Source organism: Spinacia oleracea, chromosome 1, assembly GCF_020520425.1.
Source record: "Spinacia oleracea cultivar Varoflay chromosome 1, BTI_SOV_V1, whole genome shotgun sequence".
Classification (NCBI taxonomy): domain Eukaryota; kingdom Viridiplantae; phylum Streptophyta; class Magnoliopsida; order Caryophyllales; family Amaranthaceae; genus Spinacia; species Spinacia oleracea.
Window position 1 is genome coordinate 11857198 of NC_079487.1, and position 72089 is coordinate 11929286.

General features: G+C 38.4%; 1 protein-coding gene and 4 non-coding genes across 5 annotated transcripts; 4 read left to right on the top strand and 1 right to left on the bottom strand.

Annotated features, from left to right (window-relative positions):
* Positions 1-3082: 3082 nt before the first annotated feature.
* On the top strand, positions 3083-3237 carry LOC130466378 (U4 spliceosomal RNA). The gene has a single exon (XR_008926611.1). It is a non-coding gene; the product is annotated as a U4 spliceosomal RNA (small nuclear RNA).
* A 1206-nt stretch (positions 3238-4443) lies between these two features.
* Positions 4444-4558, top strand: LOC130466387 (U5 spliceosomal RNA). The gene has a single exon (XR_008926620.1). It is a non-coding gene; the product is annotated as a U5 spliceosomal RNA (small nuclear RNA).
* A 1378-nt stretch (positions 4559-5936) lies between these two features.
* LOC130466265 (NADP-dependent malic enzyme 3) lies at positions 5937-32374 on the top strand. Its single transcript, XM_056835028.1, has 3 exons — positions 5937-6926; positions 32055-32127; positions 32208-32374. Exons 1-3 carry the CDS (start codon positions 6819-6821, stop codon positions 32255-32257), a joined length of 231 nt encoding a protein of 76 aa, XP_056691006.1. The 5' UTR covers positions 5937-6818; the 3' UTR covers positions 32258-32374.
* Positions 32375-40930: 8556 nt separating this feature from the next.
* LOC130466374 (U1 spliceosomal RNA) lies at positions 40931-41090 on the bottom strand. Its single transcript, XR_008926607.1, has one exon. It is a non-coding gene; the product is annotated as a U1 spliceosomal RNA (small nuclear RNA).
* A 3288-nt stretch (positions 41091-44378) lies between these two features.
* LOC130466381 (U4 spliceosomal RNA) lies at positions 44379-44533 on the top strand. The gene has a single exon (XR_008926614.1). It is a non-coding gene; the product is annotated as a U4 spliceosomal RNA (small nuclear RNA).
* The last annotated feature ends 27556 nt before the right edge of the window (positions 44534-72089 follow it).

Here is a 72089-nt window from a genome sequence, read left to right on the forward strand (position 1 = left end):
CGGGTAGGAAGAAGAGAGAGAGAAAGAGAAGAAAAAAAAAACTATATAGGTGTAATGCCGGAAAATGCAGTTAACTACCGGATTTCGGACAAAGGTGGTCTTTTGATAAAAAAATTTATGATTTAGGTTTCTTCTTGTAAAATTCCTTTTAAAAGGTGGTTTCACATAAAATCAATCTTTGTATTTTAAAAAGTGGTTTCTTGCAAATTTTCCTATTAATTATTCATTTCAAAAATTTTATTTCTTAGGACATTCTTAGATTGATAGTAATATATTAAGGGATAATTCAACTGGTTGCCAACTTAATTATGTCGATGTTGCACGCATCAGTATGCGTTGGCTATGATTGTTACATAATTAATCAGGTACGACTTTGATTAGGAATTGAAGTTTATAAAAAGCCTGGAAATCCATAGATAAGAGCACCAGAAAATTAAGATAATAAGATACATGAAAACAATGAGTAACTTTAAGGTTGTTCTTGGGCTTATGGTTGCCGTTATTCTGATGGTGGCGACTAATAAAGTCGCCGCACAGGATGAATGCACTCCAGTAAACACCCTTTGCAACACTCCTAATGAGTGTTGCCCGGGTTATGAATGCAGACAATTCGAGCTCGAGGCTCATACTTGCCAAACGTGCCCAGGACTTGGTGCTTCTTGCAGTAAAATCTTCACTCAGTGTTGCTCTGAGCTCTCGTGTGACGGCTTCTTTTCCGGTACATGCCATCCGTGCCCCGGGGCTGGGGAATCATGCAGTCTATTTACCCCTTGTTGCTCGAACTATACATGCGACGGCTATTTTTCGGGTACATGCGGCTAGATCGATCGTGCTATATCTAGCTACTGCTGCAAATATCTAATTATATAACAATGATTTCCTTCTGTACGTTGTTTAATTGATTTTATTATTAAAGTGTATCATTTGAATTTGCTTTTTTATCTTGCTTCTTGCAATATATCTTGTATGTCCAAGCTAATCTCTATATTATAAGGGAATTTCTGGGGTCTAAACATTTACTCGAAATGGAGGGAGTATTTATATGAAAAATTATACTTCCTTCGTTCATTTTTACTCGCAACGTTTGTTTTTTTCACGCATCATCGTTTTCCGGCAGGTAGGCTCGCTCAGTCGCTCACTTCTCGCTGCTGTCAACTACTCGACTGGTGAGGTGGTGAAACATTGAGTGTACCTATGAGGCAGGGAGGGCGTGAGGGAGGAGGAAATGTGAGGGGGCAGCGATTCAGTTCTGGGCGAAGCGAAGGGGAGTTTTGACGGTGGTGGAGGAGGCGATGGATTTAGGAGGTGGTGGTGGTGGTTGGGCAGTTAGTTATAATGTGAAGAAAATTGATTTGGGGAGGAATCGATTTCAATGTTCTTTCAAAGAAAATCAGAGTTGGGGAAAGAAAAAAGAAATGGGTGGGTTGATTAGGGAATTAATTGGTGAGTTAATTAGACATTAATGAAATATGTCGTTTATTATTTGGTGTATTAAGTATTGAAATAGGGGTAGTTGGGGTATTAAGTATTGAAATAGGGGTATTTTATGTATTAGTGAAACTTGATAGGCATTTAATTGGTGAATTATGGCAAAACTCTGTGGTATTTCATGAAAAATTCGATTGGTTTATTATAGGGTCAATAACGTCATTAAAAGTACTTGGTGTATTAAGTATTGAAATAGGGGTAGTTGGGGTATAAGTATTGAAATAGGGGTATTTTATGAATTATTGAAACTTGATGGGCGTTTGGTGAATTATGGAAATACTCGGGGGTATTTCATGAAAAATCCGTTAATTTTATTTGTTACATGTACATAATTTTGGCGTGCACAATTTTTTTTTCCAGGAGAAAACGAAATTCATAAAACACTTTTATAAAAGAGCGATTATCACTTTCTTAAAAAAAATTGCGGACAGATTCAATGTTTTTATTCCCATGACATTGCTGGGCTACATACATCATACATGTATCTAAATGCATGTAATGGTTTAAATTATACATTATTCACATTCACATTCTATGATGGATTGTTTATATCATTGTATGTTATTCACATGCAACGGGTAAATAGCTGTTGTAAAAAAAAACGTTTTACAATATAGCTTTAAACTGTGAATGTTTGAAGTGACGGACTATTAGGAGTTGGAGTTTAGGGTGGTAGCCCATGTCTTTTTCTGGGATCGAAGTGGTTACCATGTTCTATTTTAATTAAAGGGTTCCTCGATATCGTAGGTCATGAGAATACGGAGTCTCGCCTGTATTTTGTCTTCCAAAAGGAACACTATTTCAGTTAGACAACTCAGTCCATTGACTAATCCATTTAAATTAATTGCTATTATAAGTTAGTCTAGTAAAAGTTATTTGTGAGTCTTTATGTTGTTACTTATTATTATCTATTATTTATTAGTATCATGTTAGGATTGTTTGATTATTAGTATCATGTTAGGATTGTTTTTATTTAGTATGTAGTACTCAGCTTTGCTGATTACGTGTTTTTGTTTGTGCATCTTGATCATGGCTATGCCTTATTGATCATGTGATGACCCATTTCGGTGATAGTCTATAAGGATCAATAAGCATTGTCCATTTATAGGTTTGAAGATGATGCATAATTGGGTTCGGGAATGGAGAGTTTGTGTAGTTATTTATAATTTTCTAAGTTGACCTTGGATTGTATTTATTTAAGTTGACCTTGGGTTGTTTTAAGTTGACTTTGGATTTTATTGGTTGGTTTTAGAGTTGAGTTATAATTGACTATTTATTCTATAAAGTTATTATTATGTTTTCCGCTGTAAAATTCCGAGTAAGTCGATACATTTTCTCACAGGCAATAATTCCTTGATAATTATCTATATTTTATATTAAAAGGGTACTTTAAAAAAGAGAGAATTATCAAGGTGTTACATGTAGCGAGAACTACAGAAATCAAGATAGTGAAAATTAAACCCACATTTAACCTCCTACTCGGACGCCCCTGATTCCACCACTTAGAAGGTGTAGCATCAACTCTGCATCAAATGGTAAGGTTAAAGTTCTTGTCCCACATCATAAAATGTAGACATTAACATCACACGAGAACATCTTTGCGCTTGGGGCAATGACGCAGCTAGTGAGGTAATAACCGAGGCGCGTCAATTGCTGGTTGAAAACTATTTCCAAACCCCCTCTTCGGCCTTGGCTTGACCTTGGCCGTCGAGAATTTCTGGAAGGGCTCCCTCTCTTGAGGGTAAAGCCTTACAATTCAAATACAAAAATTCTTCTCCATATTCAGTATGCCAAATCAAACCTGCTTGTTCCAGAATTTGCTTTCTATACTAAGGATAACCTCACCATGATAAACCTGCTGCTTGAATCTTGGCCTTCCTTAACTAACTCAAATCATCAGTATAATCAGTATAAGAATAAAAATGGTACTCCATAGCATTTTGTGTTTGTGTGTATTCATTTCTGTATAATTGAACTTCTAATTAGTATCTTTAAAGATGTTCATCCAATATATTTCCTACAACTTGGAGACTGTCTGCTGTTAATTTGTTATATTGGTTAAACCAAAAGCTCAAAATCAGAACGTCTGACTTTAATTTCCTTAACCTGTAGCATTAGTAATTCAATCTTAAGAGGACAGGTTACACATGCATGACGTACGTCTATGAATGCTTTATTGCATGATGTACATCTATGCATGTTTAAATCTTTACATTCAGTTTTCTTGACCTAGTCGACGAGCCTTAAATTCTTAAAGTTAATCGAATACCATTACTGAAAATTATATAGGCGATGTAGATCACACCGTTTAAAATTAGATCAATTAGAAATCAAAAGATTTGACATTTTTTCCATTAAGGTTATTCGAGTACACAACTGATCATTTGTTGTTATCTATTACTATATACTAAAAGAAACACCAGAAATAACACGTGTCAATTCCTGGTGTGAGTTTTTTCTGCCAAAAACCATTTCCCCAAAAAAGTGTATCTATTTTTTTTTATTCTTTACCTTTTTTTATAAATTATTTATGTATGGAAACAAAATTTAGTTTATAAATTATGATAATAATAGATACAACGTAATAATAATGATTCCAAATTGGTAATATTTTAGTCAAATCGCTATATTAAAAATGAAAAATAAATCACTCAATAGTTTGGTCAAATTACCATATTAACATTTTAAATATGCACATTAGATGAATAAATTTAAACGAGTATGTTAAAAATGTTATAACTATTCAGTAGTTTGGGAGATACCGTTAAATATTTTGTGAAAAAAATGATCAAAATCCGTGCGTGCACGTGATCTATTTTAGTTTCAGAGCTAAAATATTGTACAAAGTTTTAGGCTTCAGAAAAATAAGCAGATTGCTCCCACATAGGAAAAGAAGAAGATACAAGCTAGAATAGCGGTATAAATAAGTGGCCATCATTTTCGTTAAACTCACGCAGCCACGCAGTGAGCACAAAGCGAACTATTCTTTCGCCTTTTACTAAAGAATACCGTGTGCTCGCTGTATTTAGTGGCATACGTTTATTTTTGGAGGGAGTTCCATTAGGAGCTTCCATTAATACAGTATCACTTTTCAAGTACCGTGGAATGAATTAACACATACCATAGGAAATATTAGGTGGGAAAACATGTTTTATAAGTCATGTTGTAATAGCTACCATAGGAATTCTTATGAAATTTTAGGTGGGAATGAACTAACAGCTACCATATAAACTCTTATGTGAATTATGCGGAGTTCCGAATGCATTTCTAATTTGATCGAACTTTGATAAATTTTTTGTACAAGTATTCACTACAAGAATCAGAAGCAAGGAGGGCGATTTTATCATCAAAAGAAAGGCGATAATAAAATCGTCCTAGTAGAACGGATCAAATAGGGCGGTATTGTATTGTCCTTGTTGATATGAGCAAACAGGGCGAAATTATCTAACTGCCTTTTTTGATATTGGGTATTCATAAAGAGGGCGAAATTATTTAATTGCCCTTTAATATAACTAACAAAGAGGGCGAAATGTTTTAATTGCCTTTAATACCTCTAACAAAGAGGACGAAATGTTTTGGTTGCCCTTCAAAAATTAACCAGAGTAATTATAATATTAACAAAAGAGGGTGAAAGATTCTTCGTCTTCTCCTCCCCAGTTTCTTCTAATCCTTCATTTTCCTTTTTAACCGACTTGATCCAGATAAACTTGAATTTCCATTATCTTCTTCCAGATTCAAAAAGAAAAAAATAGTTTTTCTCTGCAAATTTTCTGGAACCCTAGAAATCGATTTGTTCAAAAAATCTCAAAAAAGGTACGAATCTCGTATTCTTTCCTTAAAATTAGTTATGTTGAAGGCAATTATTCTACAATTGGTTGATGTTTAGCGTTTTTTGGTTCGAATTTCGTGATTAGTACTATGATTCGTAAAATATGTTGCGATTTTTCCTTATGAATTTGCGAATTTGTTTCAATATGCAATATTAGGTTAACTGTTATCGTAATTCGATTTAGTTTGAATTGGTTGTTGATTTGATCGAATTGCTTGAAGATTAGTGTGAATTGCTTGAAGATTACTCCGAATTGCTTGCATATTTGATATTGTTGCTTGACGATTAGTTCAAATCGCTTACAGATTTGATCGGTTTCGGCAATAAGATTTCAGACGATTTGATAAGCTCTCCCTCCAATCTAAAAGATTTGCTAGAATCAGTAACTTTTTTCTCTCACTCTTATCCCCAGATTTTGCAATTACTTTTGTTTGAATCAATTAGATAGAAATTTTATTTTGTTCAAGTTCCATGTTAGAGCAATTTTGTTGTAATTGATTGGTTTTCCTCGGCTCTGATTGTTTTTATATGACTCAGGGTTGTTCAAACACCTGGATGTTGGCTTCTTAGACTTTGGGGATTTTCTTGGTAATAGATTTTCTTAGGATTTGATGCTTAACATGTCCTACTTTACCTTTTCTGTCGTTTTGGTGGAAGGGATGTCATTACTCAATGTTTTTAGATGTCATGAAAAGAAGTATAGTTCAATAAAAGGGAATTTCGCTTGCCTAAACTTTCCCATGTCTAGAGTGAGGGGGTTAAGAGTGATATAAGAGTGGGGGTTAAGTAAGAGCTCTAAAATGAATTACTTCATGAACGGAAATAACTAATTGCTTCTTTCATTGTCCATCATAAAGTTCTTGTGATGTATTGGCAACAATAGCAGCTATGTACTTGATACATTTTGGCACTGCATGGATGATTACAGACACTATAAGCTGCATCAGTAACTCGATTTCCCATATCGACTCTCTTTCATTCGTCCGATCCCGGTTTTGGACATTGCACATCGTATCCACTCTGTTGCAGTTTTAAAGAATGATTTCTAGGAAACACATTTCACTTATAAAAACAGATTCCAGCCTAGGAAAATAGCATGAAAGATAATACCTGCATACTTTGTTGCTGTTCTGGTTCCTCCTAGGAGCTGATGTTATACTAACATATGGTTCGCTCTGTCTTGAAAATTCTCACTCTATCATCCCTGTTTATTTACTTATGCAATTTATTATTGATATCATTTTCTTCTTCTTCTTCTTCTTTGTTTTCTTGTGCCTTTTGCTTTAGGTAAGGGCCTTGTGTACGATCACACAGCTTATTCTCAGGTAATTATTTAATATTTGAATTCATAACACTAATATAAACATAAGAAGAAAATAAAACCCTTCAAACAGTCCAGGGATCAGATGTATGTATTCTCATGAGATTGATCACAAAAATGTTAACAGAGTACAACTTTTTTCCCTGTAAATATGTGACTTATTGCAGATGGAGCAACTGAATGAACAATCCTTGTGGAAACTTGCAGTTCGGGGTACATTACACTGTCGTTGTTTCTGCATTGTCAACAATAGATATGCAGATTGGTTGTATGCCCCTTCTGCCTCAGGTTTGCTCTTAAATCATACTATCTGTGTACCTTATTGATTTGTCCCTTCTGTTTTAGGTTTTCTCTTGACTCGTACATGTTAAATATGAACCTTGTTGACTTGTTTATCTGTTTGAAATCGACAATATGCAACAAATTTTTTCATAAATTTAATTTGAGTGCCTTATAGTCCACTTTTTGTCGTATGTTTGATTCCTTCAGAATAGGATTCTTAATCCCTTCAGAATGTGATTCGTAATCCCTTCAATTTCTTCCACAGTCGTGGATTTGTATTTATCTAATGATTATTTGGCGGCAGAGGATTTTAGGTGCTTGAAACATATTGTTAGGTTATGATACATATGACAATTCATAAATCATGCGGAAACAACCATTTAGCCAGAAATACATATTATTTACACATAATCATATAGCATAATTTAGATGCATACTCTTTGTTGCGTGCCTTCCCTAGCTGCGCCCGAACCGAACAAGAACAAGTCTTTAGGACTCCAAGTGTCGTCCCTCCGTAGATAGTCCACAGCACGTCCGGATCCGCCTTAAGATTGACCAACTAGAATCGCCCTTAAGGTACTAGAATTTTCGGCACTCTTAGGTAAGAAATATGACTGAATTTTTCTCTCAAAACTCACTTTGAATACTTGAATTAATCTCTGAAAATATGTGACCCTAGGCACGTATTTATAGAGTTATGGAAAGGGAATTGGAATCCTAGTAGGATACGAATTAATTAAACTTAGAATCCTACAAGAACTCTAATTAATTAATTTATCCTTTTAGGAATAGGAATTTAATCATATACTAACTCTAATAGTTTTAGGAATCATGCATGAACACAAACTCACACACACACGGCAGCCACGAGGGCCGCCCATGCGTGTGCGTGCGAGCAGCAGCCCACGCAGCGAGGCCATGGCCTTGGCGCGCGCTGGGCCTGCCTTGCGGTGGGCCTGGGCGCTGCCTTGGCTGGGCGCGCGTTTGGCTTGCTGGGCGATGGCCCGACTTCGTGCTGGGCCTTCGTCCGGCAGGCCTCGTCCGATGCTAATTCGTACGATACGCTTCCGATTAAATTCCCGGTTCCGGAATTCATTTACGATACGAACAATATTTAATATTTCCGATTCCGGAATCAATTTCCGTTTTGAACAAATATTTAATATTTCCGTTTCCGGAATTATTTTCCGATTCCGATAATATTTCCGATTCTGACAATATTTCCGTTTCCGGCAATATTTCTGATTCTGGCAATATTTCCATTTTCGATAATATTTTCCGATACGTACCATGTTTCCGTTTCCGGCAACATCTACGACTTGGATAATATTTATATTTCCGATACGATCCATATTTCCGTTTCCGGCAATATCATCGTTTCCGGAGTATTCATTTCTTGCCTGTGACGATCTCAGCTCCCACTGAAACCAAGATCCGTCGATTCCGAATATCCATAGATGGAGTATCTAATGCCATTAAATACTTGATCCGTTTACGTACTATTTGTGTGACCCTACGGGTTCAGTCAAGAGTAAGCTGTGGATTAATATCATTAATTCCACTTGAACTGAAGCGGCCTCTAGCTAGGCATTCAGCTCACTTGATCTCACTGAATTATTAACTTGTTAATTAATACTGAACCGCATTTATTAGACTTAACATAGAATGCATACTTGGACCAAGGGCATTATTTCCTTCAGTCTCCCACTTGTCCTTAGGGACAAGTGTGCATTTCCTTATTCCTTTGTCGCTCGATGCTTGCTCTTGAACATAAGGTAAGAGTTGTCATCCTTATTATGTCCAGAGGTGTTCCTCGGTTTCAGAGTTCAACTGATCAAATAAACAGATAATCATAGCCTATGATTCATCCGAGCACGGCCATGCATTTCACAGTTTCTAGCTCTCCGAGTGGCCTTGTACAACTTTTAAGCATCTCATCCCGATTTATGGGAGGACAATCCCAATCTTGCGATCTTGAGATTAGACTTCGTTTGATAGGTGATTACCTGAGCGTTGCCTTTATAGCCTCCTTTTACGGTGCGACGGTTGGTCAACGTCAAAGCAACCAGTTCTCAAACAAGTAATCTCAAATCACTCAGGTATTGAGGATTTAGTGTCTAATAATTTAATGAAATTTACTTATGACAGACTTTCATCTCTTACAGTAAAGTTTCATAGGTCTTGTCCGATACTAGTCTTCCCAAAGTAAGTATCTATGCAAATGATTATGACATTGCCATGTCCACATATTTCAAGAAACAGAACTACTAGTCATCTTGCATTCTAATCGTCTAACATTTTCTATGCGTCCAATTTTATAGAAAACTCCGACTAGGGACCATTTTCAACCTTTGACATTCAAGTTCACTTGATAGACATTTCTTAGTCACAGAACTGGTCCTGACAGTCTATCTTGAATATATCGTCAAATTGAAGGGACTCATCATTTAATAAACCACAAATTAAATAGAAAAATGAATTCTTTTCATTTATTGTGAATGATTAACCAATAATGTTTTACAAAGATTTAAACTCTAAAACTTTAAAACATTAAACAGAGACATCAAAGCCATTCTCCAATATGCTTGATTCCCATAGCTGCAGTGTGCGAGTTGTGCTTCGCCTGCGGGAGAGGTTTAGTCAATGGATCTGATATGTTGTCATCAGTTCCAATTTTGCTTATCTCGACTTCTTTTCTTTCAACGAACTCTCGTAGAAGGTGAAATCTACGAAGTACATGCTTGACTCTCTGGTGGTGTCTAGGCTCTTTTGCCTGTGCAATAGCTCCGTTATTGTCACAATACAGGGCTATTGGTCCTTTAATGGAGGGGACTACACCAAGTTCACCTATGAACTTCCTTAGCCATATAGCTTCCTTTGCTGCTTCATGTGCAGCAATGTACTCCGCTTCAGTTGTAGAATCCGCAATGGTGCTTTGCTTAGCACTTTTCCAGCTTACTGCTCCTCTGTTGAGGCAGAAGACAAACCCAGACTGTGATCTGAAATCATCTTTGTCGGATTGAAAACTTGCGTCCGTATAGCCTTTAACAATTAATTCATCATCTCCACCATAGACCAGGAAGTCATCTTTGTGCCTTTTCAGGTACTTCAGAATGTTCTTGGCAGCAGTCCAATGCGCCTCTCCTGGGTCTGACTGGTATCTGCTCGTAGCACTGAGTGCGTACGCAACATCCGGGCGTGTACATATCATAGCATACATTATTGAACCAATCAATGATGCATATGGAATCCCATTCATTCGTCTACGCTCATCAAGTGTTTTTGGGCACTGAGTCTTGCTTAGAGTCATTCCATGAGACGTGGGTAGGTAGCCTCGCTTGGAGTCCGCCATCTTGAACCTATCAAGCACCTTATTGATATAAGTGCTTTGACTAAGTCCAATCATCCTTTTAGATCTATCTCTGTAAATCTTGATGCCCAATATGTACTGTGCTTCTCCTAGATCCTTCATCGAAAAACATTTCCCAAGCCAAATCTTGACAGAGTTCAACATAGGAATGTCATTTTCGATAAGCAATATGTCGTCGACATATAATACTAGGAAAGCAATTTTGCTCCCACTGACCTTCTTGTATACACAAGATTCGTCTGCGTTCTTGATGAAACCAAAGTCCTTGACTGCTTCATCAAAACGTATATTCCAGCTCCTGGATGCCTGCTTCAATCCGTAGATTGACTTCTTTAGCTTGCATACCTTTTTAGCATTCTTTGGATCCTCAAAACCTTCAGGCTGTGTCATAAACACAGTTTCTGTTAAAACGCCGTTTAAGAAAGCAGTTTTGACATCCATCTGCCATATTTCGTAATCGTAATATGCAGCGATTGCTAACATTATCCGAATAGACTTTAGCATTGCAACTGGTGAAAAGGTTTCATCGTAATCCACACCGTGGACTTGCCTGTAACCTTTTGCAACCAATCTAGCTTTGAAAACTTCAAGTTTCCCATCCTTGTCCTTTTTCAGTTTGAAAACCCATTTGCTTCCAATGGCTTGGTAGCCATCTGGCAAATCGACCAAATCCCATACTTGGTTTTCAGACATGGAGTCCAATTCAGATTGCATGGCTTCTTGCCATTGCTTGGAGCTAGGGCTCGTCATAGCTTGTTTGTAAGTCGCAGGTTCATCACTTTCAAGTAATAGAACGTCATAGCTCTCGTTCGTCAAAATACCTAAGTACCTTTCCGGTTGAGATCTATATCTTTGCGATCTACGCGGGGTAACATTTCTAGATTGACCATGATTCTCACCAGATTCTTCTAAAGATCTCTGAGTTTCATCCTGAATGTCATCTTGAGCATTCTCCAGAGTTTGTTGTTCGACTCGAATTTCTTCGAGGTCTACTTTTCTCCCACTTGTCATTTTGGAAATGTGATCTTTCTCCAAAAAGACACCATCTCGAGCAACAAACACTTTGTTCTCAGATGTATTGTAGAAGTAATACCCCTTTGTTTCCTTTGGATAGCCCACAAGGATACATTTGTCAGATTTTGGATGAAGTTTGTCTGAAATTAATCGTTTGACGTATACTTCACATCCCCAAATCTTAAGAAAAGACACATTTGGAGGCTTTCCAAACCATAATTCGTATGGAGTCTTTTCGACAGCTTTAGACGGAGCTCTATTTATAGTGAGTGCAGCTGTATTTAGTGCATGTCCCCAAAATTCTAATGGAAGTTCGGCCTGACCCATCATTGACCTGACCATGTCTAGCAAGGTTCTGTTCCTCCGTTCCGACACACCGTTCCATTGTGGTGTTCCAGGAGGAGTCAATTCTGATAGAATTCCACATTCTTTCAGATGGTCATCAAATTCATAGCTCAGATATTCACCGCCTCTATCAGACCGCAGTGCTTTAATCTTCTTGCCTAATTGATTCTCTACTTCACTCTGAAATTCCTTGAATTTGTCAAAGGATTCAGACTTATGCTTCATTAGGTAGACATAACCATACCTACTGAAGTCATCAGTGAAAGTGATAAAGTAGCTGAAACCACCTCTAGTATTTGTACTCATTGGTCCACATACATCTGTATGGATTAAACCCAATAGTTCATTTGCTCTTTCTCCAACTTTAGAGAAAGGTTGCTTTGTCATTTTGCCAAGTAAACATGATTCGCATTTACCATAATCCTCTAAGTCAAATGGTTCTAGAATTCCTTCCTTTTGAAGTCTTTCTAAGCGTTTCAAGTTTATATGGCCTAATCGACAATGCCACAGATAGGTGAGATCTGAATCATCCTTTTTGGCCTTTTTGGTATTTATGTTATAAACTTGTTTGTCGTGATCTAATAAATAAAGTCCATTGACTAATCTAGCAGATCCATAAAACATCTCTTTAAAATAAAACGAACAACTATTGTCTTTTATTAAAAAGGAAAATCCCTTAGCATCTAAGCAAGAAACTGAAATGATGTTTTTAGTAAGACTTGGAACATGGAAACATTCTTCCAGTTCCAAAACTAGCCCGGAGGGCAACGACAAATAGTAAGTTCCTACAGCTAATGCAGCAATCCGTGCTCCATTTCCCACTCGTAGGTCGACTTCACCCTTGCTTAACTTTCTACTTCTTCTTAGTCCCTGTGGATTGGAACATAAGTGTGAGCCACAACCTGTATCTAATACCCAAGAAGTTGAATTAGCAAGTATACAGTCCATAACGAAAATACCTGAAGATGGAACGACTGTTCCGTTCTTCTGATCTTCCTTTAGCTTCAAGCAATCTCTCTTCCAATGCCCCTTCTTCTTGCAGTAGAAGCATTCGGATTCAGAAGTGGGTTGACTGACCTTCCTCTTTACAGATTTGGCGCCAGTTTGCTTAGTTGGGCTGGCCTTGTTGCCACCTTTCTTAGCATTCCTCTTCTTTCCAGATTTCTTGAACTTGCTCCCACGCACCATAAGCACATCCTGCTTATCACTTTTGAGCGTCTTTTCAGCGGTCTTCAGCATACCGTGAAGCTCAGTGAGCGTTTTGTCCAGACTATTCATACTGTAGTTCAGTTTGAACTGATCATACCCGCTATGAAGAGAATGGAGGATGCTGTCTATAGCCATTTCCTGAGAAAATTGTTGATCCAGCCGACTCATATTCTCAATGAGTCCAATCATTTTGAGAACATGTGGACTTACGGGCTCGCCTTTCTTAAGCTTGGTCTCAAGAATTTGCCTATGAGTCTCGAATCTTTCGACTCGAGCCAGATCTTGGAACATGTTCTTCAACTCACTGATGATTGTGAAAGCATCTGAGTTGATGAACGTTTTCTGCAGATCCGCACTCATGGTGGCGAGCATTAGACATTTCACATCCTTGTTGGCATCAATCCAACGATTGAGGGCTGCCTGAGTGACCCCGTCGCCTGCGGCTTCGGGCATCGCCTCATCTAGGACATACTCCTTTTCTTCCTGCATAAGAACTATTTGCAAGTTCCTTTGCCAGTCAAGGAAGTTTTTCCCGTTCAACTTCTCCTTTTCGAGAATTGATCGAATGTTGAATGAATTGTTGTTTGCCATATTAAAAACTACAATTGAAAAGAATAAACAAATAAATAACCATTCACAGTTTCTCTTAATAAACTTAAATTCTAGCATACATGCATAATTCAATGTTTATTAAGCATTTTATTCAAGTTATGTGTTCCGGCAGGTGTGAATAAAATGATTCCAAGATCCTAAAATCATTGAAGAACTAAGCACAGTTTGTCGACTTAATCCTAGAACATTTTAGGTAAGCAAAACCTTTTGCTAATAGTCTAGAAACTATTCTTGGTTGATAGGTACGTCTAAGAACTTATTAGGTAAACCTATCGATTTTGCCACGACATAAAAGGACTCCTTACTTATATCGTTGAGTTTCACCAAAACTAACATGTACTCACAATTATTTGTGTACCTTGCCCCTTTAGGACCAATAAGTAACACCTCGCTGAGCGAAAACTATTACTAGATTGATGTAAAGGATATCCAAGCAAGTGTATATTTTGGCATGGCACCTTTTAACTCAATTTTTAAGTTTGGAACTTAAGGCTCTTACTATGTTGGTTAGATTTTAAGTGAACTAAAATCCTTAATCATGCAACATAATCAAGCCACAATCTTACGCATAATTAAGACATATTTAAAGCAATAAATAACTTAAAGCATGCATAAGATAAATGTGATCTAGTATGGCCCGACTTCATCTTGAAGCTTTGACTTCAAAGTCCGTCTTGAAAATCTCCGTGGGAGGCACCATTTTCTTCAAATAGGATAAGCTATAACTAATTACAACTATTTGATGGTACGCATACCATATTTGAATTGAAAAATAACTTTGGTACTTTAGACCAATTACATTCAAATTAATGGTACGCAGACCATATTTTCTATCATATTTGGGCCATACTAGTCACTTCATAACCTGCAAAACAGTACATATACAATACATACCATTCACCCATTCATTATCATGAATGGCCCACATAGCTGGTTAGTAAAACACATTATGCATCACGTAAACATTTGCAGCAATTAATCAAGGGCACCAATAATCTACCAATTATTCGGTCCTTATTAATTCTAATCAAGTTGTTTTAACCTTAAGGATTCGTAGACCTAATCAAGAGTTTATGACTAAAAGGGCTCCCACTTAAACCAATAAATTCATACGCTTTACTAATTTTAAACATAAAAATGTATTTCAAGTCTAACCGGAAACATACAAATTTAATTAAAATTTAAAGCTCATATAAATTTATAATTGAATCCAAAAAGTTTAATTTAATTTCAGTCGTATTTAAATTAATTCATGATTTTAATTTTAGTAAAATGATTAGAATAAATAAAATTTATTATAATTACAATATTCAAAATTAAAATCCAAGAAAATAATTTAAATTATTAATTTTAAAATTAATTAAAATTACGTAAACTGAAAACTTTCAAATTAAACATTCAAAACGATCTAATCGCAACGCAAACACCCTACGCATCGCACTCCCATGGGCCGCACGCACACAGCCATCGCTGGCCATGTGCGCGCAGCCCATGCGCTCGTCGCATAGCTGCTACATCTTCCATCGCAAGCCATCGTACGCTATGGTGCTCGCTGCACGCGAGCCATCGCTCGCTGTGCGCGCTCGCCAGCGCTCGCTGTGCGCGCGAGCCAGCGCTCGCTGTGCGCGCGAGCCATCGCTCGTTGTGCGCGCGAGCCATTACGCGCGATCAATCGCTGGGCGCAGCGCTCGTGGCACGCGAGCTTGCGCTCGCTGCGCGCGAGGCTGCGCGCGCTTGCGCGAGGCAGTGCGCGTCGTGGCGCAGCTCGCTTGCTGCCCACACACGACTGCCTTGGCTTGCCTTTCGCCCATGCCCATTTGTTCATAGCTCGTGGCCCACGACACAAGGCAGGGCTGCTGCCTTGTGCTCGTGCACCATGCCCTTGCTCATTGCATTCGTGCCGCACGGGCGACGAGCTCCCTTGTGTTAGGTTATGATACATATGACATTTACATAGATCATGCGGAAACAACCATTAACCCAGGAAACATATTATTTACACATAATCATATAGCATAATTAGATGCATACTCTTTGTTGCGTGCCCTCCCTAGCTGCGCCCGAACCGAACAAGAACAAGTCTTTTAGGACTCCAAATGTCGTCCCTCCGTAGATAGTCCACAGCACGTCCGGATCCGCCTTAAGATTGACCAACTAGAATCGCCCTTAAGGTACTAGAAAATTTCGGCACTTTTGAGCAAGATGTGTGTTTGATTTTCTCTTAAAAACTCACTTTTGAATACTTTGAAACTTGTGTATAAATTATGACCCCTAGGCCTTTATTTATAGAGTTATGGAAAAGGAATCGTAATCCTAGTAGGATGCGAATTAATTGGAATTAGAATCCTACATGAATTCTATTTAATTAATTTATCCAATTAGGAATAGACATTTAATCATACACTGACTCTTGCAGATTCAGGAATCACGCATGAGCACAAACTCTCACACACACGGCAGCCACAAGGGCTGCCCATGCGCGTGCGAGCAGCAGCCCGCGCGGCAAGGCCCACGCAGCCGTGGCCTCTTGGCGCGCGCTGGGCCTGCCTTGCGGTAGGCCTGGCCGCTGCCTTGGTTGGGCTTTGTGGCGCGCATGCTTGCTGGGCGATGGCCCCGGCTTCGTGCTGGGCCTTCGTCCGGCAAGCCTCGTCCGATGCTAATTCGTACGATATGCTTCCGATTAAATTTCCATTTCCGGAATCTATTTCCGATACGAACAATATTTAATATTTCCGATTCCGGAATTAATTTCCGTTTCGAACAAATATTTAATATTTCCGTTTCCGGAATTATTTTCCGATTCCGGCAATATTTCCGATTCTGACAATATTTCCGTTTCCGGTAATATTTCCGATTCTGGTAATATTTCCATTTCCAATAATATTTTCCGATACGTACCATGTTTCCGTTTCCGGCAACATCTACGATTTGGATAATATTCATATTTCCGATACGATCCATATTTCCGTTTCCGGCAATATCATCGTTTCCGGAGTATTCATTTCTTGCCTGTGACGATCTTAGCTCCCACTGAAACCAAGATCCGTCGGTTCCGAATATTCATAGATGGAGTATTTAATGCCATTAAATACTTGATCCGTTTACGTACTATTTGTGTGACCCTACGGGTTCAGTCAAGAGTAAGCTGTGGATTAATATCATTAATTCCACTTGAACTGAAGCGGCCTCTAGCTAGGCATTCAGCTCACTTGATCTCACTGAATTATTAACTTGTTAATTAATACTGAACCGCATTTATTAGACTTAACATAGAATGCATACTTGGACCAAGGGCATTATTTCCTTCAGTCTCCCACTTGTCCTTAGGGACAAGTGTGCATTTCCTAATTCCTTTGTCGCTCGATGCTTGCTCTTGAACATAAGGTAAGAGTTGTCATCCTTATTATGTCCAGAGGTGTTCCTCGGTTTCAGAGTTCAACTGATCAAATAAACAGATAATCATAGCCTATGATTCATCCGAGCACGGCCATGCATTTCACAGTTTCTAGCTCTCCGAGTGGCCTTGTACAACTTTTAAGCATCTCATCCCGATTTATGGGAGGACAATCCCAATCTTGCGATCTTGAGATTAGACTTCGTTTGATAGGTGATTACCTGAGCGTTGCCTTTATAGCCTCCTTTTACGGTGCGACGGTTGGTCAACGTCAAAGCAACCAGTTCTCAAACAAGTAATCTCAAATCACTCAGGTATTGAGGATTTAGTGTCTAATAATTTAATGAAATTTACTTATGACAGACTTTCATCTCTTACAGTAAAGTTTCATAGGTCTTGTCCGATACTAGTCTTCCCAAAGTAAGTATCTGTGCAAATGATTATGACATTGCCATGTCCACATAGTTCAAGAAACAGAACTACTAGTCATCTTGCACTCTAATCGTCTAACGTTTTCTATGCGTCCAATTTTATAGAAAACTCCGATTAGGGACCATTTTCAACCTTTGACATTCAAGTTCACTTGATAGACATTTCTTAGTCACAGGACTGGTCCTGACAGTCTATCTTGAATATATCGTCAAGTTGAAGGGACTCATCATTTAATAAACCACAAATTAAATGGAAAAATGAATTTCTTTCATTTATTGTGAATGATTAACCAATAATGTTTTACAAAGATTTAAACTCTAAAACTTTAAAACATTAAACAGAGACATCAAAGCCATTCTCCAATATGCTTGATTCCCATAGCTGCAGTGTGCGAGTTGTGCTTCGCTTGCGGCAGAGGTTTAGTTAATGGATCTGATATGTTGTCATCAGTTCCAATTTTGCTTATCTCGACTTCTTTTCTTTCAACGAACTCTCGTAGAAGGTGAAATCTACGAAGTACATGCTTGACTCTCTGGTGGTGTCTAGGCTCTTTTGCCTGTGCAATAGCTCCGTTATTATCACAATACAGGGCTATTGGTCCTTTAATGGAGGGGACTACACCAAGTTCTCCTATGAACTTCCTTAGCCATATAGCTTCCTTTGCTGCTTCATGTGCAGCAATGTACTCCGCTTCAGTTGTAGAATCCGCAATGGTGCTTTGCTTAGCACTTTTCCAGCTTACTGCTCCTCCGTTGAGGCAGAAGACAAACCCAGACTGTGATCTGAAATCATCTTTGTCGGTTTGGAAACTTGCGTCCGTATAGCCTTTAACAATTAATTCATCATCTCCACCATAGACCAGGAAGTCATCTTTGTGCCTTTTCAGGTACTTCAGAATGTTCTTGGCAGCAGTCCAATGCGCCTCTCCTGGGTCTGACTGGTATCTGCTCGTAGCACTGAGTGCGTACGCAACATCCGGGCGTGTACATATCATAGCATACATTATTGAACCAATCAATGATGCATATGGAATCCCACTCATTCGTCTACGCTCATCAAGTGTTTTTGGGCACTGAGTCTTGCTTAGAGTCATTCCATGAGACATGGGTAGGTAGCCTCGCTTGGAGTCCGCCATCTTGAACCTATCAAGCACCTTATTGATATAAGTGCTTTGACTAAGTCCAATCATCCTTTTAGATCTATCTCTGTAAATCTTGATGCCCAATATGTACTGTGCTTCTCCTAGATCCTTCATCGAAAAACATTTCCCAAGACAAATCTTGACAGAGTTCAACATAGGAATGTCATTTCCGATAAGCAATATGTCGTCGACATATAATACTAGGAAAGCAATTTTGCTCCCACTGACCTTCTTGTATACACAAGATTCGTCCGCGTTCTTGATGAAACCAAAGTCACTGACTGCTTCATCAAAACGTATATTCCAGCTCCTGGATGCCTGCTTAAATCCGTAGATTGACTTCTTTAGCTTGCATACCTTTTTAGCATTCTTTGGATCCTCAAAACCTTCAGGCTGTGTCATAAACACAGTTTCTGTTAAAACGCCGTTTAAGAAAGCAGTTTTGACATCCATCTGCCATATTTCGTAATCGTAATATGCAGCGATTGCTAACATTATTCGAATAGACTTTAGCATTGCAACTGGTGAAAAGGTTTCATCGTAATCCACACCGTGGACTTGCCTGTAACCTTTTGCAACCAATCTAGCTTTGAAAACTTCAAGTTTCCCATCCTTGTCCTTTTTCAGTTTGAAAACCCATTTGCTTCCAATGGCTTGGTAGCCATCTGGCAAATCGACCAAATCCCATACTTGGTTTTCAGACATGGAGTCTAATTCAGATTGCATGGCTTCTTGCCACTGCTTGGAGCTAGGGCTCGTCATAGCTTGCTTGTAAGTCGCAGGTTCATCACTTTCAAGTAATAGAACGTCATAGCTCTCGTTCGTCAAAATACCTAAGTACCTTTCCGGTTGAGATCTATATCTTTGCGATCTACGCGGGGTAACATTTCTAGATTGACCATGATTCTCACCAGATTCTTCTAAAGATCTCTGAGTTTCATCCTGAATGTCATCTTGAGCATTCTCTAGAGTTTGTTGTTCGACTCGAATTTCTTCGAGGTCTACTTTTCTCCCACTTGTCATTTTGGAAATGTGATCCTTCTCCAAAAAGACACCATCTCGAGCAACAAACACTTTGTTCTCAGATGTATTGTAGAAGTAATACCCCTTTGTTTCCTTTGGATAGCCCACAAGGATACATTTGTCAGATTTTGGATGAAGTTTGTCTGAAATTAATCGTTTGACGTATACTTCACATCCCCAAATCTTAAGAAAAGACACATTTGGAGGCTTTCCAAACCATAATTCGTATGGAGTCTTTTCGACAGCTTTAGACGGAGCTCTATTTATAGTGAGTGCAGCTGTATTTAGTGCATGTCCCCAAAATTCTAATGGAAGTTCGGCCTGACCCATCATTGACCTGACCATGTCTAGCAAGGTTCTGTTCCTCCGTTCTGACACACCGTTCCATTGTGGTGTTCCAGGAGGAGTCAATTCTGATAGAATTCCACATTCTTTCAGATGGTCATCAAATTCATAGCTCAGATATTCACCGCCTCTATCAGACCGCAGTGCCTTAATCTTCTTGCCTAATTGATTCTCTACTTCACTCTGAAATTCCTTGAATTTGTCAAAGGATTCAGACTTATGCTTCATTAGGTAGACATAACCATACCTACTGAAGTCATCAGTGAAAGTGATAAAGTAGCTGAAACCACCTCTAGCATTTGTACTCATTGGTCCACATACATCTGTATGGATTAAACCCAATAGTTCATTTGCTCTTTCTCCGACTTTAGAGAAAGGTTGCTTTGTCATTTTGCCAAGTAAACATGATTCGCATTTACCATAATCCTCTAAGTCAAATGGTTCTAGAATTCCTTCCCTTTGAAGTCTTTCTAAGCGTTTCAAGTTTATATGGCCTAATCGACAATGCCACAGATAGGTGAGATCTGAATCATCCTTTTTGGCCTTTTTGGTATTTATGTTATATACTTGTTTGTCGTGATCTAATAAATAAAGTCCATTGACTAATCTAGCAGATCCATAAAACATCTCTTTAAAATAAAACGAACAACTATTGTCTTTTATTATAAAGGAAAATCCCTTAGCATCTAAGCAAGAAACTGAAATGATGTTTTTAGTAAGACTTGGAACATGGAAACATTCTTCCAGTTCCAAAACTAGCCCGGAGGGCAACGACAAATAGTAAGTTCCTACGGCTAATGCAGCAATCCGTGCTCCATTTCCCACTCGTAGGTCGACTTCTCCCTTGCTTAACTTTCTACTTCTTCTTAGTCCCTGTGGATTGGAACATAAGTGTGAGCCACAACCTGTATCTAATACCCAAGAAGTTGAATTAGCAAGTATACAGTCTATAACGAAAATACCTGAAGATGGAACGACTGTTCCGTTCTTCTGATCTTCCTTTAGCTTTGGACATTCTCTTTTGTAATGGCCTATTCCATCACAATAAAGACAGCTTGATGTGGACTTGTCCTGCTTTGATTTAGCATTGCCCTTGGACTTTCCACCTTTCTTGAATGGTCTCTTTCTAGCCTTGAGTAAATCTTTGGCTTCACAGTCCAGTACTATTTCAGCCTTTCTGACAAGGTGAATAAATTCTGCAACTGTTTCTTCTCTTGGTTCACTTAGGTATTGTTGCTTGAAGCGACCAAACCCACTGTGTAGTGAATTGAGCAAGACAGAGACTGCCATCCTTTCGCTTATTGGTGTTCCTAGTAGACTTAGGCGATCAAAATATGAACACATAAGATCCACATGGAACCTCAGTGGGACGCCTACCCTCTGTTTAGTGCGAAGGAGCTGAACATGTGTTTCTTGGACCTCCATCCTATAACACCTGTTGGGAGAACTAACCTTTAGCCCAGACATTGATTCAATCAACTCATGGACGTTCAGGTCCCTGTCCTCCGTATTTCCACGACAGATATCCCTCAGATTCTTGATGAGCGTAAAAGGTTCATAGGCTACAAACCTTCTAGCCCAATCATCAGGGATATTGTTCAGCATGAGACTCATAACCTTTTTGAGATCCGCATCCCAGGCGTAAAATCTCTCAGGGGTCATGTCTCTGGCATAGTAGCTTGGCATGGGATGTGACAGTACATACTCAAGTCCATTGAGTTTGACTATTTCAACTAGCTTAGCTTCCCATTCAAGAAAATTTGTCAGGTTCAGCTTGACCATAAGCTCAGAACCCATGATGATGTTTTGATTGTTGTTTGCCATATTAAAACTACAATTGAAAAGAATAAACAAATAAATAACCATTCACAGTTTCTCTTAATAAACTTAAATTCTAGCATACATGCATAATTCAATGTTTATTAAGCATTTTATTCAAGTTATGTGTTCCGGCAGGTGTGAATAAAATGATTCCAAGATCCTAAAATCATTGAAGAACTAAGCACAGTTTGTCGACTTAATCCTAGAACATCTTAGGTAAGCAAAAGCCTTTTGCTAATAGTCTAGAAACTATTCTTGGTTGATAGGTACGTCTAAGAACTTATTAGGTAAACCTATCGAATTTGCCACGACATAAAAGGACTCCTTACTTATATCGTTGAGTTTCACCAAAACTAACATGTACTCACAATTATTTGTGTACCTTGCCCCTTTAGGACCAATAAGTAACACCTCGCTGAGCGAAAACTATTACTAGATTGATGTAAAGGATATCCAAGCAAGTGTATATTTTGGCATGGCACCTTTTAACTCAATTTTTAAGTTTGGAACTTAAGGCTCTTACTATGTTGGTTAGATTTTAAGTGAACTAAAATCCTTAATCATGCAACATAATCAAGCTTTTGATCTCATGCATTTTAAGACATATTTAAAGCAATAAATAACTTAAAACATGCATAAGATATTTGTGATCTAGTATGGCCCGACTTCATCTTGAAGCTTTGACTTCAAAGTCCGTCTTGAAAATCTCCGTGGGAGGCACCATTTTCTTCAAATAGGATAAGCTATAACTAATTACAACTATTTGATGGTACGCAGACCATTTTGAATTGAAAAATAACTTTGGTGCTTTAGACCAATTACATTCAAATTAATGGTACGCAGACCATATTTTCTATCCTATTTGGGCCATACTAGTCACTTCATAACCTGCAAAACAGTACATATACAATATATACCATTCACCCATTCATTATCATGAATGGCCCACATAGCTGGTTAGTAAAACACATTATGCATCACGTAAACATTTGCAGCAATTAATCAAGGGCACCAATAATCTACCAATTATTCAGTCCTTATTAATTCTAATCGAGTTGTTTTAACCTTAAGGATTTGTAGACCTAATCAAGAGTTTATGACTAAAAAGCGCTCCCACTCAAACCAATAAATTCATATGCTTTACTAATTTTAAACATAAAATTGTATTTCTAGTCTAACCGGAAACATACAAATTTAATTAAAATTTAAAGCTCATATAAATTTATAATTGAATCCAAAATTTAATTTAACATCTTAAATTTACGAAATTTTGCATTCGAAAAACTAAAACCTTCGAAAAGTCATAGTTAGGCTTCGAATTTGAGAATACTGTTTTTGTCAAAATTTTAGAATGCCTTTTACATGCGGAATTGACACAAAAATCACTCAATTCGGATGAGTAATGAAGAAACTGCCGAAAAACTGCGTACATATAATTAAATAAACGCAATTTGCAATTAATTAACAATTACGAAAATTAATCACCCCTTTTAATTCTTGCAAATTTGTAATATTTAACCATGTTCATGCAATTTAGATTATGAAAATAATAAGGGGCTCGTGATACCACTGTTAGGTTATGATACATATGACATTTACATAGATCATGCGGAAACAACCATTAACCCAGGAAACATATTATTTACACATAATCATATAGCATAATTAGATGCATACTCTTTGTTGCGTGCCCTCCCTAGCTGCGCCCGAACCGAACAAGAACAAGTCTTTTAGGACTCCAAATGTCGTCCCTCCGTAGATAGTCCACAGCACGTCCGGATCCGCCTTAAGATTGACCAACTAGAATCGCCCTTAAGGTACTAGAAAATTTCGGCACTTTTGAGCAAGATGTGTGTTTGATTTTCTCTTAAAAACTCACTTTTGAATACTTTGAAACTTGTGTATAAATTATGACCCCTAGGCCTTTATTTATAGAGTTATGGAAAAGGAATCGTAATCCTAGTAGGATGCGAATTAATTGGAATTAGAATCCTACATGAATTCTATTTAATTAATTTATCCAATTAGGAATAGACATTTAATCATACACTGACTCTTGCAGATTCAGGAATCACGCATGAGCACAAACTCACACACACACGGCAGCCACAAGGGCTGCCCATGCGCGTGCGAGCAGCAGCCCGCGCGGCAAGGCCCACGCAGCCGTGGCCTCTTGGCGCGCGCTGGGCCTGCCTTGCGGTAGGCCTGGCCGCTGCCTTGGCTGGGCTTTGTGGCGCGCATGCTTGCTGGGCGATGGCCCCGGCTTCGTGCTGGGCCTTCGTCCGGCAAGCCTCGTCCGATGCTAATTCGTACGATATGCTTCCGATTAAATTTCCATTTCCGGAATCTATTTCCGATACGAACAATATTTAATATTTCCGATTCCGGAATTAATTTCCGTTTCGAACAAATATTTAATATTTCCGTTTCCGGAATTATTTTCCGATTCCGGCAATATTTCCGATTCTGACAATATTTCCGTTTCCGGTAATATTTCCGATTCTGGTAATATTTCCATTTCCAATAATATTTTCCGATACGTACCATGTTTCCGTTTCCGGCAACATCTACGATTTGGATAATATTCATATTTCCGATACGATCCATATTTCCGTTTCCGGCAATATCATCGTTTCCGGAGTATTCATTTCTTGCCTGTGACGATCTTAGCTCCCACTGAAACCAAGATCCGTCGGTTCCGAATATTCATAGATGGAGTATTTAATGCCATTAAATACTTGATCCGTTTACGTACTATTTGTGTGACCCTACGGGTTCAGTCAAGAGTAAGCTGTGGATTAATATCATTAATTCCACTTGAACTGAAGCGGCCTCTAGCTAGGCATTCAGCTCACTTGATCTCACTGAATTATTAACTTGTTAATTAATACTGAACCGCATTTATTAGACTTAACATAGAATGCATACTTGGACCAAGGGCATTATTTCCTTCACCTTGCTCGTCGTCGCATGCCCGCACTATACAACACCCCTTAAGGGTAACACGAAGCGTCCATTGCTTTGTGCGTGCAAGTTATATGAACGAATCGCATAAAAATTAAAATTTATATTTAAAATTAATGACAAATTAAATAATACTTCGTACAAAGAGAGAGAAACTCTAGAGAGAAGCGAGAGAAAACCTTGCCTTCTCCCCCAAGTTTCCCTTCGGTGCATGATCTCCATTGTGCACTGCTGCCATGGCAAGGAAGTCTGGGGGCAAAATGCAAGGTAGTAAGCATGGCAATGCAAAGCAGAAACCAAGAGGACCTTCATCTGATTCTCGGGCTCTTAGGACTCGATCGATTGAGGAGGTTTTAGGAGTCGAAGCACTGGATTTGACGATTGAAAATGAAATTCTCACCCCCAAATCTGGATTGAAACACTTGCAAGCTCGTTCTGAACTCAGGCATTCCTTCAATGAGTGGATGCAATCTGTTCACAGATCAGCTAACAAGGTGAATAATACTCCATCTAATGTTGACATTGGTACGATTTCCATTCCAATATTGCAACAATTTGATGAAGTAATGACTGAACATGCTGATAGTGTTGATGATGAATTTAGGCCACCTGATCCAATTGAAATGCATCCTGTTTCTAGCCCTGTACAGATTGATTTTAATGATATACAGGATGAGGTGGATTTTTGGAATTCTTCCATAATCTGCTATATTATTGGTGCTAATCCCCCAATACATGTTATGGAAGGGTTTATTAGGAGAATCTGGAAGAACTTTAATGTTGATAAGGTGGTGTTGGTGAAAAAGGGGATCTACTTAGTGAGATTTCTGACTATGGACATGAGAGACAAAGTCACTTCTGGCCATTTTTTCTTTGACAGCAAACCTATGATAGTGAAACCCTGGAGTGTTGATATGGATATGGAGAAGGAAGAGATCAAATCTGTCCCCATCTGGATTCAGTTGATTCTGAATTTTAAATATTGGGGTGAAAAATCTCTTTTCAAGATTGTGAGTCAGTTAGGCAAACCAATTAAGAGGGATGCAGCCACTGTGAGTAGGGATAAACTTCAGTATGCTAGGGTGTTGGTTGATATGCCAATTACACAAAAGCTTCCTGATCAAGTTTCATTTATGAATGAGCATAGTGAGATGGTTCAGGTACCTATCACCTATGAGTGGAGACCAACTGTTTGTGATAATTGCAAACTAGTTGGACATTCAACCATTGAGTGTAGGAAGGGGAAAACTAAGAGAATATGGGTGCAAAAAAAACAACAAGTTCAGAATCACACAGAAGTGGTGGCACCAGAGGTGGATCAGGAGGGGTTTCAGAGAACTCTCAGGCCAATCAGGGTTAGACCTACCAATTTGGTTCCAACACCAGTTGTTAATTCTTTCCAAATGCTGAATGATGATGGTGGTCACAGTGCTTGCAGTACTGCTGAGTTGGATAGGGAAGATGACATTGAGGAGGGTAGCACAGGAAGAGGGAACTCTTCCAAATCTTATGGATAGGATATTATCTTGGAATGTTAGGGGTATCAACCTAGCTCAGAAACAGGATACTGTGAAGCATTTTCTTCATAAATATCATGTGGGGTTAGTTGGTCTCCTAGAGCATAAGGTTAAGCTTCCTAACTTAGGGAAGCTTTACCAAAGAGTTTTCCCAAATTGGTGTTTCTCTAGTAATGCAAGTTATCATAATGGTGGCAGAATTATTTTGGCTTGGAATCCAGGAAGCTTTTCTGTGAGTATCCAAGCAGCTTCTAGTCAGTTTATGCATTGCTTCATTCAACCAGTGAGTGGTATGCCTAGTTTTTTCTGTACTTTCATTTATGCTTTCAATGATAGCTCTAATAGAGAAGTGTTGTGGAAAGATTTGAAAGCTTTAAACACACAGGATGCCTGGATCTTGTGTGGAGATTTCAATTGTGTTATGAGTACTGATGAGAGAGTTGGCTCCCCTGTTAGGTATACTGAAATAGTGGATATGTGTGATTGTATGCATTTCTGTAGTATGGAAGATATTAAGAGTGTGGGTAATTTCTACACTTGGAACAATAAGCAGCATGGTGCAGCTAGAGTTTTTTCTAAAATTGATAGAATAATGGCTAATCCTAAGTGGTTAGGTGTTTATAGCTCAGCTGAAGTGTGTTTTATGAATGAGGGTTGTTTTGATCATTCCCCTGGTTTGTTGACTGTCTATCCTAGGGATACAGGGGGGAAAAAGCCTTTTAAGTATTTTACAATGTGGAAATCTGCTCCTCATTTTCTGACTCTTATCCAAGCACAATGGAGTGGTACAGTTCAAGGGAGCAAGATGTTTGGTGTTGTTCACAAACTGAAGAAGGTGAAGTTGGTTCTCAAAGAGTTGAATAGAAAGGGATTCTCTGATGTTCAAGCTGCTGATCTTCAAGCATACCATGACATGATTGCAGCTCAGACATCAATGCATCTTGATCCTGCTGATCAGAGTCTTGCTGATGCAGAACTCAATGCAGTGCAGAATTACAAAAATAAGCATCAAGCCTATTTAGAGTTTTTGAAACAGAAGGCAAAGGTTTCATGGATTAGGGATGGTGATGAAAATACCTCCCTCTTCCATCAGAGTATCAAAGCTAGGAATAATCATAACCAAGTTTACAGCATTCATGGCATGGATGGGATTTGGAGAGATAACCCTGCTGATATTTCTCAAGCTTTCTTGGATTATTACACAACTTTGTTGGGTACTACTCACACTGATAGAAGACCTGTTCTTAGTCATATTGTCCAAGCTGGTCCATTGATTACAGATGCTCATAGAAATATTCTAAATGCTCCTTATACAGCTGATGAGGTGAAGAAAGCTTTGTTCTCTATTCCTGGTAGGAAAGCACCAGGGCCTGATGGGTATGGATCCAACTTCTATAAAGATGCTTGGAGCATTGTTGGTGATGATGTTGTCAGTGCTGTGCTGGATGTCCTCCAACAAGGCAGGTTTCTTAAGGAGTTAAATCATACAGTCATTACTCTCATTCCTAAGACTAAATGTCCAAAGAATGTGAGTGAATTCAGACCTATATCCTGTTGCAATACTCTGTATAAATGCATTACTAAGGTGATCTGTAGCAGATTGAGGCAAGTATTACCAGATTTGATCATTGAGAATCAAGGGGGGTTTGTGCATGGCAGATACATAGTGCATAATATCATGGTGGTTCAGGATTTGGTAAAACAGTATGGTAGGAAGAGTGATAAACCAAGTTGTATGATGAAGATTGATCTTCAAAAAGCATATGACACAGTTGATTGGGATTTCCTGCAAGAAATGTTGGTACAGCTGGGTTTTCCTGTAGCTTTTGTGGCTCTTGTAATGGAGTGTGTGACCACCCCTAAGTTCTCTCTAATGCTTAATGGCACAATGCATGGCTTTTTCAAGTCAAAAAGGGGTTTAAGACAAGGTGATCCCATGTCTCCCCTTCTGTTTGTGATCTGCATGGAGTACCTGTCCAGAATTCTCTACAAAATGAGTGAGTTGTCTCAATTCCAGTTTCATCCTAGATGCAAAGAACTTAAGCTCACTCATCTATGTTTTGCTGATGATCTAATCCTGTGTAGTAAAGGTGAGTTCCCCTCTGTGTATCTTCTGCTTCAAGCCTTTAAGCTGTTCTCCAACTCTTCTGGTTTGTTAGCCAACAAGCAGAAGTCAGCTATCTACTGCTGTGGTATGGCTGAGAATGAAATCAACAGAATTGTCAATGTTTCTGGTTTTACTAGGAGTCAGCTTCCTTTTAAGTACTTAGGTGTTCCCATATGTGCTAAAAGAATTTCTGCTGCTCAATGTGATGTCTTAGTGGATAAGATGGTTACTAGGATTAAAGTCTGGAGTTCAAGGAATCTTTCCTACACAGCAAGAATGCAGCTCATTAATTCTGTGTTGATGAGTATTCATATGTACTGGGCTCAGGTATTTATTTTACCCAAGAAAGTACTGCAGGAAGTTACTAAAGTTTGTAGAGCATTTCTCTGGAGTGGGCAAGCTTATAGTCAGAAAAACAGTAACATTTCTTGGGAAAGTTCATGTTGTGATAAGAAGCAAGGTGGACTTGGATTTAGAGATGTTATCAGATGGAATATTGCAAGCATTGGAAAATATGTTTGGGCCATTGCTTCCAAGCAGGATAATGTTTGGATCAAATGGGTTCATGCTGTGTACATTAAGGATGGGGATTGGTGGGAGTATAAACCTGTAGCTTCTGCTAGCTGGTATTGGAAGAAGATTTGTGCCATAAAAGAGAGGTTGAAACTAGTCTATACTCAAACTGAGTTAGCTGCTATGCCTCATTATTCTGTGAAAACAGTTTATGAGAAAATTATTGGTCCAAAACCTGTGATTCAGTGGGATAATATGGTGTGGAATAGGCTGAATATCCCTAAGCATAGATTCATATGTTGGTTGGCAGTGCAGGACAGGCTTCAAACCACTGCAAAATTGGCAAGATTTGGTGTTAGTAATACTGCAAGTTGCCTGATTTGTGGACAAGCTGATGAAGATCATAAGCATCTGTTCTTTGCTTGTCCCTATAGCAGCAGATGCATTAGTGCTCTCAAAGCTTGGTTAGGGATTACTTATTCCACTGGTAATCTGAAGCAGCTCATGAGGTGTATTGCTCATGGCAGAATGTCAAAGTTTAGAAGGCAGGTTAGCTTTGCAATGCTAGCTGCTGCAGTGTATGCTGTTTGGTCAAGTAGGAATGGTTGTTTTTGGAATGCTTCCTTTCCAACTGTTCAGAATATGGTAGCTAGAGTTAAGCAAAATGTTAGAGATCGAATTTTGGTTGTTTTACCTAAACATGTATCTAGGAGAGATAGCTTGTGGTTTGCTACTCTGTAAGATAGCTTTCTGTTTCTAGCTCTTTGATGGAATGGTCCAACCTAGTTGGTTTGTTTCATCCTTGAGTTAGTTTAGGTTGTAAATCTGTTTTGAACTTAATATTATTCGATCTTGCTTGCCTAGCAAAAAAAAAAAAAAAAAAAAAAAAAAATGACAAATTAATAAATAATATTAATTTCATAATTTTAGGGCGAAAAATCGAAAATTTATTATCCAATTGATTTCCGATTATTATGGATTCAAGTCTAGGTCATAAAAATTTAAAATTTATCATAAATTTACAATTTTTATGGTGGTTTTTAATCATAGGTTTCTAATTAAATTATAATTAATTATGAAAATCAAATTATTTCTAAATTATTCTAATTTTCAACAAATTAATCATAATTACAAATTAGATTGCATAATTAACAAGGCTAGGCATTCAAACTTGTTAAACATATACATTAGGTCAATCAAAAATTCAAGATTTATCAACAAGAATCGCAAATATTTAATTTAACATCTTAAATTTACGAAATTTTGCATTCGAAAAACTATATAAAACCTTCGAAAAGTCATAGTTAGGCTTCGAATTTGAGAATTCTGGGTTCGGCAGAAAAATACTGTTTTTGTCAAAATTTTAGAATGCCTTTTACATGCGGAATTGACACAAAAATCACTCGATTTGGATGAGTAACGAAGAAACTGCCGAAAAACTGCGTACGTATAATTAAATAAACGCAATTTGCAATTAATTAACAATTACGAAAATTAATCACCCCTTTTAATTCTTGCAAATTTGTAATATTTAACCATGTTCATGCAATTTAGATTATGAAAATAATAAGGGGCTCGTGATACCACTGTTAGGTTATGATACATATGACAATTCATAAATCATGCGGAAACAACCATTTAGCCAGGAATACATATTATTTACACATAATCATATAGCATAATTTAGATGCATACTCTTTGTTGCGTGCCTTCCCTAGCTGCGCCCGAACCGAACAAGAACAAGTCTTTAGGACTCCAAGTGTCGTCCCTCCGTAGATAGTCCACAGCACGTCCGGATCCGCCTTAAGATTGACCAACTAGAATCGCCCTTAAGGTACTAGAATTTTCGGCACTCTTAGGTAAGAAATATGACTGAATTTTTCTCTCAAAACTCACTTTGAATACTTGAATTAATCTCTGAAAATATGTGACCCTAGGCACGTATTTATAGAGTTATGGAAAGGGAATTGGAATCCTAGTAGGATACGAATTAATTAAACTTAGAATCCTACAAGAACTCTAATTAATTAATTTATCCTTTTAGGAATAGGAATTTAATCATATACTAACTCTAATAGTTTTAGGAATCATGCATGAACACAAACTCACACACACACGGCAGCCACGAGGGTCGCCCATGCGTGTGCGTGCGAGCAGCAGCCCACGCAGCGAGGCCATGGCCTTGGCGCGCGCTGGGCCTGCCTTGCGGTGGGCCTGGGCGCTGCCTTGGCTGGGCGTGCGTTTGGCTTGCTGGGCGATGGCCCGACTTCGTGCTGGGCCTTCGTCCGGCAGGCCTCGTCCGATGCTAATTCGTACGATACGCTTCCGATTAAATTCCCGGTTCCGGAATTCATTTCCGATACGAACAATATTTAATATTTCCGATTCCGGAATCAATTTCCGTTTCGAACAAATATTTAATATTTCCGTTTCCGGAATTATTTTCCGATTCCGATAATATTTCCGATTCTGACAATATTTCCGTTTCCGGCAATATTTCTGATTCTGGCAATATTTCCATTTTCGATAATATTTTCCGATACGTACCATGTTTCCGTTTCCGGCAACATCTACGAATTGGATAATATTTATATTTCCGATACGATCCATATTTCCGTTTCCGGCAATATCATCGTTTCCGGAGTATTCATTTCTTGCCTGTGACGATCTCAGCTCCCACTGAAACCAAGATCCGTCGATTCCGAATATCCATAGATGGAGTATCTAATGCCATTAAATACTTGATCCGTTTACGTACTATTTGTGTGACCCTACGGGTTCAGTCAAGAGTAAGCTGTGGATTAATATCATTAATTCCACTTGAACTGAAGCGGCCTCTAGCTAGGCATTCAGCTCACTTGATCTCACTGAATTATTAACTTGTTAATTAGTACTGAACCGCATTTATTAGACTTAACATAGAATGCATACTTGGACCAAGGGCATTATTTCCTTCACATATAGCTTCATTATTTGATGTAATGGTTTTACTATACGGTACTTTCATGTTGACACTATATCTTGAAGTTAGATATGTCTTTCTTTATAATATATCTTTGCCTGGCTGATTTATTGCTATAATCTTGTTTGAGGCTGTGGTCTTTGCAATTCTTGTCTGTCATGAGTCTGTTAATGGCTCTGATTATGTGCATAACTACATATTTGTTGGTGACCTTTATAGACCATTGCTCGATTCCATATTGCAGAACACCAAACATGATAATTGACTACACCAAGTACTAATCTCTATAACCCCACTGAACATAGTTACTTCACTAATGTTATAAATATGTACGATTTCATAGCTGATACATGAACTTGTTTCAGGGGATGGGAATACCTGTGGGAAAATTGGCTCTCTATACTTTATACAGCTCTTGGAGGGGTCCGTCCATCAGCTGTAAGCACCATAGGCCCTCAGTTCTTTTTCATTTAATAACTAATATGAGAAGCATCATGCATTCGGCTTTCTTGTTTCAGTGTTTGCCAATAAGTCAATAACCATCGATCTCGGGACGAACAGTGAGTAATGCTGAAAGATGAGTTCAGCAGTGGTCTAAGACAAAAAAGAGCAACCGGGCAGGTAACGATCTGTTTAAGCTATTAGGATACAATAGAAAAAAGGTATATAATTCCTTTTCATTAGACTTTTATGTTGGAAATTCTCATTGGGAAACACAAAGGAAAAAAGGGTGAGTGAAAATTCAAGAGTCCCACATTGGAAAAACTCTTCATATTTCTCTTGTTTATTAATTGGGGAATGAGTGTAACTCTTGTTTAAGAAAGTGTGAGAATGGTATGGGTGGACACATCACACACACGCGCGCGCGCCGGGTCGGGCGCGGGCCGCGGGCCTTGGGCCTTGGGCCTTGGGCCTTGGGAATGCGGTTCGCGGGCGTGGGGTGGGTTTTGTGGGTCAACCCTGTTCTTTTTGGTAACTGGACCGGTTTGCGCAAGTCACTGTTACGGGAATCTGTATTGATTACGTAACCGTTGGATTAAATGCCATTAATTACGTCCGTTACTATGATCAATGTTTTTGACCGTTTTCTGGCTGTTGCAACATTCATTCCCTCAGCCGTTTTTGTCTGTTGCAATGCTTTCCTTCTAATTATTTAAATCAGAGTTTCAGTTCCCTTCACACAGAAAATCATACACACAAAATACGAAAACACATTCTTACTCTCACACAAAATTGCTCTCGGTTTTGGGCATACGTTCTGACTCCATCCGGCTTTGTGAGTGCACACAACGTCGGAGTTGCGCTAATCCTGGAGGGCGACCGCATTCTGTTCTACTGCACCGGGAGGTAGCGCGGAATCGTCTTTTAGGACAGTGGGTGTCCACGACGCAACAATTGTTCTTCGTTCAGTTCATCGAATCAGATAAGTTTGTTCTAATTTTCGCTTTAATTGCAACAATCTAAAAGACGATTATTATGGCTTTGACTTCCAAATTCATGATCCCTGATATGTCTAAGTTAGAACCTCTTGATGGCAAGAATTATAAACGTTGGGCTGTTAGGATGCGATTCTATTTAGAACAAATTGAGATTGCTTATGTGCTTGATGATGTTGTCGAACCTGATGATGAAACTGAATTGCATGCTTTTGAGTTGAAATTTGCTAAAGATGATAGGACATGTAAGGGCATGTTGCTGCATCATATGTCGAATACATTGCTTGATATCTATATGGGGTTTAATCATGCTAGGGATATTTGGGATGCATTAGAAAAGAAATATGGAACTGATGATGCTGGTACTAAGCGTTATTGTGTCAGTAAGTGGTTAGCTTTCCAAGTCCAAGATGATAAACCAATTATTGATCAGATTCATGCTTATGAAAATATTTGCATTGCTATGGCTGCCGAGGGTTAGAGTATTTGTGATATTACCCTTGCTATAGTTTTAATTGAGAAACTCCCACCCTCTTGGAAAGATTTTCGTAATCAGTTAATGCATAAGAAAAAGGACCTTACCTTAGAGGAGCTTGTAGGTCACCTGAAAATTGAGGAGGAAAATCGTATTAAGGATAAGGGTCAATCTGTGTTTTCCGGGTCTGCTAAGGCTAACCTTGTAGAACCTAAGCCTCATGCATATTCTGAAAAGTTTAAGGGAAAGGGGAGTCCTTTCAAGCCTCAAGGGAAACCAATGAAGTATAAGTTCAAGGGCAAGTGTTTTGAATGTGGGAAAACTGGTCACAAGTCTGTAGATTGCAGATCCAAGAAGAAGTCGGATCAGAACCAAGCCAACCTTGCTGAAGCTAATGAAGTTTCTAATCCTAACCATTTTGTTGCTGTTGTTTCAGAAGCTAACTTGACAGGTAATGTTGCTGAATGGATCGTTGATACTGGAGCAACGAGACATATCTGCACCAACAAAGACATGTTCACTACCTACGAAAAAAACTGATGGTGAAAATGTCTTCATGGGTAATTCAGCTTCTGCAACTGTTCAAGGCAAAGGGAAGATCGTTCTCACTCTTACCTCTGGAAAACTTATTACTCTTACCAATGTGTTGCATGTTCCAGAAATGCGTAGGAACCTGATTTCTGGTAGCTTGCTAATTAAGGCTGGATTGAAGCTTTCATTTGATTCTGATAGGCTTGTTATTACTCATAATGGGGAGTTTGTGGGAAAGGGTTTCTGTAATGGGGGTTTATTTACTCTTGATGTCAAACTTGAAATTATGAATAAGAATGCTAGTACTTCTTCTGTTTATATTGCTGAGTCTATTGATTTATGGCATGCAAGGTTGGGTCATCTTAACATTGCTTCAATTAAAAGGCTTAAACAACTTAACTTGATCCCCAGTTTTTCTAAAACTGATTTTGCAAAATGTGAAGTATGTGTTGAGGCCAAGTTTGCAAAGAAGCCATTTAAATCAATAGATAGACAAACTAAAGTACTAGAGCTTGTTCATAGTGACTTGGGGGATTTTAAAAATTATGAGAGCAGGGGTGGTAAAAGGTATTATATTACTTTTGTTGATGACTGCTCAAGATTCACCATGGTTTATCTTCTCAGGTCAAAAGATGAGGCTGAGGAAATGTTCCTCAAATACAAGGCCGAAGTGGAGAACCAACTTGATAGGAAGATCAAGAGACTTAGGAGTGATAGGGGTGGTGAATATGACCCTAACACTCTTAAGGCATTTTGTGAGCAGAATGGGATCATTCATGAGACAACGGCTCCCTACACACCCGAGCAGAACGGGATTGCTGAAAGGAAGAACAGAACATTGAAGAACATGATGAATTCTATGCTTATTAGTTCTGGGTTTTCTGATAACATGTGGGGGGAAGCTATATTATCTGCTTGTCATGTTTTGAACAGGGTACCTCACAAGAAGCTAGACAAGACTCCATACGAAATATGGAAGGGTCGTGCACCTAACCTAAGTTATTTGAAAGTGTGGGGGTGTCTAGCAAAGGTGGCTATACCCAGCTTCAAAAGGGACAAGATTGGTCCTAAAACGGTTGATTGTATTTTTATTGGTTATGCTTACCAAAGTGTTGCATATCGTTTTCTTGTTAAAGGTGCTAACAATTCTTATGCAGGTGGTAACATCATTGAGGCAAGAGATGCCGAGTTTTTTGAAACAGTATTTCCTTTGAAAATATCTTGTATCAATGATGTGCCTTCTTCTAGCACTTCCTCTAGTATGCCTGTTGTTGCTCCTCCCACCTCTGATGTGAATTCTGAATTGGAGCCAAGGAGGAGCAAGAGGGCAAGAAAGGAAACCAGTTATGGTGATGATTTTATTACTGCTTTCTTAACTGAACCTTACTTGATTGATGATGACTTTGTTTATGTCTTTATGTTGGAAGATGATCCTAGGACCTATGAAGAGGCTATGAAATCTGTTGATGCAGTGTTTTGGAAAGAGGCAATAGATAGTGAACTTCAGTCAATCCTAAGTAACAATACTTGGGAGTTGGTTGATCTGCCTAGGGGTTGCAAGCCCATTACTTGTAAATGGATCTTTAGGAAAAAATTGAAATCCACTGGATCCATTGACAAGTATAAGGCTAGAATTGTGGTAAGGGGATTCACCCAAAGGCATGGTATTGATTATTTTGATACTTATTCTCCTGTCACTAAAATTGCTACTATTAGAACTTTGATTGCTCTTGCTTGCATTCATGATCTTGTTGTGCATCAAATGGATGTTAAAACTGCATTTTTAAATGGTGATTTGGATGAGGAAATTTACATGGTTCAACCGGAAGGGTTTGTTGTTCCTGGTCAAGAGAATAAGGTTTGTAAATTAGTCAAGTCCTTGTATGGGCTTAAGCAAGCTCCAAAGCAATGGCATGACAAATTTGACAAGACTATGACAGGTAATGGGTTCCATGTAAATGAAGGTGATTCTTGTGTTTACTCTAAGCATGATTCTGATGGTTGTGTGATTATTTGTCTTTATGTGGATGATATGTTAATTTTTGGGACTAATTTGGATCGAGTAAATGAGACAAAAAGTTTTCTAAGTTCTAAGTTTGAAATGAAAGATATGGGTGAGGCAGATGTGATTTTAGGAGTGAAAATCAAGAGAACTCCAAATGGCATTTGTCTTAGCCAAGCTCACTATGTTGAAAAGTTACTTAAAAAATTTAACTCTTTTGACGTCGATCCAGTTAGGACTCCCTATGATCCAAGCATCCACTTAAGGAAAAATAATGGTGATCCTGTTAGCCAATCTGAATATGCTAAGATTATTGGTAGTGTTATGTTTCTGATGAACTACACTAGACCTGACATTGCTTATTCTGTGAGTAGATTAAGCAGGTATACTCATAACCCAAGTCATGAACATTGGGATGCTTTGAAGAGATTGCTCAGGTACCTTAAGGGTACCATGGATTGGAGTTTGCACTACTCCAAGTTTCCAGGAGTTTTGGAAGGCTATTGTGATGCTAACTGGGTTTCTGGCAATGATGAAATTAACTCTACCATTGGTTATGTTTTCACCCTAGGGGGTGGAGCTGTGTCTTGGAAATCTTGTAAACAATCTTGTACTGCTATGTCTACTATGGAATCTGAGTTTATTGCTCTTGAATTGGCAGGTCATGAGGCAGAATGGTTGAGAAATGTGCTTGCAGATATTCCGCTGTGGGGGAAGCCAGCTCCTTCAGTTGCACTTCATTGTGATTCGCAAGCGGCTATTGCTGTGGCAAACAACCATGCCTACAATGGGAAGAAAAGGCACATTCGTTTGAGGCACAAGGCCATCAAAGAATTGTTGTCAAGTGGGGTGATATCACTAGACTATGTAAAGTCTGAAATGAACATTGCGGATCCGTTAACGAAAGGCCTATGTAGAAAACTAGTTTTGGAAACATCGGAAGGGATGGGCCTGAAGCCCGTTGAATGAATTGTAAAATAATGAACTCCTACTCACAGAGTTCAAAGGACGACATTATTGTTATAATTCGGAAGCACAAAATTTTATTTTTTGTCCATCCCCTAGATGTTATAATGTGCTTGCTACAATAGGAAAGAGGTTGAGCATACGGCTCTTAATGAACCCATACCATATGTTTGGTGGTGTGAATGTAGCTCACACTTGATGGGATTCACCTACGTAGGTGTGGAAGTGTGGCCGCTTCCTATGAGAATTGCGATGTGGGCTATTCTCTAGAGCACCTATGAGCATATCCAGGTCGGACGTATGGCCAGTATAAGGCGTCACTTTATTCGCGGAGTCAGAATGTCATACATATTCAGTTGCGTGCTTTAAGTGACGGGTTTCTATCTCCCTATCAAGTTCAATACGAAAGTCACTTGGTAGGAAAGAGATGATAGCTTAAATGTCACTAATTGTTAATTCAAGTCGAAAGACATTGACACCTATTCAATTGTTTTGTTTTGCCCAAAACCAATATCCTTCTCCTTTCTTTTCTTTCTTTTCCGCATATTCGAACCTGTGGGGGATTGTTGGAAATTCTCATTGGGAAACACAAAGGAAAAAAGGGTGAGTGAAAATTCAAGAGTCCCACATTGAAAAAACTCTTCATATTCCTCTTGTTTATTAATTGGGGAATGAGTGTAACTCTTGTTTAAGAAAGTGTGAGAATGGTATGGGTGGACACATCACACACACGCGCGCGCGCGCCGGGTCGGGCGCGGGCCGTGGGCCGTGGGAATGCGGTTCGCGGGCGTGGGGTGGGGTTTGTGGGTCAACCCTGTTCTTTTTGGTAACTGGACCGATTTGCGCAAGTCACTGTTACGGGAATCTGTATTGATTACGTAACCGTTGGATTAAATGCCATTAATTACGTCCGTTACTATGATCAATGTTTTTAACCGTTTTCTGGCTGTTGCAACATTCATTCCCTCAGTCGTTTTTGTCTGTTGCAATGCTTTCCTTCTAATTATTTAAATCAGAGTTTCAGTTCCCTTCACACAGAAAATCATACACACAAAATACGAAAACACATTCTTACTCTCACACAAAATTGCTCTCGGTTTTGGGCATACGTTCTGACTCCATCCGGCTTTGTGAGTGCACACAACGTCGGAGTTGCGCTAATCCTGGAGGGCGACCGCATTCTGTTCTACTGCACCGGGAGGTAGCGCGGAATCGTCTTTTAGGACAGTGGGTGTCCACGACGCAACAATTGTTCTTCGTTCAGTTCATCGAATCAGATAAGTTTGTTCTAATTTTCGCTTTAATTGCAACATTTTATACTCACTGGACTGGCAGTTGCTGATTAAGAACTTTTTTTTATATTCTTTGATTACTTGGTAACTTGGTGTACGTGAGATTAGGGTTATACGGTGGTTCTTTCTTTCTCTAATTCCTAGTTTTTCTCTGTAATGTACGAATAAGTAACTTGTCATGAGCACTGAGAAAACGGATGATACATGAATACACCTTCTTGACAGTTGGCAGCCTATAAGTAAACAACAGTCATTCCCCCCTTCTAGTATACACTGACGTTTCAGACCTTCCAGTACTTGTAGTCTTTTTAGACTCGGCAAGAAGTTATTTTCATATTGGTTTCAGATTCTAATAATTTATCAGGTCATTTTCATATTTGCTGGTAATCGAGACTTAATCTGTCCTCCTGAAGCTGTATACGGTATAATATATACAGTAGTTCTTACTCGTATCGCATATTTGAATCTCTCGTAGTATAATGCTCTTATCCCTATTTCAATACGATGTAACAGAACAGTGAAGGTGATCCCTGAGGATAAAATTACATTCAAAGTATTTGGAGAAGTTGGCGGTCCGCATTATGCTCACTATGATTCAGTGGGAGGTTGTTTTGTAAGCTTCTTTCCAGTTCTAAACTATCTCTATATTATTTCATTGGCATGACTATTTCATCTTTCACAGTCACTTAGTGCTCGATGTCTTAAAACGATAGTATCCGAAAATAATATTTATTGTTGTATGCCTGTATGTGAATGATTGTTGTTTACTTATACCAGTTCTAATTTGCTGCTAGGCTGCCAAGAAGGCGTATCCATGTATCATCCGTTTTATGTACTATAAACATTGCTTCAATAGAATGATTGCATTGACTAATTATTCCTACTCAATAGATAAGTAACACTAACCTATTAGCTCAAATGGGAGAGCATTGTGCAAATGCACAAGGATGTGGGTTCGAATCCCATATAGGTTAATTTATTTGATGCATTAGTTGACATTTAACAAAAATATATATATTTAAAAAAATAGAACAAGGAGAGTGCAAAAAAAGAGTTCCCTTCATTGATTCAATCAAAGAGGGCGAAAGAGAATCAAGAAGGGCAAAAAAAGGGGTGTCTTCCTTAAAATAATCAAATAGGGCGAAAACAAAGTTGCCCTGTCTGATTTCATTCAAGGAGGGGGAAAAAAAAGTTGCCCTGTCTGATTTCAATCAAGGAGGGCGAAAAATATTGCCCTCTTTGATTGAAATCAAAGAGGGCGAAAAATATTGCTTGTCCTACTAAGCTAATACAACGAGCCTAACAGGGCGACGGAAGGGCGATTTTTAAATTGCCCTGGTAGCCTAAAAGGGCGAGATTTACATCAAAGAGGGCGAAAAATATCGCCCTCTTTGGTCTTATATGTTGTAGTGATTGTGATAAATGTAAGAAGTGGTTGATCAAGGGATTATAAGTCATGATCGGCTTTACTAATATATCTTTTGATCATGGCTGACATTTTTTAAGTCATGTTGTAATACCCTAGTGGCGGATCCAGTGTATGGGAGGTGGGGTCACTTGACCCCGCTTGGCCACTTGGCAAAAAAAAAATTGCATAATTTTAGTTTATTTTTTACTATTTTATTTTAAACAGTACCTAATTTAGTTAGTTTTTCATTCATTTTGTAATAGTGACCCCACTTAGTACAATTTCTAGATCCGCTACTGTAATACCCTAAACTGGAAAGTGAAAACATATGGTGTTCGCTAACAAGACCGGGAAGAAAGAAAACATTACAGAAGACTTTACAAAAAGTTTTGAAGTGGAGCTGAGCAGAAATGTTAATTGGGACGTAGCTGTGCACTGTTGAACTTTCAGAGTATATCCAATACGTTTCTGTCTAAAAGATGCACCTTTGGGAAACAACGCAATAAAATATCATCAAAGTACTCCATATAAGACTATAAAATACTCCCTCCATCCCTTAATACTCGCACCGGTTTGACCGGTGCGGAGTTTAAGACATTTGAATTAACTTATTAAGGGACGACTCGAAAAGGAAAACGGTGCGAGTATTAAAGGACAGAGGGAGTAACCAAAATAGAGAATTTTGTTTTGTACCATGCATTAGGCTAGCTAGTTCTTAAATCTGTTCTGAACTTAATTGGTCTAAAAATATAGGGAATTAAATGGAAGGACCAACGCAAATGCAGTCGCCAATGCCATAAATATAGGGAAAGGGAATGGACAGGAGCCGCGCGAATCTGAAGAACCTCATCCATAAAAATGCACAAGTTATAGAAGCTGGAACCATAGATGTTCTTACTACAACCAATGCCATAAATATAGCTAGTTGAATATGAAGAACCGCATCCATATAAAACTGCACGAGATATAAAGGCTTTAAATCCTCTCCTAAAATCCTATTTTGACATTTTACTATTTTCATTTTAACGTAATCCAGTTCGAGAAATAATATGTTTTGACATTTTCCAAACAAACAAAATCTTAAGAATTGAATTAGACTAAACTAACTGAATATTTAAGAATTGAATTAGACGAGGGCCGCGCGAACGCAGGCCCTCACTATCACAAATTATGACGTAGACTCTCCCACTTGGGGAGATCTTAGGCTGATACCCTTCCTAAGTGCAATGGAAACCATCAGCCTAGGCCATGAGCCTAATTGATCGCCCATAGACCTCGTCCAGGTAAGTAAGTTTTACAATATTCACTTTTCTATTTTATACTAGATTCATTTTGTAAGAATTATGCTTTTCCGATGTGGGAATGTTGTATTAAAGATTGTCAAAATGTGAACCGATCTGACCAACATCCGATAAAAATCGAACTAACCCGGATAAAAGGATCTTACATTCAATCAAGGATGAGTACAATGGTCCCGCACAAAATATTATTCGATTATACCCGAATTTGTTATACAGTCAATCGATGACCCGATTTAACAAACCATGGGGTGTCTACATGGATGGATACTCCATATTGGTTAAAATAACCAACTATTCCATGACAGTATTATAAAACAAAAAAATAAAGTTTATCAAATATGGGGTTGGATGGGCTGATAATTAATCGAACTTTTTTGTTACTTAATATTAATGTTTACGGAGTAGTTTTTATAGTGTGAATTAAAAAAAACGCACATACTCCTCCTTATTCTTGAAAAAAACAATAAAACGGCAAATTCGACTATGGAATTTAAAGTTTCTATTCATATGCATTCCATGCCCTCAACAAAATGTACTTTTTATAACGGAGGAAGACATATTACCTATAAGTGAGTGACGAATATGAGTGACCTTTGTTACACACAAGTGTGCGTCTTTAATCGCCTCTCGAAACCAATGATTTACCTCGAAACTCTTAAAACACAGTGGATTCATATCACGCCACTAATGACATTGTGGGTATCCCATGGAACCTTACATACCCATTTAAATGAAATTGATAATGTCTGATGGTTATCTTCAATAATTAAATTAGAGATTGTTGTAAACTTGGACACCTCCTCTCCCTGGTTGGCGATTCAGCATGAAACTACAACCTCAAAAGCCGACCTTTCATTTTTTAATTTCGAACCATCAAAATTTAACTTTACAAAGTTATGAGAAGGAGGGGACAACTAACCTCCTTGGTGTTTTTCAATACATTTGTTGTGAGATTAGAAACTCCCTTTGGGTTATTTAAACCCAAATGTCTTGCTGCTAACCAATCTTGATAGGCATTTCTAACAAGAATCACAACTGGGCTATACTGTAGAAACTACATTACAAAATATAGTTTCTTTTGTAGTAAGCTAGAACGATCCGCCAAACAAAGACTATGTTCAGTGAAGGAAATGTATCCTTCACCCAATGTGCATTAGTCTAATACCAAGGTTTAAATTAATTATGAATAATTAATTCAGCAAGATCAAGTGATCGGAACAGCTAGCTGGAGCAATGTTTCCCATCAGTGATTCTAATCCTTCTTAGGCTCACATCTTACTCTTGACTAAACCTACAAGGTCACACCAATGACATAAAACAGATCGTTGGATTAAATGAATCGGAAATTCATTCAATTGCTATTCGAGCAATTAGTTCGGAAAATATAAATATACAATAAGACGTTGGATCGTAATCGTATATCGTATTGAGTATATTCGTAAACTAGGCCAAACGAATAAGTGTATGGTAAGACGAATAGATTGTCAAATTACTATATGATAAGCATTGGCCAAAACGCCATCGGACACACACGAGGACCAGCCCACGAGCCGAGTACGCGAAGCATTCAAGGCCCGTGGGCGGCTTGGCGCAACAACAAGGGCAGCAAATATATTTTTTCGGGAACTTGAAAATAAATAATACTTCGTATAAGTTAAAAGGAGAAAAAAAATCCCTATCAATTTATCTAAACATGTTAAAAGAAACTAGTGGCTGCTATTTTTGTTTTTAAAACAAATGAACTGCTAAGAAGTGACGTATGCAGGATTTTGAAATAAGGTAGACATTTTCTAATAATAAGTATGATGTAGACATAAAATAAAGTAGTTCTTTTATAAAAGTACTATTTAAAAATCGGTAGACATTTTTTAATACGTATGACGTAAAATAAAATAAACTAGTTCTTTTATAAAAGTACTATTCAAAAATCGGTGTCTATGTAAGCATATAATATCTCATCACACTAATTATTCATTACATCGGAAAAAAGTATTTGCCTATATTAAGTTATCGTACTCACGACCTCCCTTTAAACCTATGGAATACAACTTAAGAAAATACTTCACATAATTCGAGTTGTTCTAATTTTCTTTATTGAACATGTAAAATCCATTAAGGTAACCTCTTCATTTCTTTATTCATTTTAAAATATTTGTGTATATATGATACTCCGCATTAAATACTCGCAACGTTGTGATTTCTACACTATTCACATATTATAATTTGATCATTGTTGGTGAGTTATACGTAAGATAAAACATATTCATGTGAGATCTTGTTAGATTCGTCTTAATGTGTATTTTCAAAATATTAATTTTTTATAATTTTTGCTTAAAGAGAATTAAAGATATTAATGATCAAATTTGTACATTGACATGCGTGAAAGTGACAAACATTGCGAGTAAAAATGAACGGATGAAGTAAGAGATTATCCATATAAGAGCACATTTTTAAGGCAAAACTTAAATCTTAAAACATGATAATACTCCGTACTCCATAAAGAGAAGTAAATGCATTGACAAACTAGTTAGAGGTTTAGAGCCCGAAAAAATAACAATAAATAAAAATAAAACTACTGGCGCATGGTTTCTAACTCAGGTTGCTCGAATACATTGATTGAGTGAGAATGCCAACTAAGGGCCCGTTCAGTATCACTGTTAGTTTCCAGTTTTTGGTTTTTTGGTTTTGTAAGTCATATGATTTATATTGAATATCAATTAAAACATAGTCATACCTATTGTAATCATGTTAATTTTGAAAATTGACAACAAAAAACTGGAAACTACTTTTTGTGGTTTTTATATTTTGATTTTTAGTTTTGTAAAAAACAGAAAACAAAAATCGATACCGAACGAGCCCAAGCTAAACCTTTGACCTTGTTATTATATTCAACATATTACTTTTAAAGAGGGTATTTGTCTACCCACTTTGCAACATAGACAAGCTCCTCCTACCGAGATCCTTTTATATTTAGCTTAGTGGACGATAGCCGACTACGTTAAAAGCTTGGACACTTGTAGCTACAAAGTTGGAGGAGCATGAATAAGGTGCGTGCTATACTGCTATGCTTTGATTTTGCTTCCGTCGCAGTCTAGCCGCCTCAACTACGCTAGTTGCATAAAATACAGAAACCTCAATACTGAGGGTCAGAGAATGAGAGCACTGTGCGGTAACCTGCTAGGATTGTAAGGTTCATGTTCTTGTCCCACATCATGAAATGTAGACATTAACATCAAATGAGAATATCATATAAATGAAAACTTTATTTCATTCAAGTTATCTTTGCGCTTGGGGCAATGACGCAGCTAGTGAGGTAATAACCGAGGCGCGTCAATTGCTGGTTGAAAACTATTTCCAAACCCCCTCTTCGGCCTTGGCTTGACCTTGGTCAACGAGAATTTCTGGAAGGGCTCCCTCTCTTGTGGGCAAAGCCTTACAATTCAAATACAAAATTCTTCTCCGTACTGACTATGCCAAATCAAACCTTAGTAATGTGGTAGTCTGGTAGACTAAGACATGCCAGAGTGGTTATCGGCTTATCATGTTATAATCATGCTGTTTGAATTCTTGGCCTATATAAGTCTTGGAATAAAAATCTCAAAATCAGAACGTCTGACTTTAATTTCCTACAACTTGGAGACTGTCTGCTGTTAATTTGTTATATTGCTCAAAATCAGAATGTCTGACTTTAATTTCCTGCAGCATTAGTAATTCAATTCTTAAGAAGACAGGTTACACATGCATGACGTACGTCTATGAATGCTTTATTGCATGATGTACATCTATGCATGTTTAAATCCTTGCATTCAGTTTTCTTGACCTGATTGACGAGCCTTAAATTCTTAAAATTAATCGAATACCATTACTGAAAATTATGTAGGCGATGTAGATCATACAGTTTAAAATTAGATCAATTAGAAATCAAAAGATTTGACATTTTTTCCATTTAGGTTATTCGAGTACACAACTGCTCATCTGGAAATAACTAAAATATTGTGGCTTCAGAAAAATAAGCAGATTGCTCCCACATAGGAAAAGTGTTAGTTTAGATGAACAACACAAGAGGGGGGGTGAATTAGTGTTTGTAGATGTTGGATCTACTTTTTCGCGGAATTAAAAACATTAAGAGATTGCAAGAGAGATTTTAGCGTGGAAACCTCTCTACCCTAATAGAGAGGAAAAACCACGCCCCCGTAGGGACTTTAAACCCTTTTACTAATTAGGAAAATCACAGTTCCCTAAACTCAACTCCCTTAGGAACAGTCCCTCAACCGTTCCTTCTCAATGATCTCTCTAGAGATCTTCTCTCTCAACTCTTCAGCTCGACTCAAGCTGATTCTCTCAATTACAAGGTTCACTCAAACCCCTTCCCAACTCTCAAGTATAAAAGATAGAATAACAAATAGAATCTGGAATTCTGCTGGAGCAGGAACTACGTATGTGGAACAGGAACTGACGGTACTGACGTGGGTTATAATGTAGATTTAACTTAAGCACGTAACACCACTAAGTCAGACAATTTTCCTAGACTTATGAATGCAGTATATATAGTGATGCATGTTATCTATTAACCCTAGAAGATATATTTTATGTTTATCTTTTATTTAGGAATCCTAGACCTAATAGAACTCTATCATGATAGACTTTTATCCTAAGACTCTAACAAACATATGATCGAATAATAACTTTTTATGCAGTAGATATATTAATGAAAACTCTATCTAAACGACACTCCTTTCCTATCACGACTCTTAAATAAGATAAACATTATTTAACCATTAACTAATGCAATCCTAATTACTATCAAACACATAATCCTAACTATACTAAAACTCCTTAGTATATGACTTAGTATTATTATGTTTAGACTTCTATTAGGACACAAACTCTAAGGTAACGTGATCTAAATACTATACTCATGCAATCCTATATACTACGTGCAGACTAGGACCAGTACCCTCGTCATTGACACTGTTCCACGTACGTTGTTCCACCAGCTCCGAACTTTCAGTTTCTAAAACAAATCTATTAAGCACACTAATGCTACTAGATTTTTTTCTCTTCTCTTTCTCTGTACTTGTACTCTTAATTCTCCTCGAGTCCAAGTTCCTCTTCTCTTGGATTCTCTAACTCTTGAATCCTCGTTCTTCCTGTAAGTCTTTGGGTCTTCTTCAAAGTCTTACCTACACACGTCATTTATCATTTATTTGCATGCATAATAAACCACGTTAGATATTGAGTCAAGTATGATAAATATGCATAAATCATATATTATAATATTTGCTTAACTAAAATACACATAGGATAATATGGAATATAATATACTAGTGGATAAATACTATTCCTATCCTAATATGAACTTAATATTTACGGCAAGTATTATGTGACTCAAACACCTAAAATACATTGAATCTAGACAGTCCTATATTATGCATAATACTAATTATAAAAGCTTAAACTCTAAACATTTAATCTTTCCTAACATGCTTATGCAAACTAAAACTCTTAGACTCCTACATCGTCTACAATGCACCATAATATATGATAAATGAGACCAGCTATGATATGCATTCCTAGAAGACTCCTAATGCATATATAACTATATGAAGAGTCCTAATCACACACAACTATATGTACTTATGATAGGATATTATAAGAGACCTAAACTAATGCAAAGTCCTAAATCTAATAAACAACTTATCCCAATATGGACTCTTAATTCCACATGCATATAACGAACATATTAGGATGCAAATATGAAAGAACTATATGCACTCCTAAACTCTATTGATGCACGCATGCGTATCTCGTACAGGTGACTGGGAACAGGAACAGTCAGACAACTAGGAACTCTGTTAAACTGTTTCTGATCTCTTTCTTGTTGTTTCTGCTGGACCATATAAAGTATCATTTCGTTCCTCCTTTGTCACTTTACTTACCACATGAAGTTTACCAATGTAAATGCTAATTTACATATAAACAACATGTATAACGTAGCCATCTCCGCTCTCGTCAACAATAGCTTATCATTGCTCATGTCCCTTGTCTCTTGGTTTAATCATAGCTTGTTCTTCCTATGCACATCTTAGCACACATGTTAATTAGATAATCATCATTTGTTTATAATCATCAAAACCTCACTACTCAACAATTTCCCCCTTTTTGATGATGACAAACTAATGATGCTTATCACAATTTAATCAATAAATCGATTACACTTATTCCCCCTTAATTTTGTAAACCAACAACTTATGAACAAGTATAATGACATAGTAAGAGCAATACTAATAAACACCATATAGATAAGGATTTAGATTGTATTATATCAAACAATAAGCATCATACATACTCTTCCCCCTTTTGGCATTATCGAAAAGGGTTACTTTGCACACAATCTTTTTAGGTTAACCATACACACCCTGAGTTTATATGTCACACACACCACCTGATAGGTTAGACACTTGTTTGTCACAAAAGTCCTCGAGTTTCCAATTTTGAACTAAGGATGTTGTTGCTACATAATTCCAATTCACAATCCAAAGACCCAATGTTAGAAGCAATGAAGTAACTTGACAAATAATATCAAAAAAGGTTAGAAGAAAATGGTTTCATTGTTAATTGCCAAGGGCGAGAATTAAGTAGAAATGGTGTGAAGAAAAGGCTTGGTGAATAATCGAGTAGAGGGAACCAAGGGTAGATGATGTGTTTGTGGTTTCTTCTTTTAAATGAGGTCCTCAACAATCATTAGAGCTTTTTAATGAATATGAAACCAAACCCAACACACCTCCATCTCTTTGTATGTAGCTGTTAGGTTATGATACATATGACAATTCATAAATCATGCGGAAACAACCATTTAGCCAGGAATACATATTATTTACACATAATCATATAGCATAATTTAGATGCATACTCTTTGTTGCGTGCCTTCCCTAGCTGCGCCCGAACCGAACAAGAACAAGTCTTTAGGACTCCAAGTGTCGTCCCTCCGTAGATAGTCCACAGCACGTCCGGATCCGCCTTAAGATTGACCAACTAGAATCGCCCTTAAGGTACTAGAATTTTCGGCACTCTTAGGTAAAAAATATGACTGAATTTTTCTCTAAAAACTCACTTTGAATACTTGAATTAATCTCTTAAAATATGTGACCCTAGGCATGTATTTATAGAGTTATGGAAAGGGAATTGGAATCCTAGTAGGATACGAATTAATTAATCTTAGAATCCTATACGAACTCTAATTAATTAATTTATCCTTTTAGGAATAGGAATTTAATCATATACTAATTCTAATAGTTTTAGGAATCATGCATGAACACAAACTCACACACACACGGCAGCCACGAGGGCCGCCCATGCGTGTGCGTGCGAGCAGCAGCCCACGCAGCGAGGCCATGGCCTTGGCGCGCGCTGGGCCTGCCTTGCGGTGGGCCTGGGCGCTGCCTTGGCTGGGCGCGCGTTTGGCTTGCTGGGCGATGGCCCGACATCGTGCTGGGCCTTCGTCCGGCAGGCCTCGTCCGATGCTAATTCGTACGATACGCTTCCGATTAAATTCCCGGTTCCGGAATTCATTTCCGATACGAACAATATTTAATATTTCCGATTCCGGAATCAATTTCCGTTTCGAACAAATATTTAATATTTCCGTTTCCGGAATTATTTCCGATTCTGGCAATATTTCCGTTTCCGGCAATATTTCCGATTCTGGCAATATTTCCATTTCCGATAATATTTTCCGATACGTACCATGTTTCCGTTTCCGGCAACATCTACGACTTGGATAATATTTATATTTCCGATACGATCCATATTTCTGTTTCCGGCAATATCATCGTTTCCGGAGTATTCATTTCTTGCCTGTGACGATCTCAGCTCCCACTGAAACCAAGATCCGTCGATTCCGAATATCTATAGATGGAGTATCTAATGCCATTAAATACTTGATCCGTTTACGTACTATTTGTGTGACCCTACGGGTTCAGTCAAGAGTAAGTTGTGGATTAATATCATTAATTCCACTTGAACTGAAGCGGCCTCTAGCTAGGCATTCAGTTCACTTGATCTCACTGAATTATTAACTTGTTAATTAATACTGAACCGCATTTATTAGACTTAACATAGAATGCATACTTGGACCAAGGGCATTATTTCCTTCAGTCTCCCACTTGTCCTTAGGGACAAGTGTGCATTTCCTAATTCCTTCGTCGCTCGATGCTTGTTCTTGAACATAAGGTAAGAGTCGTCATCCTTATTATGTCCAGAGGTGTTCCTCGGTTTCAGAGTTCAACTGATCAAATAAACAGATAATCATAGCCTATGATTCATCCGAGCATGGCCATGCATTTCACAGTTTCTAGCTCTCCGAGTGGCCTTGTACAACTTTTAAGCATCTCACCCCGATTTATGGGAGGGCAATCCCAATCTTGCGATCTTGAGATTAGACTTCGTTTGATAGGTGATTACCTGAGCGTTGCCTTTATAGCCTCCTTTTACGGTGCGACGGTTGGTCAACGTCAAAGCAACCAGTTCTCAAACAAGTAATCTCAAATCACTCAGGTATTGAGGATTTAGTGTCTAATAATTTAATGAAATTTACTTATGACAGACTTTCATCTCTTACAGTAAAGTTTCATAGGTCTTGTCCGATACTAGTCTTCCTGATGAGTTAAAAAGTGATACCGCAAGTGCACGGTGTCTGTTGTTAGCAGATACTTAGCAAATACGGGTCGATCCCACAGGGAGACAAGTTCTATTAGTTTTTGCCCAATTATACGAACTATTTCAATAACGAAAGTTGAGTTTGAGTATTAACTACTAAAGCTAAAGCAATAATAAAAATGTGTAATTTATCAATGAATTAAAGGTCTAGGGCGTCTGTTCGGTTCACCATGCTTATGCCAATCCAATAACACAATTCAATTCGACAACGAATAAACTATGCCGAGTAATTAAAGTACATGCTAATCCTACGGTCGGGTCTTAACACTTTCAATTCAACATATGCAGTACGATCGCTAACATAATCAGAATTGCCAATTGTACAAAGCCTCTAAAAACACGATCTTTCGATTCTAATTCCTATTAGCTAGATAATTAATCCATGAAATTGGCCGATAACATGAATCAACGATTAAGAACAAATCAATTGGAATTACTCAATCATAATCTATAAATTAACGAACTTTAATGCATAACGATTATGGTATAAACATGGCTTCCCTTACTTAGCCCTAGAAAAAGACTACTCGCTCATAATTAATTTAACAATCATGAAACGAATAATAATAATGGAATTCATAATCAACGAACGAATTAATCTAAGGAACGAAAAATAATAAATTTGAATTAGAGAAAAAGAAATTATGAAATTACCTTAGATTGATGAATCAATGAATTCAGAAAAGCGTTCGACAATGAAAAGAGAAAAAAATAATAATAAACGTTCCAAGAATTCTAAGGAATAAAAATAACATAAGATTCGAGCCCTAGGAATATAATTCCCTTCAATATTTATAGGCTTCCTATTTCTGAAATAATAATAAATAAATAAATGAGAAAATAAAAATAGAAGTCGTCAACGATTGGTCGATGGCATGAGAGACATACACAATATGGATTCGTCGGCCTGGACGCACTGTGGGCGCAGCACTTCGCTGTGGGCAAGCCAGCAACTGCTCAGTGAAGCGTGAGTGAGATGTGGGCGCAGCAACCCTTGCCGTGGGCGCAGCACTTCTTGCTGTGGGCGCAGCACTTCGCTGTGGGCGCAGCACTTCGCTGTGGGTGCAGCACTTCGCTGTGGGCAAGCCAGCAACTGCTCAGTGAAGCGTGAGTGAGATGTGGGCGCAACAATCCTTGCTGTGGGCGCAGCACTTCTTGCTGTGGGCGCAGCACTTCGCTGTGGGCGCAGCACTTCGCTGTGGGCGCAGCACTTCGCTGTGAGCATGGCAGACGATGTTTAGTGAAGCGACGGGGTGCTGCGGGCTGGGTGCGGCCACAAAGCTCTAGATATGGGCATAAAGCACTTCGATGTGGCCACATTGCACGATTCAAGTACGATGTTGCGACGATGCTTCCCACATCACCAAGATTTTATGGCGAACATCAGGAACTAGCTTCATGTCATCCAAAATAACGAATTGCCTCGATGGCCGAATAACTCAAGCTAAGTGAACCGGAACTTCCGCAAATCATTTCCGAAAACTTCATTTTTCGATCAAACACGACGTTTTCAATACGAACCATCCGATAGCCATTCGCCCACCTCTAAATCTCCAGAAACATCCAAATGATTGTAAAATCACCTGAAATATCAAAGAAAACACAAACGGAGCGTAATAGAGTACGATAACGACGACTTATGCAATAATGACTCTAAATGCAACAAAAATGAGAGAAATGCCTAGAAATGCAACCTAAATGAGCCTAAAATACCCTATATAAATATGATTCATCAAATTCCCCCAAGCTAAACTGTTGCTTGTCCCCAAGCAACACTAGACCGAACACAGAGATATGAGACGCACATGACTTTCATTGAACTTGAACAAACCTACTCAACTCTCGGGCAAACAATCAAACAAAGTTATTAAGATAGAAATTTAGCTCGGATACAAATAGAACCACAAAGCATCATGATCCACAATTGAAACAACCAAACTTAGCCACAAACCGTTCTCAATCAAGCTAGTCGTCGCCGCATACCTTGTAGAATATGAATATATGATGCAACGCGGGGTAAGATGACAATAGCAAGGAACAATTTTCGCTCATTCACAAAACAAACATGCCGATCAAGAGGTCTTTATAATAAGCTTGTAATGGGGCTAGGTGAAAAGGAAGGGTAGGATATAATTTGGGAAAAAGTGAGAGTAATATGCGTCTGCGTGATAATGCCGAAAATCCAACTCCATCGAACCATGAAACCCGAACAATCAACCAAGTTATATATAACCAAGGGAAAAAAAAACATAATATAATGTCAATTTCTTTGTTCAATCCCTTTTCCTTGCCTTCAAACTATATACAAAAAAAACGAAAAACATATTTTTGATTTTTCTTTGATATTTCTTTTTTTTTTCTTTTCTTTTTTTTTTTTTTTTTTTTTTTGAAAATGAAACTAAAGAATGAAAATCGAAAGTACCTAAATAAATCTAATGCTAACTGCTACAAGCTTGGGTGCCGACAATAATATACATCATTTCCGAACCACAAATCCAAACATAGCCTCGAACCACGAACTATTGGCTTAGTGTGCCAATCAATCAACATCAACGAAACCATTACGAACACCGAAGCTCCCCCAAGCTAGACTCGGGACAAGTAACCAACGGGGCTAATAGGGCTCAATTTGTGGAGTTAAAACAATAAACGGACAAGGCTACAACATGGGTATGAAAGGCAGGAACTGATGTTTCTAAATTCGTCTGAAGGCTTCCTAAGAGAATGGCCTCTGTCATACGCGGCATGCGTGAGTTGCAACTAAACTACTAATGAATCTCAAGCCAAAATCATACGATAACAAGTCACATCAATCACACAAACACATAGTAAGGTGACCTACAAGATAATTGGCTAGCTATTCTCGATACGAGACCAACATCTTACCGCATACCATTCAATTGGTTCACACAATGCCAAGCAGTTATCAATGTATAGCACAACCGACTGAATTTCAGAGTCATAGCTAAGTTCAAGAGAAGCTCCAAAGAGTCAAAAAGAGTCCGAACATGGTTTGAAAGTCAAATTCACTATGCAGGGTATAAGGAAATATGAATGCAATGCAAGTAAAGAAAAACAACTAAACTAATCAATAATACTAGGAAAGCAGTACATTTTTTTCGTTGCACGTAAACTCCCACCCCTAATGGATGGTACAAAGCGTACAACACCTACAAAAGCGATAAAATTACACTAAGAAAGAAATAAAGGATAGAATATCCCTCCCCCAAGCTAGAATGATGCAGTGTCCCCACTGCACAAAACACGACAGTAAAACCAAAGTGAGGGGAAGAGAAAACTTACAACTTCACCGATCAGGGGCACCAAACCCGGTGCCTTCGAGTACCGAATCTCTTGTTCCAACTTTTGGACTAGCATCAACTGCATCTCCAGGATCATCATCACCTGCAAACCCTTTCAAGCCAAGTGCATTATTTGAAAGATTTCTAGAATAAGAATTAGGCAACTTAGCATTAAAAGCAATCAAAGAACACGACACTTCTTGCATTGAACTTTTCATCTCATGAGACAAGCTAAAGGCCACCTTGTCATCCCCTACAGTCAAGGTTAGCCTCCCTTTCTTAACATCAATAACTGCCCCTGCAGTATGAAGGAATGGCCTTCCTAAGATTATCGGAATCTGATTGTCCTCTGCTATGTCAAGCACAACAAAGTCTATGGGAATATAGAATTTACCTACTCTCACGGGGACGTCTTCTAAAACACCTAAGGGGTATTTAATAGAATGGTCGGCCATTTGAAGAGTAATGGTGGTACATTTTAATTCTCCCATGTTCAACTTTTTATAAATAGAGAGGGGAATGACGGACACACTAGCACCTAAATCGCATAGAGCCTTATCAATGAATAAAGCACCTATATGACAAGGGATTGAGAAACTACCGGGGTCCTTTAGTTTAGGAGGAGACTTGTTTTGTAACATAGCACTACACTCCTCAGTTAGAGCCACTCTCTCTACACCACTAAGATCCCTTTTCTTAGTGATTAATTCCTTTAAATACTTGGCATACATAGGAATCTGAGATATTAAATCAATGAAAGGAATTGTTACCTCGAGATTCTTGACCATAGCCAAGAACTTACCGAACTGTTGATCAACCTTTGTTTTCTGCATTCGGTGAGGAAATGGTAGTGTAGGTGCAAAAGGGGGAGAATCAGTAACCTTCTCCTTCCCGCTTTCCTTCTTCTTTATTTCATTCTCAACACCTGGGATTTCAACCCCTACATCCACAATCTTGCTTTCAACATATGCCTCTTCACCAGACTGATGATCACCCTTTGACTTATATTGTCGATGTGGAAATGGCAATCGAGGAACAAAAGGGAGAGAATCATCAATAACCTTCTCCTTGACTCTTTCCTTAGCCCTTCTAGCCTCCTCTCTCCCCTTTTCAATATCTATAAAATCAGTAGGTACCAAGGGGGCATCATATGTAGTACCACTCCGAAGAACAATGGCACAAGCACTCTCTCTAGTGTGATCTTGAGACGACATAGATTGCCCTTGAAGTTTACCCGGTTGCCTTTTTGACAAAGTATCAGCGAGTTGAGCAACTTGGTTCTCCAACATTCTATTTTGATTCTTCAACTCCTTTATGCTTTCATCGTGGTTCTTTTGAGCAATCTCTGAGGTCTTCTGCATATTCGCTATGAGCTTATACAAATCACTCATGTTAGGCTCTGGAGTGGCATTGCTCTGCGGAGGTTGTTGCTGATAGCCTTGGTGCGGGGGTCTATTAAACCCCGGGGGAGCATTATGTGAGGCTCCTTGTTGAAATGGAGGCCTAGAAACATGTGGTTGAGGTGGATGGAACTGTGGTTGCGACCATTGTTGCTGGGGTTGAGGATTCTGAACATTGTTGCCCCGATATGAGAAATTTGGATGATTCCTCCAACCCGGATTAAATGAATTGGAGTATGGGTCATTGGGTTGTCTCTGTTGAAAAGCATTCACTTGCTCCAATTGCGTAGTATCCTGTAAACTATAAGAGCACTCATGACCAAAGTGACCTTGGATGCCACATACTCCGCAGTAAGAAGTTGTCACTGGAGCTACACTAGACATAGCATTGATACTCATTGGGGGTGTACTAGACTGAGGAGCCTTCAAAGAATCGATCTTCAGGTTCAAGGCTGCCACTTGTGAGGACAATAGAGCATAAGCATCGACATCCAATTTTCCCTTCTTAGATGTGGATCTGGTGGTGCTGTAATGGTTGGCAGCTAAATTGGCAAGAAAATCATAACCTGCATCCACTTCTTTGTCAAGAAAAACACCCCCAGCAGCAGAATCAACCGTGTTCTTTGTTTCATCTTGCAAACCATGGTAGAAAATCTGAACCAAGAACCATTTTTCAATGTTGTGATGCGGACACGACCGCTGCAAAGCCTTGAATCTATCCCAGGCTTCTCGAAGTGATTCACCGGGTTCTTGAGTGAATGTAGTCAGCTTATGCCTTATTTCAGCAGTCTTGGTGGGTGGAAAGAATTCTTCTAGAAAGGCCTGTGAAATAGCACTCCACTCTGTCTCCTTGACATCATTCAACCATGTCTGAGCCTTATCACGAAGGCTAAAACCAAACAACATGACTTTCAATTGGTCTTGAGTGACCCCTTGATGCTTGATAGTACCACACAGTTGGTTGAACCTCTGCAAATGGTTGGTGGGTTCCTCAGATGGATGGCCACCAAATTGACTTTGTGAGACCATGGAGATTAGAGCGGGCTTGATCTCAAAGTTGACAGCATCAATAGTTGGCATTGTGAGCCCAGTCGGGACACTATTCGAGGAAGGAACCCCATATGATTTCAGGGATTTAGACATCGTGTGACTCCGCGGAGTCTGTGAGTCTTGGGACCCTGACTGCTTCTTCTTTTTCTGTTGCTTTTTTAGTTGACGAAGGGTCTTTCCAAGATCGGGATCGGGAGGAACCAAGGTACCCGTTCTGGCAGACCTGGGCATAAACAACAACGAAAGAAAACGCAGTGAGATTTGCCTCAATTGGAACTGAGAGTTCCAATGAGACAATGGAAACAGTTCAAACAATCAAACTAAAACTAATAGAATATAGCCGTCTCCCCGGCAACGGCGCCAAAAACTTGATGAGTTAAAAAGTGATACCGCAAGTGCACGGTGTCTGTTGTTAGCAGATACTTAGCAAATACGGGTCGATCCCACAGGGAGACAAGTTCTATTAGTTTTTGCCCAATTATACGAACTATTTCAATAACGAAAGTTGAGTTTGAGTATTAACTACTAAAGCTAAAGCAATAATAAAAATGTGTAATTTATCAATGAATTAAAGGTCTAGGGCGTCTGTTCGGTTCACCATGCTTATGCCAATCCAATAACACAATTCAATTCGACAACGAATAAACTAGGCCGAGTAATTAAAGTACATGCTAATCCTACGGTCGGGTCTTAACACTTTCAATTCAACATATGCAGTACGATCGCTAACATAATCAGAATTGCCAATTGTACAAAGCCTCTAAAAACACGATCTTTCGATTCTAATTCCTATTAGCTAGATAATTAATCCATGAAATTGGCCGATAACATGAATCAACGATTAAGAACAAATCAATTGGAATTACTCAATCATAATCTATAAATTAACGAACTTTAATGCATAACGATTATGGTATAAACATGGCTTCCCTTACTTAGCCCTAGAAAAAGACTACTCGCTCATAATTAATTTAACAATCATGAAACGAATAATAATAATGGAATTCATAATCAACGAACGAATTAATCTAAGGAACGAAAAATAATAAATTTGAATTAGAGAAAAAGAAATTATGAAATTACCTTAGATTGATGAATCAATGAATTCAGAAAAGCGTTCGACAATGAAAAGAGAAAAAAATAATAATAAACGTTCCAAGAATTCTAAGGAATAAAAATAACATAAGATTCGAGCCCTAGGAATATAATTCCCTTCAATATTTATAGGCTTCCTATTTCTGAAATAATAATAAATAAATAAATGAGAAAATAAAAATAGAAGTCGTCAACGATTGGTCGATGGCATGAGAGACATACACAATATGGATTCGTCGGCCTGGACGCACTGTGGGCGCAGCACTTCGCTGTGGGCAAGCCAGCAACTGCTCAGTGAAGCGTGAGTGAGCTGTGGGCGCAACAACCCTTGCTGTGGGCGCAGCACTTCTTGCTGTGGGCGCAGCACTTCGCTGTGGGCGCAGCACTTCGCTGTGGGCGCAGCACTTCGCTGTGGGCAAGCCAGCAACTGCTCAGTGAAGCGTGAGTGAGATGTGGGCGCAACAATCCTTGCTGTGGGCGCATCACTTCTTGCTGTGGGCGCAGCACTTCGCTGTGGGCGCAGCACTTCGCTGTGAGCATGGCAGACGATGTTTAGTGAAGCGACGGGGTGCTGCGGGCTGGGTGCGGCCACAAAGCTCTAGATATGGGCATAAAGCACTTCGATGTGGCCACATTGCACGATTCAAGTACGATGTTGCGACGATGCTTCCCACATCACCAAGATTTTAGGGCGAGCATCAGGAACTAGCTTCATGTCATCCAAAATAACGAATTGCCTCGATGGCCGAATAACTCAAGCTAAGTGAACCGGAACTTCCGCAAATCATTTCCGAAAACTTCATTTTCCGATCAAACACGACGTTTTCAACACGAACCATCCGATAGCCATTCGACCCACCTCTAAATCTCCAGAAACATCCAAATGATTGTAAAATCACCTGAAATATCAAAGAAAACACAAACGGAGCGTAATAGAGTACGATAACGACGACTTATGCAATAATGACTCTAAATGCAACAAAAAATGAGAGAAATGCCTAGAAATGCAACCTAAATGAGCCTAAAATACCCTATATAAATATGATTCATCACTTCCCAAAGTAAGTATCTATGCAAATGATTATGACATTGCCATGTCCACATAGTTCAAGAAACAGAACTACTAGTCATCTTGCATTCTAGTCGTCTAACGTTTTCTATGCGTCCAATTTTATAGAAAACTCCGACTAGGGACCATTTTCAACCTTTGACATTCAAGTTCACTTGATAGACATTTCTTAGTCACAGGACTGGTCCTGACAGTCTATCTTGAATATATCGTCAAATTTGAAGGGACTCATCATTTAATACTAAACCAAGATTAAATGGAATATGAAAATACATTTCATATATGATAAATGTTTAACCCCATTGTTTTACAACCATGGGCCTCAAACCCATCTTTAAAACAGTTCATGGAATTCAAAGCTATGCTTGATTTCCAGTGCTACAATGTGAGTGTTGCTTCTCACTTGTTGCATAGGTTTAGTTATCATGCTTTGCCAATCTTAATATCCTTTTCATCGAATGTTCTTTGAGATATGATGATAAGATCTTTTGAGTGTGTTTATTATGTGATCTAGTCTTTCTTACTTCGATGGTGGTTTTACTCATTTTGCAATGAAGAACCATCAAGTTAGTAGACGTTTTTCTTGCTTCAAGAGTGGTTCTACGCATTTTTCAATGAAGAACCATCAAGCCAGCAGATAGGTGATCTACCCAAGTTCAGTGAAGAACTTTAAACAACCCTGTTTTATTGCTTCTTAGGCAATAATTACTTTTACTTCAACTGTATAGGTTGCTAGTGATGCTTTGTTTGGATTTACCTATCCAAGCAGTTCATAGATATGTGGAAGACTCTCCAACTATATCTTAGAACATAGAAATTATTATTTTAATTTCCCACGCAACAACTCATGGTCTCCAATCCATGTTGCCATTTCAAAACACGATGCTCTATAGCTCGTCCTTATCAATGGTTAACTCCAAAGGGTCTTGCTTGATCCTTTGCTAGTGTTTATGCGTGTAGCATCAATATTTAGTATATCTTTATTTCCTTGAATCAAGAACTATTCCTATGTACCTTTTCAAGTACCATAAGTATTCTTGATCTCAATCTAGTTGATCTTCACTTAGATCAAAAAAGATTGGTATATGTTCGTCATGCCTAAAGTCATACGATACGTTTTTGGCGATCCTCATATTATATCATACATGATAAATTCTTTTGCAGAATAATTCTCAATTGAATTCTATTCATGTAACCTTAGCTTATTCAATTTCAGTAGATACTGAATCCAGCTAAATTCTTTGACATAAAATATAGGTGAAGAATCTCATTAGATTCTTTGATGTTAACTTAGTAAATGCTTATACATAGTTCAAACATTCTTTACTTAGATTTATTCACATGGGTCGAATATCTCCAATGGAGTCTTTCGTGTTTGATTTAGTAAATGCCATTACTTAATCTAAAACATTAATATAAGATCTTTGTAAATAGATCTTAATACCCAGTATGTACTAAGTTTCGCCTTGGTCCATCATTGATGAATAATTTCAAATCTAAGTCATTAGCATTTGAATGTTATTTCACAATGGAGAGATATGTGTGTGATACACATAGGACCAATTAAGTTTTATGTACTCCCACTAAACTTCTTATATATCTATAAGAATCATGTACATTTTATGAAACTAAAATACTTATTAGCTTCACTAAAATACAGTTCCAACTCCCAATTGCTTGCTTAAATCTGTACTTAGATTTCGTAAGCTAGCTTTCTTTTCAAACATTTATTTGGATCCACAAATCCTATGACATTCCATGTACATAGTTTCTTCCATCATTTGATTGAGGAATACGTTTTGTCATCCAATTGTCATATGTACCAATATGCAATCATTGCTTGAATTATAGACTTGAGCATTATGATTATGCATGAGGTTTCAACATAATCCATGCCATGAATTTGCTTGTAACCTTTAACAACTAATCTAGCTTTGTGTGTGAACACAATTTCATGTTTGATGGTTTTTATCCTTAAAACAAACTTGCAACCAGTAGGTGTGAACCTATTCTTGCAAATCAAAAAAATTTCAATTTTGTCATCAAAACATTGAGTATGTTTTATGGCCTCTAACCATTTAAAACATTTGAGTCTATATATGGCCTCTAACCATTTTAGGGAATCTGGGTTTCGTCATAGCTTTCTTACAAGTCACAAACTCATTAATTTACATGATAATAGTTTGACTGCAAGTTGTAGGTTTCTTCACTATTTAATAGAAGAATCTCATAGTTTCATTGACCTGATCTCTATGTTTCTTCACTATCTAATAGAAGAATCTCATAGTTTCAGTGACTTGAATTCTATGCCTACTTGGGTATAGAACATCAAACAATAGAATATCAATAGCCACTTGAAAGTCCTTTGAATATTCTATTCTCCTTGAAGCACTTGTAAAGTCTTCTAAGAGATGTCTATTCTTTAAAGCCACTTCTAAAGTCCTTAAAGAATAAGTTCGGATTTTCTGAAGCACTTCGAAAATCCTCCGGAATGTCCGTTTATGTTTGTTGTTCGCCTCGAAGACTTTCGAGGTCTATTTTCTCCCACTTGTCATTTTGGAAACGAATTTCCAAAAAGGACATTATTTCGAGCAAACAAACATTATGTTCTCAAAAATTCGTGGTAGAAACAATATCCTTGTGTCTCATTTGAATAAATCATAATGAAACATATATCTATACTTGGGCTTTAGTTTGTCGAATGACAAACACTAAGCTCCCACTGAGTTTTGCAACTCTCTAGATATATTTTATGAAAAGTTATTCTGAAATTACTTTTCAATAGCTTTGACGAATTTGGTTTAGTTTGGTGGTAGTTGAGCATTTTGTTTTAGAAATTATAGGAAAGGTCTTTATGATTCATCATTAATCGAATCAAGTACTAATTGACTTCGATTATTCCAACTACGATATGCCATATCTTATGGACCTAGATTGTGAAATTACAACACACAATCATTGATGATCATATTTGGTCTCAAGTAATCATCAACATGATCTAACCTAGATCTTTATGATTTCTTGCCAAGTGGATTTTATACTTCTGAATCTTTGAACTAGCCAAATAGATTCAACTTATATCACATTTGAGTCAATAAACATATATTCACTCAAATCCATGTGAAATAATAAAGTCATAAAATCTTTCTTTAGCTTTGAACTCTATCGTCTAGGCGTTCTAACAATAGTTCATATCTTTTGTTACTTTCAACAAGTAAGACTAGCTTGTCTTAAGTTGATCTAGAAATCAACCAACTTTCAAAAGTCCATTAAAATAGAGCTTTTGAGTGTTAACTTGTTGATATGGTCTAAGCAACAATGCCAAAGATTAGTGGAACTCAAATCAAGGGGTTGATTTGAACTTAGTAAAGTTCTTTAAAGAGTTGTTTGTTTTAATCAAGCATATTGACTCAACCTGTAATTGACCATTTCATTCAAATAAACAAACAAACATTGTTTTTGTTCTTCTGAATGTGAGTCTTTCTGTGTTTGAAACAGAAATTTAGGCATGCTGATTATGGAACAAAATATCCATTAAGTTCCAGCCTTTGAAAGGACTTAAAACAAACTAGATGACCCTACAACTAATGTAGCATTGCCATGCTTCATTTCCCACTTGTAGGTCATTAGTGTAGCCTCGCTTCCATTGTTTGAGTTATTACCGAAGTAAGAACGTCAAGCGGTATATGATACCAAGGAAGTTTGATTGCTCGGTCACTTCTCTTTAAACATAAACTTATAGGTAGAAACGGATTCGTAAATTCCTTTCATTTGTTCCTTGTTTTCCTATTTCTTGTAAAATTTCTTATAGTCTTAAGAACTGAATTCTATAGTGTTGACTTTTATACTTTGTTAGACATGTCCAATGTCACCAACAAGGTTCTTTACCATTTTAATTTATGTTGAATATTTTGTTTCAACTAGATGATCTTACCAGAAGCTTCTAAAGTTCTCTAAGTATCGATCTATTCGAATGTCTAGGGACTAGACTCATTCGAGAATTAAATGGACAAAGATATTAGGTTGTTAACCATTGGTAAAGCTGAGCGTTTAAACTCAATGCTTTATGATCTCAAAACTACATTTTATTTTGAATTCACAAGCACCAATCGGTTTGCCATTCGACTTTGATATTCGAAAACAACCATAAAAGTCGATATAAGAAATGTACATTTTAAATTGCTCACTTTCTCTCATTTCCGTGAATCGTTCTTGGATTCACTACCAATCGAGGAAATTTACTGTTACCTTTCTAAAAGGATTTATTGCAGTGCAAGATATTTAATTATAAACAATAATTAAAACATACATTGAAGCATGCAAAGTCTAAACATTTATCATGAATAATAACTTGAAAATGAAAGCAATCATGCAATCTAAGCAAGTCATTAGCATTTTATTCGAATTATGTGTTCCGGCAGGTGTGAATAAAATGATTCCAAGATCCTAAAATCATTGAAGAACTAAGCACAGTTTGTCGACTTAATCCTAAAACATCTTAGGTAAGCAAAAGCCTTTTGCTAATAGTCTAGAAACTATTCTTGGTTGATAGGTACGTCTAAGAACTTATTAGGTAAACCTATCGATTTTGCCACGACATAAAAGGACTCCTTACTTATATCGTTGAGTTTCACCAAAACTAACATGTACTCACAATTATTTGTGTACCTTGCCCCTTTAGGACCAATAAGTAACACCTCGCTGAGCGAAAACTATTACTAGATTGATGTAAAGGATATCCAAGCAAGTGTATATTTTGGCATGGCACCTTTTAACTCAATTTTTAAGTTTGGAACTTAAGGCTCTTACTATGTTGGTTAGATTTTAAGTGAACTAAAATCCTTAATCATGCAACATAATCAAGCTTTTGATCTCATGCATTTTAAGACATATTTAAAACAATAAATAACTTAAAACATGCATAAGATATTTGTGATCTAGTATGGCCCGACTTCATCTTGAAGCTTTGACTTCAAAGTCCGTCTTGAAAATCTCCGTGGGAGGCACCATTTTCTTCAAATAGGATAAGCTATAACTAATTACAACTATTTGATGGTACGCAGACCATATTTGAATTGAAAAATAAATTTGGTACTTTAGACCAATTACATTCAAATTAATGGTACGCAGACCATATTTTCTATCCTATTTGGGCCATACTAGTCACTTCATAACCTGCAAAACAGTATATATACAATATATATCATTCACCCATTCATTATCATGAATGGCCCACATAGCTGGTTAGTAAAACACATTATGCATCACGTAAACATTTGCAGCAATTAATCAAGGGCACCAATAATCTACCAATTATTCAGTCCTTATTAATTCTAATCAAGTTGTTTTAACCTTAAGGATTTGTAGACCTAATCAAGAGTTTTATGACTAAAAGGGCTCCCACTCAAACCAATAAATTCATATGCTTTACTAATTTTAAACATAAAAATGTATTTCAAGTCTAACCGGAAACATACAAATTTAATTAAAATTTAAAGCTCATATAAATTTATAATTGAATCCAAAAGTTTAATTTAATTTCAGTCGTATTTAAATTAATTCATGATTTTAATTTTAGTAAAATAATTAGAATAAATAAAATTTATTATAATTACAATATTCAAAATTAAAATCCAAGAAAATAATTTAAATTATTAATTTTAAAATTAATTAAAATTACGTAAACTGAAAAATTTCAAATTAAACATTCAAAACGATCTAATCGCAATGCAAACACCCTACGCATCGCACGCCCATGGGCCGCACGCACACAGCCATCGCTGGCCATGTGCGCGCAGCCCATGCGCTCGTCGCATAGCTGCTGCATCTACCATCGCAAGCCATCGCACGCTTTGGTGCTCGCTGCGTGCGCTCCATCGCTCACTGTGCGCGCGAGCCATTGCTCGCTGTGCGCGCGACATCGCTCGCTGTGCGCGCGAGCCATTGCTCGCTGTGCGCGCGACATCGCTCGCTGTGCGCGCGAGCCATTGCTCGCTGTGCGCGCGACATCGCTCGTTGTGCGCGCGAGCCATTGCTCGTTGTGCGCGCGACATCGCTCGCTGTGCGCGCGAGCCATCGCGCGCGATCAACGCTGGGCGCAGCGCTCGTGGCACGCGAGCTTGCGCTCGCTGCGCGCGAGGCTGCGCGCTCTTGCGCGAGGCAGTGCGCGTCGTGGCGCAGCTCGCTTGCTGCCCACACGCGACTGCCATGGCTCGCCTTTCGCCCATGCCCATTCGTCCATAGCTCGTGGCCCACGACACAAGGCAGGGTTGCTGCCTTGTGCTCGTGCACCATGCCTTTCTCATTGCATTCGTGCCGCACGGGCGACGAGCTCCCTTGCTCGTCGTCGCATGCCCGCACTATACAACACCCCTTAAGGGTAACACGAAGCGTCCATTGCTTTGTGCGTGCAAGTTATATGAACGAATCGCATAAAAATTTAAAATTTATATTTAAAATTAATGACAAATTAATAAATAATATTAATTTCATAATTTTAGGGCGAAAAATCGAAAATTTATTATTCAATTGATTTCCGATTGTCTTGGATTCAAGTCTAGGTCATAAAATTTAAAATTTATCATAAATTTACAATTTTTATGGTGGTTTTTAATCATAGGTCACTAATTAAATTATAATTAATTATGAAAATCAAATTAATTCTAAATTATTCTAATTTTCAACAAATTAATCATAATTACAAATTAGATTGCATAATTAACAAGGCTAGGCATTCAAACTTGTTAAACATATACAGTAGGTCAATCAAAAATTCAAGATTTATCAACAAGAATCGCAAATATTTAATTTAACATCTTAAATTTACGAAATTTTGCATTCGAAAAACTAAAACCTTCGAAAAGTCATAGTTAGGCTTCGAATTTGAGAATTCTGGGTTCGGCAGAAAAATACTCTTTTTTGTCAAAATTTTAGAATGCCTTTTACATGCGGAATTGACACAAAAATCACTCGATTTGGATGAGTAACGAAGAAACTGCCGAAAAACTGCGTACGTATAATTAAATAAACGCAATTTGCAAATAATTAACAATTACGAAAATTAATCACCCCTTTTAATTCATGCAAATTTGTAATATTTAACCATGTTCATGCAATTTAGATTATGAAAATAATAAGGGGCTCGTGATACCACTGTTATGTTATGATACATATGACAATTCATAAATCATGCGGAAACAACCATTTAGCCAGGAATACATATTATTTACACATAATCATATAGCATAATTTAGATGCATACTCTTTGTTGCGTGCCTTCCCTAGCTGCGCCCGAACCGAACAAGAACAAGTCTTTAGGACTCCAAGTGTCGTCCCTCCGTAGATAGTCCACAGCACGTCCGGATCCGCCTTAAGATTGACCAACTAGAATCGCCCTTAAGGTACTAGAATTTTCGGCACTCTTAGGTAAGAAATATGACTGAATTTTTCTCTCAAAACTCACTTTGAATACTTGAATTAATCTCTTAAAATATGTGACCCTAGGCATGTATTTATAGAGTTATGGAAAGGGAATTGGAATCCTAGTAGGATACGAATTAATTAATCTTAGAATCCTATACGAACTCTAATTAATTAATTTATCCTTTTAGGAATAGGAATTTAATCATATACTAATTCTAATAGTTTTAGGAATCATGCATGAACACAAACTCACACACACACGGCAGCCACGAGGGCCGCCCATGCGTGTGCGTGCGAGCAGCAGCCCACGCAGCGAGGCCATGGCCTTGGCGCGCGCTGGGCCTGCCTTGCGGTGGGCCTGGGCGCTGCCTTGGCTGGGCGCGCGTTTGGCTTGCTGGGCGATGGCCCGACTTCGTGCTGGGCCTTCGTCCGGCAGGCCTCGTCCGATGCTAATTCGTACGATACGCTTCCGATTAAATTCCCGGTTCCGGAATTCATTTCCGATACGAACAATATTTAATATTTCCGATTCCGGAATCAATTTCCGTTTCGAACAAATATTTAATATTTCCGTTTCCGGAATTATTTCCGATTCTGGCAATATTTCCGTTTCCGGCAATATTTCCGATTCTGGCAATATTTCCATTTCCGATAATATTTTCCGATACGTACCATGTTTCCGTTTCCGGCAACATCTACGACTTGGATAATATTTATATTTCCGATACGATCCATATTTCCGTTTCCGGCAATATCATCGTTTCCGGAGTATTCATTTCTTGCCTGTGACGATCTCAGCTCCCACTGAAACCAAGATCCGTCGATTCCGAATATCCATAGATGGAGTATCTAATGCCATTAAATACTTGATCCGTTTACGTACTATTTGTGTGACCCTACGGGTTCAGTCAAGAGTAAGTTGTGGATTAATATCATTAATTCCACTTGAACTGAAGCGGCCTCTAGCTAGGCATTCAGTTCACTTGATCTCACTGAATTATTAACTTGTTAATTAATACTGAACCGCATTTATTAGACTTAACATAGAATGCATACTTGGACCAAGGGCATTATTTCCTTCAGTAGCACCTTATCGTACCAAGTTCCCATATATCACCAATCTTCCATAAGGAACTGACATCATAGTGAAACGTGGACTGACTGCTGAAATCAGTGCCTGCAGTGGCTGTTCAACTTACCAAGTTTAGTGGAACAGGAACTAACATTAGTGTTGCTTCCTTTTCCTGTTCCTGGTCCTAGAACCGTCTGCTCCTTTACTGCTCAACGAGTGTATGAGTTTAAATTTCTGTAACTCATTGATATTCTTCATAATAATTGAATTCTAGGAGAAAATAATAAAGTACAAGAATTGATCACCTTTGCTTCAATTTTTTGATTTTTTTTTTTGATTTTTTGATTTTTTGATTTTTTGATTTTTTGATTTTTTGATTTTTTTTTTTTTTTGAGACAAAGGCGTCATTACAAAATTTTGAGCTTTCCTAGAGTATAAGATCATATAATAATATAGAAAGGACTTACCATTAAATATAAGTTCCACCATCGAATATCAAAATCTTGTTCAATGTTCCCTACCTTATTCCCCCTGAGTTCCTTACCATCTTCTTTCATGCGGAACCTTGTAGAAGTGAAGTTCCATATGATACCTAGTAAATTTCTATGTGATACGTACATCATACGGTGATTTTCCTTCAAAACTTTTATTGATAAATAATAACCCGCTGCTTCTACTTCATCTTTGACTTCCCTCTTAAAACATATTCATAATTATTACTCTTCATGCATCGTCGAACCATAGGAAAGAAGAATATATTTTTGGAGTTCAAGGGTAGTGAGAATGTGAAGTGGTAGAGTACACATATGATATGAGATAAGGAAAGAACATTCAAAATTATTGAAAGATGATATGGAGAAAGACAAGATCAGGATTGTAGAGTATGATTGAACTTAGCACACACCCACAATCATAAGATTGTAGAATTATGCTAATGGCTCGGCCTGGGTAGGCTCAACCCAATCACGAAAACACAAACCTGACTTGGGGAATGATATTGGTATTGAAAGTTTGTTCCCTCTAAAAGATTTAAAAAGAAGTGCAATATTTCAGGAACACTACTGCCTTGTTCCTTCAACGTTTCTTTCATTGTTCCTTTGGCAACTTAGGAATTTTGTATTGGGACAACATCCAAATTTCTCAACGAGTCCTCTAATAATTTTGGGCAAGTGAATATGTCTTTTAAAACATGAGAATTGAGTGTGACACATTGACTTATAGGCGTGCATGATTTACTTCAATTGAAAAGTGTACAAGGGCCCTAAACGAAAAGTTCATTTGGGAAAAGAGTACTTTATGCTCATGTTAGTTTCAACAAGTCTTGTTCCTTTACTACTTGGTGATAGCATCAAAAGCATTTATTCACATGAAATAGCATTTAGAAAGTTGCTTCGGATTGGTTAACTCAGATTAATTATTAGCTTCGGATTGATCAGATCCGAGGCTGCATGCATATAAAATAGAAAGACAATGAAGTAAAATAAAGAGATAAGTTTAATGAAACACATGGTGCCAAGGGCTTTCCTCTTCTCATTAAACAACTTACTTGGATTACAGATAGAGTAAGATCATACAAAGCATTTCTTGAGAACATCGGCATTCCAATGGTTCTTCAAGATTGTTCCATCTAACTGTTTAAGCATAAAAGTGTCAGCCCTCTTTTCAGAGTGGATGATGTATGGTCCTTCCCAGGTGGATGAGAGTTTCCCATGGATCCTCCCTTTCTGAACTGCGGCGGCGTTTCTGAGTACTAGATCGCCAACCTTCAGAGGTCTGGCGTTGACTCTTCGGTTGTAATGCTTGCTGACCCTTTGTAAGTAGGCAGCGTTGAGAGTTCGGGCGTCGTTCCGGGCTTCATCTAGTAGATCAAGAGCTTCGGACAGGAGTGGTCGTTGCTTTCTCCATGGACTCCATCATACTTGTTGTATGCTTGGATCCTCAAGCTTTCTGTTCCGATCTCTACAGGGATGACAACCTCGGAACCGTATACCAGGTGGAAAGGTGTTTGTCCAGTGGCCTCTTTCTCGGTGCTCCGAAGGGACCAGAGTGTTCCAGGAAGCTCTTCCAGCCATTTGCTCTTCTCGTCCTCAACTCTCTTCTTGAGTGCGTTGAGGATGAGTTTGTTTGCGGCTTCGGCATGACCGTTGCTTTGAGGGTGGCAAACTGCTGCGTAAGCTAGGTGGATACCGAACTGCTTGCACCACTTTTGCAGCGGTGTGTTGTCAAATTGTTTTCCATGGTCGAAGACCATCAGCCTCGGTAGGCTGAACCTTGTGATGATGTTCTGCCAGATGAATTTGCGGACTTGTGGCTCAGTGATGGAAGAAACTACTTCGGCTTCGATCCTCTTGGTGAAATAGTCGACTCCTACAATCAACCACTTCTTCTGGTTCACAGCCGAGGGGAAGGGACCAATGATGTCCAACCCCCATTGTGTTAATGGCAAGGGATAGAGCGTTGATTGTAAGGTCTGAGCTGGTTGGTGGATAGCCGGTGTGAATTTCTGGCATTTCTCACACTTCCTCGTCATCTGTTTTGCTTCGGAAACCATGGTGGGCCACCAATATCCAGCCCGAAGGGCCTTGTGTGTCAATGCCCTGCCTCCGATGTGATTTCCACATATGCCGAGGTGGATTTCCCTTAGGATGTAGTCAGCATCGGTTGGACCTACACATTTCAGCAGTGAGGCAGAGAATGATTTCCTCATGAGCTCTCCGTTGGCATCGATGACGAACCATTTGTTGAATCTTTTCAGCTTTCTCGCTTGTAGCTTGTCTTCGGGAAGTTCTCCCCTCTCCTTGTATGCTATTACTGCGTCCATCCAGCTCGGCTTGGTACGTAAATTGCATACTGTGAGGGGTGGCAAATCGATGGTCCTTTCTTGGTGAACTTCCACATGGACCCACCTGTTAGGTCGATGAGCGTTGAGCTTGCGAGTTTTGACAGCGCGTCGGCTTGTGTATTCTATCCTCGGGGAATGAGGATGACTTTGAAGGATCTTAACTTTGACGTTAAGGATTTAATTTTTGCTAGGTAAGCTGTCATGCTGGGCCATTTGGCCTCATACTCCCCTCGGATTTGGTTGGCTACAAGCTGTGAATCAGTCTTGAGACAAACATGTTCGGCTTCCAGGGATAAACAAAGTTCTATCCCTGCGATTGCAGCCTCATATTCGGCCTCATTGTTGGTTGCTTTAAAGCCAATCTTCAGGGCATACTCTATGATTTTCCCTGTTGGGGGGATCAGTACAACTCCGGATCCCGAGCCATTTACTGTGGAGGATCCATCAGTGAAGACCTCCCAAGGGCTCTTTGTATCATCCAATACCTCTTGGTATGAGCATTCGGCCAAGTAGTCAGTGAGTGCTTGTGCCTTGATGGCTGTCCTCGGCTGGTACTTGATGCCGAACTTTGATAGCTCGAAGGCCCACGCAGCCAATCTTCGCGACCTCTCTATTTTGTCAAGTACTTTTTCGAGCGGTTGGCCGGTTAATACTACGATCTAATGAGAGTCGAAGTATGGTCTCAGCTTTCTTGCAGCCACCACCACTGCATATGCCACTTTCTCGATGAGTGGGTACCGAGTTTCGGCACCTGTTAGCGTTCGGCTGGTGAAGTAGATTGGCTGTTGCTTTTTCTCCTCTTCCCGAAGGAGTACTGCGCTCACGGTCCCGGGGCTGACTGCGACGTATAAGTATAGGGTTTCCCCCTCTTTTGGCCTGGCCAATGTCGGCAGTTGGGCCAGGTGAGCCTTGAGCTGTTGGAACGCATCGTTTTGCTCTTGTTCCCATATCAGCTCGGGGTGCACCTTCCTCGGGACACCGTTTTTCTTGACGGGTTCTGCTTCTCCTCCGGGGAGGGTCTTTGGCTTTAGAGATTTGAAGAAAGGAGCTCCCTTGTCCGAGGCTTTCGATATGAATCTCGACAGTGCGGCTAACCTGCCAGTTAGCCTCTGCACATCTCTCTTTGTCCTTGGCTCGGGCAAATCTAATGCTGCTTGGACTTTGTTCGGGTTCGTGTCAATTCCTCTTTCGCTCACCATGAATCGAGGAACTTTCCTGACTTGACCCCGAAGACACACTTCTTCGGGTTGAGTTTCATGTTGTATTTCCTCAGATTTCCGAAGGTCTCAGCCAGGTCTTTGACATGGTCTTCCTCTTTGATGCTCTTTACAATGGAATCGTCCACATAAACCTCGACGTTCTTTCCCTTCTAATCGGCAAAGACGTGATCAACTAGCCTTTGGTAGGTAGCGCCAGCATTTTTCAAGCCGAAGGGCATCATTTTGTAGTTGAACACTCTCGCACTCGTGATGAATGATGTCTACGCCCTGTCGTTGGGGTGCATGAATACTTGATGGTACCCTGAAAAGGCGTCCATGAAGCTGAGCAACGCGTGGCCACTTGTGGAATCCACCAATTGGTCTATCCTCGGCGCCAAATTGTTCCGGTGTTGAAACAATGGGCTTCGAATGAAGGCCCTTTTGATTGTGTTGAAGATCTTGCTAGCTTGAATGAGTTGTGTTCGAATTCACCTGCACAATAACAAGGTTACTGGCCTCGGGGGTGTTTCCGAGGAAATCCCCTCCGATGCCTAAGTAAGAACGATGCTCGGATTCTAGAGAGAAGTTTTCTAGAGTGTAGTCTTAAGGCGGTAAATTGGACGTACCTTGAGGTGTGAGCCTTGGCGGCTTATTTATAGTGTTTGTGTAGTAAATGCTCATAGGTCATTTATTACTAGTGGGTCTTGGGCCTTTGCTGGTGGCTGATCAGCCATGTTGAATAGAAGTGGGTTTGATGTTATTGTGTGGAGCCATTGGGCTTTGGATTTAGTGGTCGAATTGGTATCCAATTGGGAGCCCAAACATCCACTATACATTACCTATTAATTTTATTACATTTCTCTTATTTTTATCCATATTTTTTCTAGAAACAAAAGTAAATGAGAACATTACAAAAAAAAGGGAAATACGTACGTAATTCAGTCGTAGCTAAGCTAACATCGTTTTGGTATACGTAAATCGTCGTGTCCCCGAGCAAGACTTGACTCAATGGGGTCAAATGAAGGTGCTTGTTGTATAAAAATTGTTGTATTATTTTTATGGGATTTGTAAAGTTTTCAAGTATTCATATCTTTTGTAATATTAATTACTCCAATGATGTTTCAACTATAGCTTTTTTGTGTCGTGAGACAGGGTTAATTATTTGGTTCTCCTTGTGCCATGAGACAAGGATGGTTTTCCTTGTGTCATGAGACAGAGTTTGGTTTTTCTTGTACCTTGAAACTACATGACATTGTACCTTGAGACGATAGAACAAACATGAATATTGTTTTCATGTACCTTGAAACGACATGATAAACATATTGGTTTTCGTTTTACCTTGAAACGATCGCATATAAGTTTCGTCTTACATTGAAACGGTATGACAAGCATATTTGGTTTCCTTGTACCTCGAGACGACATGACAAGCATATGATTAACGTTTTTTTATTTCTCCAATCGTAATGTTCGTATTACTGCATTTACGATTGCATGGGTATTTGAGGATACATACATAATGTTTTTTTTTTGGTGTGACTAAGTTACAAGGGCAATATAAATTACAAATAGGGAGGGGGGTTCGAACTTGAGATCTATTCTTCACAGGCCCTCAGTCTTAACCCTAAGCCAAAACATCACCAGTTTGAGGGTACATTTTCTGAGTATGAAGGCAAGTCTTATTTAGATCGACAAAGACAATTTCCAGTTCACCAGGTTGATCTGACGCTACTATATTAAAAATAGATTTATTATTATTATAATTATTACTAGTAGACTTTCTTTTATTATTATTAGATTCATTTTACTGTACGTTATTGTTA

Coding starts and splice junctions, on each gene's coding strand:
- LOC130466265 (XM_056835028.1), top strand. CDS start 6,819: ATGAACAATCCTTGTGGAAACTTGCAGTTCGGGGTACATTACACTGTC. Junction 6,927..32,054: donor GTATGCCCCTTCTGCCTCAG/GTTTGCTCTTAA, acceptor AACTTGTTTCAG/GGGATGGGAATACCTGTGGG. Junction 32,128..32,207: donor GAGGGGTCCGTCCATCAGCT/GTAAGCACCATA, acceptor TTCTTGTTTCAG/TGTTTGCCAATAAGTCAATA.